The 69,425-nt window shown below is 45.7% G+C and overlaps 1 protein-coding gene and 1 long non-coding RNA gene across 4 annotated transcripts; both read left to right on the top strand.

The window, feature by feature from the left end:
- The first annotated feature begins 30,542 nt into the window (after positions 1-30,542).
- NR1D2 (nuclear receptor subfamily 1 group D member 2) lies at positions 30,543-59,014 on the top strand. Of its 2 annotated transcripts, none has more exons than XM_061404708.1 (8): positions 30,543-30,625; positions 39,160-39,426; positions 40,261-40,349; positions 42,123-42,267; positions 44,034-44,659; positions 46,562-46,747; positions 48,855-49,065; positions 55,646-59,014. In XM_061404708.1, the coding sequence occupies exons 1-8, from the start codon at positions 30,610-30,612 to the stop codon at positions 55,840-55,842; spliced, it is 1,737 nt and encodes a 578-aa protein (XP_061260692.1). In that variant the 5' UTR covers positions 30,543-30,609; the 3' UTR covers positions 55,843-59,014. The 2 variants fall into 2 exon arrangements, with proteins under 2 accessions (XP_061260692.1, XP_061260693.1); XM_061404709.1 differs by lacking the exon at positions 30,543-30,625 and adding an exon at positions 31,119-31,427.
- Positions 59,015-59,150: 136 nt separating this feature from the next.
- LOC133240093 (uncharacterized) lies at positions 59,151-67,562 on the top strand. Of its 2 annotated transcripts, XR_009734103.1 has the most exons (3): positions 59,151-60,481; positions 61,143-61,216; positions 63,208-67,562. It is a non-coding gene; the product is annotated as an uncharacterized LOC133240093 (long non-coding RNA). The 2 variants fall into 2 exon arrangements; XR_009734102.1 differs by having other exon boundaries at positions 61,143-67,562.
- The last annotated feature ends 1,863 nt before the right edge of the window (positions 67,563-69,425 follow it).

The raw sequence follows: 69,425 nt of genomic DNA, 5'->3' as shown, positions 1-69,425 counted from the left end.
TAAAGAAAGCATTGTCATGATCAACAAGTTCTTTGGCCAACATTTCAAGTATAATAAAATCAGCAAACAGTCCTGCATGAATTAACTAGCTTTGGGTGTTTTGAAGCTGTTTGTAAAAGTAACCAGTTTTAGGTAAATATTTGAATGCGGTGTTTCCACAAATATGTTTACATTCCTGCCTCCAGTGGGGGAGTAAAATTATTTAGGTACATGTAGTCTCTCCTACAGAGAAGGCAATGGCACCCCATTCCAGTACTCTTGACTGGAAAATCTCATGGACTGAGGAGCCTGGAAGGCTGCAGTCCATGGGGTTGCTGAGGGTCGGACACGACTGAGCGACTTCACTTTCACTTTTCACTTTCATGAATTGGAGAAGGCAATGGCAACCCACTCCAGTGTTTTTGCCTTGAGAATCCCAGGAATGGGGGAGCCTGGTGGGCTGCCGTCTATGGGGTCACACAGAGTGGGACACGACTGAAGCAACTTAGCAGCAGCAGCAGCAGCAGTCTCTCCTACATATGATGAATTTTTATTTTTTTTTAATGGAGTGCAGTTGATTTATAATGTGTTAGTTTCTGGTGTACAGCAAAGTGATTTAGTTATGCATGTATATGTATTCTTTTTTGTGTCATTTTCCATTATGGTTTATTATAGGATATTGAATATATACTTCTCTGTGCTATCCAGGAGGACCTTGTTATTTATCTATACAGTAAGTTTCTAGTCAACTAAATATTGTAATTTCTAAGCCAAGGATGTTCACGAAGCTCTCACATATCTCAAAATGAATGAAAGCATTCTTAACAAGCTTACCGTAAATCACTTTTAATTTTGAGTAAGTGGTAAACATATGTTTGACTTACTGGCCAATCAAGTGTGGAGAATATTCTAAGGAATAGTTCAGTTGCTTTAAATTTTTCACATGAATATTTAAGGGAATATTTAAAATGTAAATTAACTTCAAAAACCATGTTCTAGATGATCTATAAAATTATTTCTATTTTTAAATGCTTACAATGTGTGGGACTCTCAAACTTCTTAAATATAATGCTGAAACAAGCAAGTGTTTTTCTTAATTATAGAAAATATGCAAAGTATAGAAACTTAAAAATTTTGTGAATGCCATTCTTCAGAGAGAACCATGTTATTTTGGTTTCTTTTCTTCTAGTTTCTTTTTTGTAAATTAAAAAATAATTATAAAATTGCCGCCTGTCATGATGACAGTCAGTAATTGGTGGAATAGGTAATCTGGACAAGCTCTCTCTCTGAGGACAATTAAGAGAAGTAGAGTACATTTTACATGTATATAATATTCTCTCTCTATATATATCCATGTTCAGTAACTAAGTCATGTCTGACTCTGTGACACCATGGACTGTAACCCACCAGGCTCCTCTGTCCCTGGAACTCTAGGCAAGAATATTGGAGTGGGTTGCCACTTCCTTCTCCAGGATATATTTATGCGCACACACACACACACACACACACACACACACACAAGTACGTAAAATAAATATAAGCACATAGACAAAGTAAATATATGTGCATATATATGCTACACACAGACACATATATATGAGCTCAGAAGCAGTGGAGAATCACAGAGCCCGGACCCAGGACGACCGAGGGAGCTGAGAAAGTGGGAAGCACACAGAGCTGCTTCTGGAAGGGGCAGCTGAGGGGCAGAGAGGCTGAGCGGCGCTCTGACACGCTTGCTGGGCGACAGGGGAAAGGTGGAGAGCCCCAGGCCCAGGCATGACGGGAGCAGGAGGCCGACAGTCCGTCCACACTAGCTGCTGCTGCTGCTGCTGCTGCTGCTGCTGCTGCGTCGCTTCAGTCGTGTGCAACTCTATGCGCTGGGCGTCCCCCAGATCTGCTCTCCACAGAAGCAGCAAGAGTGGCCTTGCTGAAACTCACAGACTATGGCACTCTTGGGCTTGAAACTCACCAGTAACTTTAATTCTCAGAGGAAAATATAAGAAAAATTTTTAAAGGACAAAAGGACTACAGGACTCCTACACTAGCAGTTTTCAACCCTATTTTTGTGTCCAAAGGACTCAACACCCTCTTTTATAATAGGAATTTATAGTGCCTTCTTGACTATCATGAAATTTATGTATGACAACTAATCTACAAATATAATTTCAGAAAAATCAATGTAGTGCCCAAGCTGTAATATGAGTAAAAATAAAAGTATAATAAAACAATATGTATTGCAAAATATAGATTTCTGCATACAGCTCGATCGGAATGTACTATGAAACACTAAGAAGGTATGCATTCCTTTGTACAGAATTCCTGTGACTATAAGCCGATACAGGTATCTTAAGCTGCTTAGATACCATAGAAAAGTGTTGCCTCCGGTGCTCTGATTTTTGAATGGTTTCAAAATTCTTGGTAAGGACTTCCCTGGTAGCCCAGTGGTTAGGAATCCACCTGCCAATGCAAAGGACGTGGGTTTGATCCCTGGTCCAGGAAAATCCCACATGGCTAGGAGCAACTAAGCTCAAGCACCACAAGTACTGAGCCTGCACTCTAGAGCTCGTGCCCCACAACGAGAAGCCCCCGCAGTGAGACCCCCTGCACCGCAACCAGAGAGCCGCCCCCACTCACCCACCGGAGAGCAGACCCCGCTCCCTGCAACCAGAGAACGTCCGCACGCAGCAACGAAGAGCCCACGCGCTCAAAATGAAGACCCAGCACAGCCACAAACAAATAAATTAATTCATTAAAAAAACCTCTCGGTGAAGTTCCAAACAAAACCCACAGGGAGCTTCACTGGCTTCACAAGGCAGTCACACTCCTAGAAATCACAGTATACATTCAAACTGTGCAAAAAGCAGTTTGTGTTTATACGTGAAATGAAGTTAAGTCCCAGGCTCATATAATAAGACAGATTTTCCAACTTATCTACAAAACAGAAATAGAGTCACAGATGTAGAAACAATATAATGGTGACCGGGGAGAAAGGGGGGCGGGATAAACTGGGAGACTGGGATTGACATACACACATCGCTACATACACAATAGATAACCAATACGGACCTACTGTACGGCACCGGGAGGTCTACTCAATACTCCACAGTGACCTATGTGGGAAGAAAATCTAGAAACCAGGGGATATGTGTGTGCATAACTGAATCACTTTGCTGTACACATGAAATTAACACAACATTGTAAATCAACTGCACTCCAATAAAAACGTTTAAAATACAACAAAATTGATTTGTCTTTCCCCTTTAAAAATGTAGCAAGATATTTGAAAGTTGTTAAACACAAAACAGTTCCCCAAGGAGTGGGACTGTCCCACATATTGGCAGGGCTTCTGTCTTCCCTGGCCCCTCCGCATAAAATACCAGGAGCGTCTTTGTCATCATGGTGACAAAATGTTTTTGATAAAACACTCCCACCAATTTTCAAAGTGTCTTTGAGATGGGACGTCCCTGGAGGTCTGGTGGTTGAGACTCTGTGCTTCCACTGCAGGGGGCAAGGGCTGGATCCTGCTGGGATCCGTGGGGTTCCATGGGGACTGCATGCCTTGTGGTGTGGCCAGAAAAGTTTTTTTAATGAAAAGAAAACCCCTGAGATGGAGGGACAACTGTCTTTGAGAGCTGCTCGGAGAGTGACCCGGGGCACAGTTATCTCCCTGACCTAATTTCTCACTGCATTCTCCCTTGCTCCTGCCTCTGAGCCTGGCCTCCTCGTGTGTGTGTGTGTGTGTGTGTGTGTGTGTGTGTGTGTGTGTGTTTAGTCACTAAGTCGTGTCCAGCTCTTGTGACCCCATGGATGGTAGCCCACCAGGCTCCTCTGTCCATGGAAGTTCCCAGACAAGAATACTGGAGTGGGTTGCCATTTCCTTCTTCAGGGGATCATCCCAGCCCAGGGATTGAACCCGTGTCTCTTGTGTCTCCTGCATTGGCAGGCGGAAATTCTTTACCACTGTTCCACCTGGGCTCCTTGCTGTTCCTCACATCGATGACACACACTCCAGCTTCGGGTTTTTGCAGTGGTTGTGCAGTCTTCTCTTCACCCGGAAAACCCCTCCTGCAAATGCAGACATGACTCCCTCCCTCACCTTCAGGTCTTTGCTTAAACATCACCTTCTCAGCGAGGCCCTCCTGGACGCTTCATATAAAACCCCCTCACCCTGCACCTTGGCCTTCCCTCTCTTCCCCTCTCTTTTTCTCCCCTTCGGCATGCACGCCTGACATTCTCTTTGTTTTGCTTATTTATTGTCTATTTGGCCACCCTCCACCCCCAGAGGCTCTAGGCCTGGTGCAGCCTGGCGTCCTGTCTGTTTTGTCCACTGCGAAGCTCAGTGAGTGTTACAGAAGAGGGGCTGCGGAGTTTACGCATGTGCTGCTGCGGAGTTTACGCATATGCTCCTGCAGTCAACACACGGAGGCATGGACCCACGGGCCTCCCAGGTGTCTCAGGTAAAGAATCTGCCTGCCGGTTCAGGAGCTGCGGGTTCCATCCCTGGGTCAGGAAGATCCCCTGGAGGAAGAAACCACAACCCACTCCAGTATTCTTGCCTGGAAAACTCCATAGACAGGGCAGCCTGGCGGTCTATAGTTCCCGGGGTGACAAAGAGTCGGACACCACTGAGCACAGCACAAGCCAAATGGACCTACACCTAGAACTTGAAACACAGTAGGCAATCCACGTAACTACTTATAATAAAGAAAATTTCATTCTAAAAAGTCAGAGTTGTTCAGAAAAAAGATAGCACAGTTTTTGTCTCCTTCTTTATGAGGAAGCTGGGTGTCATGTTTGTGGAGGTGGTGATTGATTATGAAGTAAGACTGTAGACTTTACCCCCAACTAGACTGTGAACTTGGCAAGCACGGGGACACTGCCAGGTCTCAGCCATTCCCCGTCTCTTCCTTCCTAACGGAGCCCCAAACATGTTTCGATATCTGACTTTTTCCAACAGATCCCAAGGATGCTGTGACTCACCCCCAGCACCAGGAGAACATCCTGTTTCCATCCGTGTTTCCTTAATGCTACTGAGCATATATTAATGAGTCCATTTGGCATTCACGTGTCTTTGAATGCTCAAATCTTTTGCCTATTTTTTATGGAGTTGTTTGTCTTTTTATTGTTGAGTTGGAAGAGCTCTTTGTATATCCTCGATACAAGTCCTTCCCTAGATAATACGTATTATAAATATTTTCTCCTGGTCTGTGGCTTGCCTTTTTTTAAATATAGTGTCTTTCAAAGAGTTAAGAAAAGAGAGGGATGGCCAAGGAGAAGCAAGGAGAGGGACTCGGGGAACGGAAAGAAGGGTGGGCTTCAGGAAGCGACAGAGGGTCACCAGACTCAGATTCATCTTCTTGCCCTCAGCCAACCAGTGAGTTCAGAAACACTTGGGACAAATACCACAGAAATCTCTCATATGTGGGATCTAAAATACGATACAAGTGGTATTCTCTACAAAACAGAAACAGACTCACAGGCATAGAAAATAAATGTATGGTTACCGATGGGGAGAGGATGTAGAGGGTTAAACTAGGAACTTGGGATTAGCACATGCAAACTACTATACACAGAGCAAATAAAAAACAAAACCCTATTGTACAGCACAGGGAACTATATTCAATATCTTGTAATAAACCATAATAAAAAAGAATATGAAAAAGTATACATATGTAAATAGAGAGCCTTCCTGGTAGCTCAGCTGATAAAGAATCCTCCGGCAATGCAGGAGACCTGGGTTCGATCCCTGGGTCAGGAAGATCCCCTGGAGGAGGGTGTGACAACCCACTCCAGTATTCTTGCCTGGAGAATCCATGGACAGAGGAGCCTGGTGGGCTACAGTCCAGGGGGGTCACAGAGTCGGACACGACTGAGCGACTAACCACAGTGTTGTTTATTATTGGTCGGTGGGGCCTGCCGCTGGATTCTGTGATTCTTGTAAGTGGAGAGGTTAATTTTGAGGGGAGAGATAGGGAAGAACCTCTGTACGTTATATTACCCCATAGCCAATTGATGGCAGGTGCTTAGAAGTCAGAACGGCTTAAAGCCCTCGATTCTCTTTGCAATGTGAGGGGTTTATGGACCCCCGAACCCCACAGCTAAATACAAGTGTCAGAAGTCATCACACACCTGGCCCAGCTTTGAGGGGTGTTTTGAGTTGGTCACGGGAGGCAGCCTTCCAATAACAGCTATCGTGAGAATGCTTATTAAATTGGGCTTAATTAAGGGGTATTCAACAACTAAAGAAATTACACAGTGAAATCCCAGCCATTTCCATACTACACACTAAACGACGCCTGGAGGCCTCCGTCCTTTTTCTTTTAAATGGACTGTAGTTGACTTACTATGTTGTGTAGTTTTGGGTGCACAGCAAAGTGACTCAGTTATGCATATACATATATGCATATATATATATCCACTGGTTTTTTTTTAGATTCTTGTCCCATAGAGGTCATTACAGAGTAGTGGGTAGAGGTCCTTGTTGATTATGTATTTTATAGACAGTGTATATATGTTATATACTATAATACATACACACACCAGTGTATACATGTTAATCCCGACCTCCTAGTTTATCCCTCCCTCCCCTTCCTCTTTGGTAACCACAGATTTGTTTTCTACATCTGTGACTCTATTTTGTAAATAAGTTTGTTGGTATCCTTTTTTTTTGACTTCACATATAAGCGATATCATATGATACCTGTCTTTCTCTGTCTGACTTACTTCAATTATGATCATCTCTAGGTCCATCCATATTGCTGAAAATGGCGTTATTTTGTTCTTTGTTATGGCTGAGTAGTATTCCGTTGTACATACGTAACACATCTTCTTTATCCACCCCTCTGTCTGGTGGTCTTTGCCTTAACCTGAGACTTCCCAAGCTCAAGTGTACACCCTAGTGAAACAGTCCACACGATGCCCATATATTATCACCTGATGAAAAATGACTTCTGTTGTTTTATAAAGAAAGGGACAGAGAGTCTCTTACCATGAAGAGCAGGAATCAGTGTGTGTTTTACTCTCTTTCCTTCAAAACAGTGTGCATTTCTGGGCTGGGCGTCAGGAAGGTCACTGTTCGTGGGGACGTTGCAGACTTACTTGTGGTGGGCGGGCTCATGCCCTCTCCCAGCGATATCCCATCCTGGACATCCCTGGTAGTACAGTAGATGAGAATCTTGCTGCCAATGTGGGGGACATGGGTTCAATTCCTGCTCCAGGAAGGTCCCCACAGACCTAGGAGCAACTAAGCCTGTGCACCCCAATGACCGAGCCTGTGCTCTGCAACGAGAGAAACCACCACAGTGAGAACTTCATGCACCCCAACTAGAGAGAGGCCCCCACTTGCCACAACCAGAGAAAGCCTGCACGCAGCAACCGAGACCCAGCAAAGCCCCCGATACATAAGCAAACAACAGTAACAGAGGTTTCTCCTTCTAATGCCTGAAGCCCACGCGTACGTTAAGTCACAAAGCAAAGGGGGATTAAGGGTGCAGGTGGAATAAGTTTGCTGATCGGCTGACCTGGCGACGGGGTGATGACCCAGGTGGGCCCAGTGTGGTCACAAGAGTCTGTTTAATATGAGACGGAGGGCAACGAGCCTGAGAGGCAGAGAGATGGCAGATGAGACGGACTTGACCGGACATCGTTGGTTCTGAAGATGGACAGAGCATGAGCTAAGGCCCTGGGGCAGCCTCTGGAAGCTGGGGGAGGCCAGAAAACAGGTTCCCCCCTCAAGGCCCTGGAAAGGCCCGCAGCCCCATTGATGCCTTGATTTTAAATTTGGGGAAAGCCGTGCTAGACTTCTGACCTACAGAACTATAAGACAGCAAGTGTGCCTTTTGGTAAGCCACCAAGTCGCGGCCCCTGGTTCCAGTGGTGGTAGGCACTCCGCAGAGCGGTCCTGCCGTCTGCATATGTCCCTGGGTCTCTCTCCCACTCCAGACCCCATAGCTCCGCTTCTCCCCACTGTGGCCGCTTTGTGAGTCACTCTAGGCCAGTGTTTCTCAATGGGGGTCATTTTGCCCCCTACCCCCCTGCCAGGGGACATTTGGCAACAGCTAGTATGGATGTGAGAGTTGGACTGTGAAGAAGGCTTAGCGCCGAACAATTGATGCTTTTGAACTGTGGTGTTGGAGAAGACTCTTGAGAGTCCCTTGGACTGCAAGGAGATCCAACCAGTCCATTCTGAAGGAGATCAGCCCTGGGATTTCTTTGGAAGGAATGATGCTAAAGCGGAAGCTCCAGTACTTTGGCCACCTCATGTGAAGAGTTGACTCATTGGAAAAGACTCTGATGCTGGGAGGGACTGGGGGCAGGAGGAGAAGGGGACGCCAGAGGATGAGATGGCTGGATAGCATCACTGACTTGATGGATATGAGTCTGAGTGAACTCCGGGAGTTGGTGATGGACAGGGAGGCCTGGCGTGCTGGGTCGCAAAGAGTCGGACATGACTGAGCGACTGAACTGAACTGAGAGATATTTTGGATGCATGATTGAGTGAAATTTGCTCTGTTGTGTCCAATTCTTTGCAATCCCATGGACTATACAGTCCATGGAATTCTCTAGGCCAGAATACTGGAGTGGGTAGCCTTTCCCTTCTTCAGGGGATCTTCCCAACGCAGGGATCGAACCCCGGTCTCCTGCATTGCAGGCAGATTCTTTACCATCTGAACCACCAGAGATACTTTTGTCACACTTGGGAGTTGGGAGTTTGCTACTGGCATCTCTAGAGGGTAGAAGCCTGGGATGCTGCTAAACACCCTATAATGCACAGGACAGCTCTCCACCCCCCTCACCCCCACCCAAGAATTATCCAGCCCCAAATGTCAATAGTATGACTCCTGGAAAACCCAGCTCAACACACACATTAGCTTATACACAGAATAGATGGGGTTGGGGGAGAAGGGCCTACATTCAAATCCCTTCCTTCATTCTTCCCCCTGCCTTTTTTGAAGTGGGTGGGTAGGTGGAGCAAGAATGTTGTCTTGCTTTGATTACTCCACACATTCCCAAGTGGGGAAGGAAATAGTGCCTCCAAGGGGATGAAAATTGGTTTTGAGGGGCAAAAAAGACACAAATATTGCAATGGTTTGTGGCCCTCTGAAACTCAAGCCCAAGTGACAAAATCTTATTCCTTGGTATTTCATTGTTTCCATCACAGACAATTTAAATGATATTTAGTTTTTTCCCTGTAGGTGAATGACAATGAAAAAAAGTGTTGAGAAACACTGCCTTCCACTGAAAGTGTGCCATCAGTCTTCTCCAGTGAAGTTCTTTTCTTCTGATCTTTTGGGTTTTTTTGTTAGGTTCCAGGGAAATGTAGCCATAAGCTTTTAGAGTAGTTGCTGTATTGTGTAGCAAAGAACATGAATAAATGTTTTTGGAAGCTAGCAAATTGTTTAAAATGTGTATGCTTATGGATTTTTAAAAAATGGACATAAAGATATACAAACATGCCGTTCAAATTCTAACATCTAATTTAAGATGTTTTCTCCTGTTTTTTCACCTCTTCTTCTAGGACAGGTCATTAATTTGAAGAGGGAAAATCTAGTAGAATGTCACAGTAATGAATATAATCACAAATACTAGACATTCTAAAATAGAATATTTTCAGTTTCACACCACAATATACTCTTGTTTTCCGTTAAGAATACTTCAAAATTTACCTATTTATATAATATTTATTAACATGCTTAAGAAAGGTTTCCTTCTTTTTTTTTTTTCAGCGACATCAGTAGTTGAATGGATGGAGGTTAACAGAGGTTTCTAAAGTTAGCTCAAGATAAGGCAAAGTAATGACCAGAACTTTCTATTAGCCCAGAAGAAATGTGGAGGGTTTGTACTTGTGTGCAATAAGGAAGAACAAATCTGACTCCATATTGGATCCATTTCTTTTACTTTAGCCTTTCCATTGCTTTTGCTACAAAAGGGTTGTGCCTATAAACTTAAATTATACACAGAGGCCCGTCTCTGGGAATCCTGCCTCCCGGTCATGAGCATGAAACATCCTAACAGGGCGCGTCTGTGAATGACTGCAGGGCAGAAAAATTTACCACGTTTCCTGTAGAGGCTGATGAAACCAGGAAGTGTTTGACTTGACTCCCTTCCCTTTTGGTATAGAAGGACCCTGAATTCTAACTCAGGAAGGATGGGTCTTTGGGGGCATGAGAGTACCATCTTCTCTGTCAGCTGGCTTCCGGATAAAGTCACTATTCCTGGGCCACCTCCCTGGTGGTCCAGTGGCTAAGGCTCCAAGCTCCCGATGCAGGGGCCAGGGTTCGATCCCCGGTCAGGGAACTAGACCCCACATGCTGTAACTAACAGTTCGCATGCTGCAACCAAAGACCCTGAATGTTGCAATGACGATCAAGGATTCCAAGTGCCACAACTAAGACGGCACAGTCAAATAAACAATCAAAAATAAAGACGTATGTAAGTCGCTCTTTCCTGCCCCGATAATTTGTCTCTCGATTAGGCCTGTTGTGCAGTGAGCAGCGTATCATCTGGGCTTTCTTCCTGCCACATTCACCTGCAGAAACCTTTTTTCACGAAGAGAAATGAAACATCTTTGTACCTTTCCTCACCTCCAGACAAGCCATTCCAACAGACCAAAAGCAAACAGCAAGCGTGACTGCATCCTTAACGTTTTGTCCTGGGTCTTCAGTGAGAAGGAAGCCTGCCCCTTGGGCAGCTGTGGCCCGTGCTGTCATTCACAAGCGCGGAACGACACCTGTGATACTGGTTCTCTGAATGACTGAAGGATTATTCGAGTTGTTCGAATGACGTCATCCTGCTGCAGTTCCTCTGGCTATTTGGCTTTCATACTGCAAATGTGCTAACAATTTAGGTCCCAGCTTGAACTTTTATTTATGCTGAGGTCAGCCGTGTGGGTTGCCTCGTTATACAGAGCCTGCAGAGGCAACCCTTCTGGGCAGGCAGCCAGCACTCTCCGGTCGCAGGAACAATTTCGGCTCAATTTACAAAGCAAAAGAGAGGGATCCGGTGGATCTACAAGGACCAACTCTGCAAGAATTAGTGCAAAATGGTGATCAGTCCCAGTTTTCCCATCTTCCTGAGAGAATAAAACAGTCCTCAGAGATTGTATTCCTCTTCTTTCAATGAAAGCATCCACTCTTGTTCTCTTATTTTAAAAAAAAAAACAAAACAAACTCAGACTATCAGAAGACTTATTATCTAATGTTGATAGATGTGATAGATAAAAATTGATAAAAGATTGCTTAAGGGATGCATGTAATAAGTGATTTCTAAATCCTGGGGAAACTGTAAGGTTACACGGTGCTGACTGCCCCCAAGGACCCCATCCGGGCTCACTGGTTCACTTTTTCTCTTGACCCTTGCAAGGTGATCTGAGATTCCCAGGCCCTGTAGGTTGTTCTTGCAGCTTATGCAAGCACAGGTGAACGGGGTAAAGTCAGCATTCTAGTAGTGGGATTCTGCTTCTCTGCTGCTACTGAAGACTTTCCATCCCCCAGAATGTGGGCTCAAATGAGCCGTGAGCATTGCTTCTCCCTTCCTCATCTGGCTGCAGTGATGAAGCGTCTGTGTTTGGTGTCTGTATTTGTTCTCTGCTGCTTCTGTAACGAGGAACCACAACGCAGTGTCATAACACAACACAAATTTATGATCTTCCAGTTTCAGAGGTCAGAAGTCCAAAGAGGGTCTTGAGAGGTGAAAATCCAGGTATTGGCAAGGCTGTGTTTCTTTCCAGAGCATCTAGGGGAAGACTTTTTTTTGTCGTTTCCAGCTTCCAGAGATTGCCCCCATTCCTCATTGGTGGTTCGCTTCCATCTTCAAAGCCAGCAACGGCCAGCCAGGTCTTTCTCAGCCTGCCCCGTAATTCCTCATTTAAAGAACTCTGGTGATTACACTGACCCACTTGCATAACCCAGACTAACCTCTTAGGTTTAAGGTCAGCTGATGTGCAACTTGAATGCCACTGCAAGCTTAATCCCTGCTCTCGTGAGCTGTAAGATGCTCCGAGTTTCCGGGGAATTATGGCACAGTTGAGCATGCCTTTGGGTGTGTTGTTCTGCTTGCTGCCGTGACTGTCAGGCAGTAATGAAACCATTTAAGCTTCAACCATATTGCTGTCTCAGTGCTCAGTAAAGCTCTCCCTTCTTTCTCATTTAGACACATCTGCACAGACCTCACCTTCCCAGACCTCGTGTTCCTTTCTCTCATCTCTGTTCATGCACTAGCTCCCCTTCTGAACTGCCTGCCCCCACCACCTGAATTTCTCCTCATCCTTCAATCACAAGACACCTCTTTAGTGATGGCATTTCTGACTCTTCCATGACATTTGTTCCTTGTTCCATTGCTGGTCTTTCTATACATCATTCGTCTATTCCACAAGCATTTATTAATAACAATAACCCTGTGTACGAGACAGCAAAAGAGACACTGACGTATAGAACAGTCTTATGGACTCTGTGGGAGAGGGAGAGGGTGGGAAGATTTGGGAGAATGGCATTGAAACATGTAAAATATCATGTATGAAACAAGATGCCAGTCCAGGTTCGATGCACGATACTGGATGCTTGGGGCTAGTGCACTGGGATGACCCAGAGGGATGGTATGGGGAGGGAGGAGGGAGGAGGGTTCAGGATGGGGAACACATGTATACCTGTGGTGGATTCATTTTGATATTTGGCAAAACTAATACAATTATGTAAAGTTAAAAAAAAAAAGATGTATTGAGGAATACACATGTGTCAGAAGAATGAAATGTCCCTGCTCCCATGTATTCTGTATTTAGTAGTGGAGATAATACACAGGTAAATAAGAGAAACAGTTTCAGGCAGGGACAAGAATGGTGCAGCAAGGGTGGAATTAAACAGAAATCAGGCCTTTCTCCAGAAGGAGAGGACGTTGAGATGCCATGTGGAGGACAGGAGTCAGCTTATGATGATCTGAGGGAAAAATATTCCAGGCAGAAGGAACAGCAGATGCAAATGCCCTGAGCTGGGAATGAGCTTGGGAGGTTGGTGATGAGGAAAGGAAGCCAGGGAAACAGGAAGTCAGATAGAGCGGAAGGCGAGGTATTTTTTTAATTTTTATTTTTAACATTTTGGCCATGCTCCATGGCATATGGGATCTTAGTTTCCTGGCCAGGGATCAAACCCTTGTCTCCTGCAGTGGAAGCTAGGAGTCCTAACCACTGGACTGCCAGGGAATTCCCTAGAGTTTTTAAAAATAGATAACCAGTAGGCTACAAAAAAAAATTCATAATGACTTTAAAATAAAACTGACAATGGCTAAAACTAAACATGGTAGGATTTATTGTTGACTCAAAAATAACAGAATTAAATCTTGGCAAAAGGAAAATCTGCAAAACTTGATAAGGCAGACGGACAAAATAAGTCATTGACAGAAATCTTAATAGTTGAAACTCTGATTGGGAAAAAAATAATCAATGAATCAACTCTTTTAAGATTTTCAGGGAGAAATTTGATTTTTATGAAAATAGTTCCAGCAAACAAAGTGAAAATGGGAACTATTTGAAATAGTTCAACTTCACCATACACAAAACTGTCAATTATTGATTAGTTCAGCAATAAATTACTCAAATCAAGTTGACCTCATGGATTTGTCCAGTTAATACTTTCCTGCTGAAAATGTATCCATGTCAAGATAATTCTGACTAAAATGTATTCATAAGCTTGTCAGAGAATCAACTCTCTATGTGTTTGAAATGACTGCCATTAAAAACTCCTATGGAATCATGCTGGGTGAAGTGAGTCACACAGAGAAAAATGTCACTCCTATGTGGAATCTCAAATAAATGATATGGATGAACTTATTTAAAGAACAGGGACAGACTCACAGACATGAGGACAAACTTATGGTTCCCAAAGGAGAGGGGGCAAGGATGGAGGATGATTTGGGAGACTGGGATGGACATATACACACTGCTACATGTAGATGGCATGATCACTCACCCAGAGCCAGACATCCTGGAATGTGAAGTCAAGTGGGCCTTAGGCAGCATCGCTACCAACAGGGCTAGTGGAGGCGATGGAATTCCAGTTGAGCTATTTCAAGTCCTAAAAGATGATGCTGTGAAAGTGTTGCACTCAATATGCCAGCAAATTTGAAAAACTCAGCAGTGCCTACAGGACTGGAAAAGGTCAGTTTTCATTCCTATCTCAAAGAAAGGCAATGCCAAAGAATGCTCAAACTACTGTACAATTGCACTCATCTCACACGCTAGCAGGGTAATGCTCAAAAGTCTCCAAGCCAGGCTTCAGTAGTACATGAATTGTGAACTTCCAGATGTTCAAGCTGGTTTTAGAAAAGGCAGAGGAACCAGAGATCAAATTGCCAACATCCGTTGGATCATAGAAAAAGCAAAAGAGTTCCAGGAAAATATCTGCTTTATTGACTACACCAAAGCCTTTGATGAGGGCTTCCCTAGTGGCTCAGATGGTAAAGCGTCTGTCTGCAATGCAGGAGACCAGGGTTCAATCCCTGGGTTGGGAAGATCCCCTGGAGAAGGAAATGGCAGCCCACTCCAGTATTCTTGCCTGGAAAATCCCATGGACCTCGGAGCCTGGTAGGTTACCGTCCAAGGGGTCACAAAGTCCGACATGACTGAATGACTTCACTTTCACTTTCAAAGCCTTTGACTGTGTGGATCACAAGAAACTGTGGAAAATTCTTTAAGAGATGGGAATACCAGACCACCTGACCTGCCTCTTGAGAAATCTGTATGCAGGTCAAAAATCAACAGTTAGAACTGGACATGGAACAACAGACTGGTTCCAAATTGGGAAAGGAATACATCAAGGCTGCATAAGGTCACCCTGCTTATTTAACTTATATGCAGAGTACATCATGAGAAATGCTGGACTGGATGAAGCACAGGCTGGAATCAAGATTGCTGGGAGAAATATCAATAACCTCAGATATGCAGATGATATCACCCTTATGGCAGAAAGCAAAGAAGAACTAAAGAGCCTCTTGATGAGAGTGAAAAAGTTGGCTTAAAGCTCAACATTCAGAAAACTAAGATCATGGCATCTGGTCCCATCATTTCATGGCAAATAGATGGGGAAACAATGGAAACAGTGACAGACTTTATTTTTGAGGGCTCCAAAATCACTGCAAATGGTGATTGCAGCCATGAAATTAAAAGACGCTTGCTTCTTGGAAGAAAAGTTATGACTAACCTGGACAGAATATTAAAAACCAGAGACGTTACTTTGCCAACAAGGTCTGTCTAGTCAAAGCTATGGTTTTTCCAGTAGTCATGTATGAGTGTGAGAGTTAGACTATAAAGAAAGCTGAGCACTGAAGAATTGATGCTTTTGAACTATGGTGTTGGTGAAGGCTCTTGAGAGTCCCTTGGACTGCAAGGAGATCCAACCAGTCCATCCTAAAGAGAATCAGTCCTGAATATTCACTGGAAGGACTGATGCTGAAGCTGAAACTCCAATACTTTGGCCACTTGATGTGAAGAACTGATTCATTGGAAAAGACCCTGATGCTGGGAAAGACTGAAGGCAGGAGGAGAAGGGGATGACTGAGGATGAGATGGTTGGATGGCATCACCTACTCAATGGACATGGGTTTGAGTAAACTCCAGGAGTTGGGTGATGGACAGGGAGGCCTGGCGTGCTGCAGTCCATGAGTTCGCAAAGAGTCGGACACGACTGAGCGACTGAACTGAACTGAACTGATGTTGATGTATAAAATAGATAACGAACAGGCATCTGCTGTGTAGTACAGGGAATTCTACTCATTACTCCGTTATGGCCTATATGAGAAAAACTTTTTTAAAAAAGAGAGTGGATATATGTATATGTATAATGAATCATTTTCTCTACACCTGAAACTCATACAGCATTGTGAATTAACTATACTCCAATAAGACTTTTTAAAAAGTCCATAGGTTTTAGTACTATAAATAAAACATACAACTAAAAATGACTTACTGTATAGCACAGTGAACTCTACTCAATACTCTGTAATGACCTATATGGAAAAGAATCTTAAAAAGAGTGGATACGTGTATATGTATAACTGAAACACTTTGCCGTACACCTGAAGCTAACACAACATTGCAAATTAATTGTACTTCAATAAACTTTAACTGGCAAAATCAAAATGGTAAGCTCCAAAGTTTTAAAGATATAAAAATTGATTTTAATTCATATTTTCAAGTGTTTTTAATTCATATTTTTGTTATAGTAGTAGTAAAAATTCTGAAACATTTTTGAAAATATACAAAGTAAAAATAAAAAATTATCCATAATATCATTGAAACAAGACTATTGTAAATCTTTTGATATATTATCCCAATCTTTTTATGTACAGATATTTAAAAAAATAGTTGTAATACTATTTCATATGCAATTTTCACACTGATTTTGTCACTTAACAGTAAATTATCAATATTTTCATGTTATTACTTCACCTTCATAAACATTCTTTTTAAAGACTGAGGAGAATTCAAATTTTCTTATGTTTGGGCAGTTAAAGATTTGCCAGATTTACAGTAATATATTGTTGTCATTCAGTCGCTCAGTCGTGCCCGACTCTTTGCGACCCCATGGACTGCAGCACGCCAGGCTTCCCTGTCCATCACCAACTCCCAGAGTTCACTAATGAAAGTTCTTGTTTTTAAAGCAACTTTTATTTTCATCAAACTAATGAATTCACCTATTTTAAGAAATCACATGGCCCTACCTGGCTTATGATAAATAACAGAAATACCCTGCCCTATCCTCCCCATCCTTCCGTCCCCAGCTTTCAACCTCTCAGTATCTCCTTCAGTTCAGTCGCTAAGTCATGTCTGACTCTTTGTGACCCCATGAATCACAGCATGCCAGGCTTCCCTGTCCATCACCAACTCCCAGAGTTCACTCAAACTCATGTCCATCGAGTCGGTGATGCCATCCAGCCATCGCATCCTCTGTCGTCCCCTTCTCCTCCTGCCCTCAATCCCTCCCAGCATCAGGGTCTTTTCCAATGAGTCAACTCTTCGCATGAGGTGGCCAAAGTACTGGAGTTTCAGCTTTAGCATCAGTCCTTCCAATGAACACCCAGGACTGATCTCCTTTAGGATGGACTGGTTGGATCTCCTTGCAGTCCAAGGGACTCTCAGGAGTCTTCTCCAACATCACAGTTCAAAAGCATCAATTCTTCGGCGCTCAGCTTTCTTCACAGTCGAACTCTCACATCCATACATGACCACTGGAAAAACCATAGCCTTGACTAGACGGACCTTTATTGGCAAAGTAATGTCTCTGCTTTTCAATATGCTATCTAGATTGGTCATAACTTTCCTTCTAAGCAGTAAGCGTCTTTTAATTTCATGGCTGCAATCACCATTTGCAGTGATTTTGGAGCCCAAAAAAATAAAGTCTGACACTGTTTCCACTGTTTCCCCATCTATTTCCCATGAAGTGATGGGACCAGATGCCATGATCTTTGTTTTCTGAATGTTGAGCTTTAGGCCAACTTTTTCATTCTCCTCTTTCACTTTCATCGGCTTTTTAGTTCCTCTTTACTTTCTGCCATAAGGGTGGTGTCATCTGCATATCTGAGGTTATTGATATTTCTCCCTGCAATCTTGATTCCAGCTTGTGCTTCTTCCAGCCCAGCATTTCTCATGATGTACCCTGCATATAAGTTAAATAAGCAGGGTGACAATAATCTGGAATGGGTAAATTTAACTCAGATGACCATTATATCTACTACTGTGGGCAGGAATCCCTTAGAACAAATCGAGTAGCCATCATGGTCAACAAAAGAGTCCGAAATGCAGTACTTGGATGCAATCTCAAAAATGACAGAATGATCTCTGTTTGTTTCCAAGGCAAACCATTCAATATTATGGGAATCCAAGCCTATGCCCCAACCAGTAATGCGGAAGAAGCTGAAGTTGAATGATTCTACGAAGACTTACAAGACCTTTTAGAACTAACACCCAAAAAAGATGTCCTTTTCATTATAGGGGACTGGGATGCAAAAGTAGGAAGTCAAGAAACACCTGGAGTAACAGGCAAATTTGGCCTTGGAATACGGAATGAAGCAGGGCAAAAGGCTAATAGAGTTCTGCCAAGAGAATGCACTGGTCATAGCAAACACCCTCTTCCAACAACACAAGAGAAGACTCTACACATGGACATCACCAGATGGTCAACACCGAAATCAGATTGATTCTATTCTTTGCAGCCAAAGATGGAGAAGCTCTATACCATCAGCAAAAACAAGACCGGGAGCTGACTGTGGCTCAGACCATGAACTCCTTATTGCCAAATTCAGACTTAAATTGAAGAAAGTAGGGAAAACCACTAGACTGTTCAAGTATGACCTAAATAAAATCCCTTATGATTATACAGTGGACGTGAGAAATAGATTTCAGGGACTAGATCTGATAGACAGAGTGCCTGATGATCTATGGACGGAAGTTCGTGACATTGTACAGTATCTCCTTAGTATTTCTAAATGATTTCCTTATAATGCTATTGCTTTTACTCACAAGTTTCAGGCATTATCTATCGACTTTCTATTGAACTGGCCAAAAAGTTTGTACGGTTTTGTTTTGTTTTTTTTTTTCCGTAAAGATGAGAATGAAATAAATAACACTTCTCTATCACACACATTTCTTCCTCCTGTGCCTTGACATGTCTGGGTCTACTCCTCCCCCCGCAACACACACGTCATACACTCCTCTTCCCCCCATCCTTCTAATCTATGTTACATCACCTTAGTAACCTTCTGGAGAAGATGTCTAGAAAGGGAGTTTTTGGAAACTTTATCTGTCTTAAATTATCTTTATCCTACCCTTGCACGTGACTGATGGTTCAGTTGGGTTTTGTGGTGAAGTATTTTTATTTCAAAAATTGGAAGGCATTCCTCAGGCGTTCAGTGCCACTGTTAAAAAGTCTCATGATAGTCTGATTTCTGTGTGATCATATTGCATGTGATTTGATCTTTCTTTCTGGATGTTTTTTATTATTCTTTCTTTGACCCTGATGCTTTGAGATTTCACCATGATGTGCCTTGAAGTTAATTTTTTTTCATTACCTGTGCAGCATAATCTGAGAGTATTCTAATCTGGAAACTCTTTCATTTAATTCCAGGAAAATTCTCTGGAATTATTTCTTTGATCATTTTCTTTCCAGAACTCCTACGACATCTCCTGGATTAATCTTTTTTTTTTTTTTTAAGATTTTTTTTAAATTGAAGCATAATTCTTTTACAGTATTGTGTTGGTTTCTGCCAAACGATGTGGACTATTTTTAAAGTCTGTATTTAATTTATTACAATATTGCTCTGTTTCATGTTTTGGTTTTTTGGCTGCGAGGCATTTGGGATCTTGGATCCCCAACCAGGGACAAACTCTTGCACTGGAAAGTGAAGTCTGAACCTCTGGACAGCCAGAGAAGTCCCTCCTGGATTAATCTCTAAGTTTTTTTAAAAAAACTGCTTGTAATGTCCTTTTTTTTTTTTTTTTGTATTTCTGTTCTGTATAATTGTTTCTTTGCTTTCTAATTTTTCCAATAAAATTTCATATATTGTCTTTATTACTCAGTAATTCTTGCTTTTTCTGTTTCTTTTTTGTAGCATCCTAGTTCACGGGTGGTCTATCTTCTCTTCTCTCTCCTATAATAAAGTGCTTTTCTTGCTTCTTGTATTGTTCTTAGTTTCTGTTTCCTTTCCATATGGTAGCCTCTTCCCTCAAAAGTCTAGTGATCCACTGTTCTCTGTTTATATCTGAGTGAAGCATTAGAAAGCTGATTGGAGGGGTGTGTGTGTGTGTGTGTGTGTGTGTGTTGGGAAGCTCTAGGGAGTGGCACTGATTATTATAAAGCCTCGCTGGAGGGTGGGATCTGGGTGGGACCTACTGCTTCACTTATGCAAACGCTGAACCAATCCCATTGTTTTCAGTTTCATACTCACCGTGGACTCGAAGATTTCCTTTCGAAATTCCCAGCTGTCGGATCTACTGCTCAGTGTGTGCGCTCAGTCGTGTCTGACTCTGTGCGACCCCGTGGACTGTAGCCCTCCAGGCTCCTCTGTCCATGGGATTCTCCAGGCAAGAATACTGGAGTGGGTTGCCATTTCCTTCTCTGGGGGACCTTCTCCACCCAGGGACTGGACCACAGTCTCTTAGGTCTCCTGGACTGGCAGGCGGGTTCTTCCCCACTAGCACCACCTGGGAAGCCTGTTGGCTGTACTGGCTGGTGTTTATCTATCCACAGGTCTGTTAGGTCCCTGTGACGTTGGGGGGATTTGGACAGGTATGAATTTTCAGTGTCCTGATCTGCTGATTGTCCCCTTTATTAGTTGTCATCAACTGCTGAGTAGCCAATTACCCTAAAACTTACCAGCTTAAATGACGACATTTATTATCTCACATTGCTGCGGGTCAGACATCTGCATGCAGCTTAGGCGGGTTCTCTGCGTCAGGGTCTCCATGGGCTGCAGTCAAGGTGCCGGGTGTGGCTGAAGTCATCTCCAGGCACAGCTGGGGGAAAGATCCGCTCTGACCTCATGAACTGCTTGTTGGCAGGATCCAGTTCCTTGCTGGTTGTTGTTCGGACAGCAAGCTCTTGACCACAGGAGTCTCTCCACAGGGCAGCTCCTAACATAGCTAACCATTGATCAGGGTGAGCAGATAAGAAGAGCTGGAAAGAGAGAGTGTGAGGAAGATATGTTAGTCTTGCATGACAGAATCTCAGCAGCGGCATCCATCCTTTGTCATATTCTATTCTTACTTTTGTTTTTATTTTATAGTGAAGTACAGTTGATTTACAATGCTGTGTTAGTTTCAGGTGTACAATAAAGTGATTCAGTTACACATATACATGTGTCTACTCATTTTTTTCTTTTTAAGTTTCTTTTCCCATTTTGGTTATTACAGAATATTGAGCAGAGTTCCCTGTGCTATATATAGTAGGTTGGCTATCTACTTTTTATATAGTAGTGTTTGTATGCTAACCCCAAATTCCCAACTTATCCCTCCTCCGTATTCTATTTTAATTTTTTTAAAGATTTTTTTTATGTGGACCATTTTAAAAGGCCTTATTAAACTTGTTACAACATTGTTTCCCTGTCATGTTTCAGTTTTGGGGGGCTTGAGGCATGCAGGATCTTAGCTCCCCAACCAAGGATTAAACCCACACCCCCTGCATTGGAAGAAGTCTTAACCCACTGGACCTTCAGGGAATTCTCACCATATTCTATTTTTAGAAACAAGTCACTCCGTCCAGTTCACACTACTGGACGGGGAGGTTGGATTACACAAGGAGGTAAATACCAGGAGGCAGGGATCACTGGGGACTTAGAAGGCTGCCTACCCCGTCCCTACGGAGAGCGCTTCTGCTGCAAAGTCTCTGCTTCCTGTAGCAGAGGGCCGGGTTCCCCAACCTCACTGTGCCCGGGAGCCCTTGTTAGCATGTGGCCCGATCCAGTAACTGCAGAGGGGGTGAGGTGCTGCAGTTCTTCATGGCGGCCAGGCGGACTCTAGAGCGCAGGCTCAGTAGTTGAGGCGCATGGGTATAGTTGCTCTGCGACATGTGGGATCTTCCCAGATCAGGGATTAAACCTGCGTCTCCTGCATTAGCAGGTGGAATCTTCACCACTGAGCCACCAGGGAAGCCCTAGAGCTATATTTTGTACCTGATGGTTTTGCTTCCTTCACCCCCACCCCAGGAAAAATTATTGTAGGTATTTTTCTGTTATTTTTAAATTTATTTTTTACTGAAGTGTAGTTGATTTACAATGTTGTGCTCACGTCAGCTGTCTTGCAAAGTGACACAGTTTCATACATACATACATGCTTTATGCTCTGTTCCACTGTGATTCTCACAGGGCGTTGAATACAGTTCCCCGTGCTCTACAGAAGGACCTTGCTGTTTATCCATTCTGTATGTAATAGTTCATATCTACTAACCCCGAACTCCCAATCTATTTCTCCCCTGCTCCCTTACTGGAGGTTTTTTTCTTTTCAAACTATGATAGAGAGTATTGAAGATGATTGGGCATTTTTATTTATTGAACTGTCATGCAACATTTTCTTATTTTTTAAAGATCTGTTTAGTGTGTTATTAAATCAGTGGAGTACTTAACAAAATTCGATTCGGGTGTCCAGATGGCACTAGATAGTTTCCGACTGTACTCAGTGAGGCCCCTTGGCCGGATGACTTCTGTTGAGGGTGGTCTTGGGTTTTCTGTAGTGCTGCATAAATTACACCCGTTATGTGTGGATCGCACTCTTCCCACCAGAGTCTTCTCTGAGGGAGCTCTCCCATTCCAGTGCCATCAGACGGTATTTTGTTAAATATTTACTTATTTATTTGACTGTGTCGGGTCTCACTTGTGGCATATAGGGTCTTTGTTGTGTTATGAGGGATCTAACTTCAACAACTGAGCCATTATTTGGAGTGGGAGCCTTTCCAGGCCCACTTGTTACCCGACTCGTTCCTTTCTCTTTATTCTGAGCCGTAGAAAATGCTGCCAGGCGGAGGTTGTGGAAACGTTCACCTTGAGAAGTACAGTGTCTTACAGATGACACTTGGAACAAGGCCCTCGATCAGGGTGGACTGTGTGTGTCCCTGTTCCCTGTTTGAATAACGATGGCGGCACGACAGCCTCCATCTCACATGCGACTCACAACAGGACCTTGATGGTCCTCTTATGAAGAGGTGACCTGTGTGTGCTGGTCCTTCAAATCTGGGTGTGCTCCTGACTTCCTTTGTAACTAAAAATGCAGCAAAATTGGTGCTGCGTGACGTCTGAGGCTTGCACAGAACAGGTGATGCACCTTCTTCTGCTCTGTTCCCGGAAGAACTTGTGCTGGAGCCCTGAGTGGCCCGATGGACGGGGTGCCCAGTAACCCCGCTAGAGAGAGGCTGGGCTGGGCCTCAGGGGGCCGGTTCCTCAGGCCCTGCCCACTGTCTGATTGTCAGGAATACAGACCGAGCCGGAAATGCCCAGCCAGGAGGCCCTCCCTGCAAGTTCTGACCCACAGGAACCATCCAAGGTCATGAAGTGTTTGCTCTGTTTAAAACCACTAAGTTCTGAGGGGCTCTCTTGCACTGCGGTAGCAACCAGAATACTCCCTGGAGAAGGAAAGGATGAATTAAAGCATTATCAGTGAGAGGTTCCTTAGCCACTAACAGGAAAGACAGGCTCTGGCCAACCAAAGCAAACTTAACAAGATGCATGCCCTGCTCCAGGGGATCTTTCTGACCCAGGTATCAAACCGGTGTCTCCTGAATCTCCTGAATTGCGGGGGCATTCTTTACTCATAGAGCCATCTGGGAAGCCTCTAACAAGATACAAGTCCAAACTAAGAAGTTAGAAAAAGCAGATGAAAATAGAACAGAAGGAGGGTGACCAAAACAAAAAGCAGAAATCAGAGTAGAATGGAAGACAAATACTGTATAGTGAATCAATAAAGCCCCAAATTGGGCCTTTGAAAAAGCCAGTTAAGTAGACATGCTTCTAGTAGGACTAATTGGGGGACGGGGGTGCAAAAGCACAAATAAACAAAATTAAGAATGAGAAACCACAAAATTGATGGAGGTTTAAAAGATAATAAATAATTGCTGAAAACAAACATCACAGACGAATTCCTAGAATAATAATTCCTCACACTGACTCAGGAAGAATACGAAAGTCTCTAAAACTGTAATGACGGATATGGTTACCGTGAATTACGTGTGGCTTTTGACCCTTGAAACGTAACTAGTGACACTGACGGACTGAATTTTATATTTTATTTTAACTTAGATTTTAAAATTGGAATAGTGTTAAAGTGTTAAATAGTGTTAAATAATTAAACTTCACTGTTTTGGTGGACTGTATTTTGCTTTATTGCATCTCATAAGATATTGTTACTGCATTGGAGGGTGTTGGGTGTGCGCCTCATTTCTAGGATTGTGCATAAATACTTCACTCATCTTGGTGTCAATGGATTAATTCAGATTGAGTGATTTTTTTCTATGCACAGAGGTAATATTGTAATGTGTTTAACTGAATATTTTATGAAGAGATAAAATGAGAAGATATGATTTACATAGTGATGATATCTAGTAATGCTAAAAATTCTCCAAGCCAGGCTTCAACAATACTTGAACTGTGAACTTCCAGATGTTCAAGCTGGTTTTAGAAAAGGCAGAGGAACCAGAGATCAAATTGCCAACATTTGCTGGATCATAGAAAAAGCAAGAGAGTTCCAGAAAAACATCTACTATGCCAAAGCCTTTGACTGTGTGGAAAATTCTTCAGGAGATGGGAATACCAGACCACCTGACCTGTCTCTTGAGAAACCTGTATGCAGGTCAGGAAGCAACAGTTAGAACTGGACATGGAACAACAGACTGGTTCTAAATAGGAAAAGGAGTACATCAAGGCTGTCTATTGTCACCCTGCTTATTTAACTTATATGCAGAGTACATCATGAGAAACATTGGGCTGGGTGAAACACAAACTGGAAATCAAGATTGCTGGGAGAAATATCAACAACCTCAGATATGCAGATGACACCACCTTTATGGCAGAAAGTGAAGAGGAACTAAAAAACCTCTTGATGAAAGTGAAGGAGGAGGGTTAAAAAGTTGGCTTAAAGATCAACATTCAGAAAACTAAGATCATGGCATCCGGTCCCATCACTTCATGGCAAATAGATGGGAAAACAATGGAAACAATGGCTGACTTTATTTTTTGGGGGGCTCCAAAATCACTGCAGATGGTGACTGCAGCCATGAAATAAAAAGATGCTTACTCCTTGGAAGAAAAGTTATGACCAACCTAGACAGCATATTAAAAAGCAGAGACATTACTTTGCCAACAAAGGTCCATCTAGTCAGGCTATGGTTTTTCCTGTGGTCATGTATGGATGTGAGAGTTGGACTATAAAGAAAGCTGAGCGCCAAAGAATTGATGCTTTTGAACTGTAGTGTTGGAGAAGACTCTTGAGAGTCCCTTGGACTGCAAGGAGATCCAACCAGTCCATTCTAAAGGAGATCAGTCCTGAATGTTCATTGGAAGGACTGATGCTGAAGCTGAAACTCCAATACTTTGGCTACTTGATGTGAAGAGTTGACTCATTGGAAAAGACCCTGATGCTGGGAAACATTGAGGGCAGGAGGAGAAGGGGATGACTGAGGATGCGATGGTTGGATGGCATTACCTACTCAACGGACATGAGTTTGAGTAAACTCTGGGAGTTGGTGATGGACAGGGAAGTCTGATGTGCTGCAATCCATGGGGTCGCAAAGAGTCAGACATGACTGAGAGATTGAACTGAACTGATACCTATGTAAGTCATCATTGGTCATTATGTTGAAATGTTTATTATGTATGTATAACATAATGAAATTATGCTTCTAGTTAAAAAATAAGTATTCAAACGTTTTTGTTTACAATAGAGGCATGATGGGGCAATGACTCTAGGAGCTAGGGCTGTGACACTAGGAGCTAGTGCTGTGACCAGAGCAGTAAAGAAAAAAAAAAGCCTCAAGAAATTACATCACAGCTATCATGAGGTTGAATAGCAATTGCAATTTGCTGTGAGCAGAGGAAACCGCCAAAGCTGTCTGTTGACATCTGATGATGTCGCTGTTCTGTGACTTATGTGTTGTGTGTGCTTGGGTTTTAAACATTTCCCTGTTTTCATTTCTAATAGGTGGATAGGACAAATATAGTCCGTGAAAAAGTGCTCTGCTGTTTTCAATAATTTAAGAGTGTAGAGGAAATGGCAACCCACTCCAGTGTGCTTGCCTGGAGAACCCCATGGACAAGGATTCTGGTGGGCCACAGTCCATGGGTCATAAAGAGTCGGACACGACTAAGCGACTAACACACACTAAGGGGTTCCGAGATAAAATGTTCGGGAACTGCTGATCCAGGGCACAGAGGAGGCAAAGCTAAGGTGGAAAGGTACTGAGGTGCTGGGAACCAGCGGGCTTCATCAGAACAGCTGAAAATGAGGAAAAACAGTAGACATCTCCAGTTGGCCTTAACTATTAGGAAACCTCCTCTTGTTCCCTTTCCCCGTCTCCTCAGGTCTCTCCTGCGCCCAGCCCCTCGCAGGATGGGCCCTCCTTGGCCTGCTGCACTGAGTGTGCGGTCAGAGGACTAACGGTGGGCTTGTTGCTGCTGTTTGGTCACCAAGTCGAGACTGACTCTCTGTGACCCCTTGGACTGTACCCACCAGGCTCCTCTGTCCTTGTGATTCTCCAGGCAAGAATACTGGAGGGGGTTGTCATTTCCTCCTCCAGGGGGTCTTCCCAACTGAGGGATCGAACCTGCATCTTCAGCTTTGGCAGGTGGGTTCTTTACCACAGAGCCTCCAGGGAAGCCCGATTCAGGCTCTCCACTTCTTCATCTGCATCCAGACTGAATGGTTCTGTGTGCAGCTTCCCAGGCCCTCAGTGTCAGTGGAATATAAGGGTTGATAAGGTGGTTTTCCCAGGAAATCTGCCTCTTTTAACAGATGACATTTGAAGACACAGTCACTTCGTTCAAGAAAGTGATTATTTTCGTCAGAGGAAAGAGAAAGGAGGAGTAGGTAGAAACCCACTCTGAATAGTCTGGGAATTCCTGTGGACTTAGTCACAGGCTCCATAGGGTTAAAAACGGAGGCTCCTTAGAAGACAGCAGCAAAAGGTGGTCTCCGTGGCAGCTCTGGAACTCTGGGGACCGTCCCCCAGGGCACCGCTCCGCCCCTCCTCTGGCTCTGAGGAGCCCCACGCGACTCCAGGGGCCAGTGGTGTGGCCGTGACCGACCAGGGCCATCTATAGCTTCGCAGGCTCTGACAGTTAACCAGCAAGCCGCACAGGATGGAGGCGACCTTTTCGGGATGGGAGGCTTGAAGATAACAGATTTTATTTCATAGGCATTATCATGGAAGAGAGAGCCTTTTTCCATTCTTCTTTTCCAACTTAACTGGTAGCACCTTCTCTATTATTGTTTTGTTTTTAACTGGAGGACAATTGCTTTACAGTGTTATGTTGGTTTCTGCCTACAACCACCCCCATCAGCCATCCTCCCTGTTGAGCCTCCCTCCCCTCCTGCACCCCGCCCCTGCTCATCACAGAGCACCAGGCGGGGCTCCCTGTTGCACAGCAACTTCTCACCAGGTACCTGTTCGACACATGATAGTGTATGGAAGTCACCGCTGCTTTCTCCATTCATCCCTCTCTCTCTTTAAAATATACTCTACTTTTTAGAGCAGTTGCAGGTTCACAGCAACATTGAATGATGAGTACAGAGTTCCCATAAATGTTCTGTCCCCCGACACACACATCCTCCCCCACGATCAACATTCTACAGCACAGGGGTACATCTGTTACCACTCGGGAACCTATATCGACACATCCGAAGTCCACAGCTTATATTAGGGTTCCCACTAGAGGTGAAGAATCCATCTGCCAAAGCAAGAGATGTAAGAGATGCGGGTTCGATCCCTGGGTCAGGAAGATCCCCTGGAGGAGGGCATGACAACCCAATCCAGTGTTCTTGCCTGGAGAATCCCAGGGACAGAGGAGCCTGGTGGGCTACAGTCCATGAGGTCACAGAGAGTCAGACATGACTTAGGGAAACAAAAACAACAGAGGTCCTGGAACTGATGCCCTGAGGACACTGAGGGGACCGCTGTGATGTCCTCTTTGTGATTTCTGCCTTCTGCACTCTTTGGGTCAGCTTAATTTTACCTATGCAGAAGCAGATGGTGGTTGATACAGAAAATGAAAAAGCAAGCTACAAAGTGTAGCCTGAAGTCTTGCTCCAGCATCACAGAGGGTGATAAAGCCCTGAGGTAGGGAAGGAAAGAGGACCCCCTTGTGCAGAGTGCTGGGGACGGGGCTCAGAGTTTGTGTAGGGTTTTGCAGGGCAGCTTAAGGCACTGGATTAAAAAAAAAAAGCAATAGGAAGCTATTGAAGGGTTCTGAGCAGAGTACTTACATCTCACTTACATTAAAAAATAACACTCCAATTGTGGAGAAGTGGTTGTAGGTGGATACAGGAGTCGTTTCTCTGTTAGGGAACTATTACAGTAGCCCAGGCAAGAGATGCAGAGAAGACAATGGCACCCCAGTCATTACTCTTGCCTGGAAAATCCCATGGATGGAGGAGCCTGGCGGGCTGCAGTCCATGGGGTCGCTGAGGGATGGACACAACTGAGCGACTTCACTTTCACTTTTCACCTTCCTGCATTGGAGAAGGAAATGGCAACCCACTCCAGTGTTCTTGCCTGGAGAATCCCAGGGACGGGGAGCCTGGTGGGCTGCCGTCTATGGGGTTGCACAGAGTCAGAGACTGAAGCGACTTAGCAGCAGCAGCAGGCAAGAGATGACGGTGGTTTGATGCAGAGTAATATCCATGCTGATGGTGAGAAGTATTAGAACTGAAGTTAGAATACCGCAGAGGGCTTCCCAGGTGGTTCACTGGTAATGAATCCGCCTGCCAATGCAGGAAACAGGAGTTCGATCCCTGGGTAGGGAAGATCCCCTGGAGGAGGGAATGGCACCCCACTCTGGTATTCTGGCCTGGAGAATCCCCAAGGACAGAGGAGCCTGGTGGGCTACAGTCCATGGGGTTGCAAAGAGTCGGACATAACTTAGTGACATGATTTATCCACTAAACAGCAATGGACGACAGAATAGCTCAGATTTCTTAATGCATTGAATAGATGTATAAAAGGCAGTGAGAGAGACAGACAGAGGGACAAGGAGAGAAAAGAGAAACTTGACTTGTTGGCTTCAGGAACTGGCAAATTTACCAAAATGTGAAGATTAAGATGGGGTGGTGGAGGGAGAACATTACAGTTCCCTCAACACTGTACACTGAAAATTTTCAAAGAGCAACTGCTGCTGCTGCTAAGTCATGTCAGTCGTGTCCGACTCTGTGTGACCCCATAGACAGCAGCCCACCAGGCTCCCCCATCCCTGGGATTCTCTAGGCAAGAACACTGGAGTGGGTTGCCATTTCCTTCTCCAATGCATGAAAGTGAAAAGTGAAAGTGAAGCCGCTCAGTCGTGTCCAACCCTCATCGACACCATGGACTGCAGCCCGCCAGGCTCCTCCATCCATGGGATTTTCCAGGCAAGAGTACTGGAGTAGAGTGTCATTGCCTTCTCCAAGGAACAACTGGGGAAGACATTTACCAGTTGTGAATACCCACATATGACATCTACAAGGGCCATCTTACTATATTTCTATCCACGTTCTTCAGCCCATCTTACTTTAAACACATTTTCTTTTTTATTAAATATATTTATTTAGGCTGCCCTGGGTCTTAGTTGCAGCACATGTGATCTTTAGCTGTGCCATGCAGGATTTATTTCCCTGACCAGGGATCGAACCTGGGCTCCCTACATTCGGAGCCCAGCGTCTCAACCACTGGACCACCAGAGAGTTCCCTTACTTTCACAATTCATTTCAGTTGCAGGCAGCACCACACTTCCCTCCTCATACCTCAGCACACGGGTCATGTTTTTCCAGTTTCGTCCTTTTGAAGGGAAGAAAAAGTCACCTGTTTACACCTGAAACTTGAGCTGCCAAAGGACATCAAGGTGGCATAATCAAACGGGCTACTGGACGCAAGCGCCTGAAGCTCATTCAGAACACAGATGTCTGAGCTCTTGGACTGGATGAAGTCACCGAGCGGTGCAGAGGAAGAAGATTCCGGCAGAGCTGTCTGTGGGAGCGCCGACCCCCGGGGCGGTCAGCAGTCTGCCCAGCCTGGATCCTGAAAAGCGGGTCTGCTCCGCGCCACCCCGCGGTCCTAGGTGACCATCCGAGGTGACCCGCGGAGTCACCAGGTGCGGGGGGGAGGGGGTCTAGGTCATCATCGGGGGTGACCTCCGGAGTCACTAGGTGGGGGGGGGGGTCCTAGGTCCCCGTGGGAGGTGACCCGCGGAGTCACCGGGTGGCGGGGGAGGGTGTGCTAGGTAACCATCGGGGGTGACCCGTGGACTCACTAGGTGTGGGGGGAGTGCTAGGTCGCCATGGGAGGTGACCTGAGGTGTCACTAGGTGGGGGAAGGGTCCCAGGTCGCCATGGGAGGTGACCCAGGGAGTCACCCGGTGCGGGGGGGGGGGGAGGAGGGTCTAGGTCACCATCGGGGGTGACCCGCGGAGTCACCAGGTGAGGTGGAGGTTGCAAGGTAACCATCGGTGGTGACCTGCGGAGTCCTCGGGGGGCGGGGGGGGGGGTGCAGGGTTGGGCACCCCGGCCGGGCGGGAAACCCGGAGGCGCGGTGGCCGCGGGTGCTGGCGGCGGGCGGGGCGGGCGGGAGGGCGGAGTCGCCGCAGCGGCCGGCCGCGGGCGGGGGAGGGTGTGTGCGCGGGTCACATGGTCGCTGCTGCCCTCCCGTCAGCCGCCCTCGCCGCCGCGGTGCGCTGGCTGCAGGAAGCCGCCGCGCCGCCGCTTTGTTGTCGGGGCCCGCGAGGAGCGCCGCCCGCCGCCGCGCGCTCTCCCCGAGCTAGCTCTCCGGCCCCGGGGCCCGGCTGCGGGCCCCCGCGCGCCCCGCCCATGAGGGCGCCCCGCGACCACCGCCGGCGGCGGCCCGGGGCAGCGCGGCGCTGAGGCGGCGGCGGGGGCGCTGCCCGCTCTGCGGACGGGCGGCCTCGGGCCTCCCCGAGGGCACCATGGAGGTGAATGCGGGTAAGAGCCTACAGGGCGGGGGGCGCGGCGGCGGCGGGCGCGCGGGGCCGGCGGGCGGGCGGGCGAGCGGGGCGGCGGGGCCCCTCACGGGCGGCGGCGCGGGGGGCCCGCCCGGAGCCTGGCGCTCGGCACCCCCCGGGCCGCCCTCGCGGCCGCCCGCAGCGCCGCAGCGCGGCGGCCCGGCCCCCCCTCACATGGCCCGGCCGCGCGAGCCACGTGCGCGCTGTGTTTACGTTCGGCGGCGCGCGGCCGCCGGTTGGCTGGGCGGGCGCGTGACGCGGCATTACATAATGGGCGCCGGGGCGGCGGCGGCGGGCGGGGACACGTGAGGCCGCGCGGCTCCGTGACCCACATTCGCCGGCCGCGGGGGCCCCTGGGGGCGGGCGCGCGCCGGCGGGAGGCCCCGCCCCGCGGGAGGCCCCGCCCCCGCGCCCTCGGGCTCTGACGTGGCCGCCCCTCCCCCGCGGGGGTCGCTCCCTGAGGGGAGGCCGCGCGTGCGCGCGCCCCGGGGACCCGCGGCCCAGCGGCCGGGAGGGCGCGGACGCCGCAGTGTCCTCGGCCCGGGCGGAGCGGAGAAGGCGGGCGCCGAGGGGAACCCTCCGGGGTCGCCTGGGGACGGCTCGCCGAGGGTGGCGCTGCCTCGTCTCCACAACAAAGAAGAACCCTTAACCGTTTCAACGACCTCCTCTGGGACGCGGTCGACCTTGTGAAACACCTCCGGTGACGAACACGTCCGCGGCGCCTGCGGGCCGGGAGCCTCATCCTGGCCCGTCTCGCCCGGTGACCCCCCAGTGACCCCCAGGTTGCTGATCTTTCCTGAATCCGATAACAGATTCCCGACCCCCCCCCCCCCCCCCCGCCCCGCCATGAGGGCTGGGGATCTTAGTTTCTCAACCAGGGTTGGAACCCGGGCAGTGAGAGCCCTAACCGCTGGACAACCTGGGAATTCCCATGATAACAGATATGACCTTATTAATCCTTTTCTTGTCCCATTTCCTGTTGCTTCCCCACTAGGGAGCAGTGTTAGGGTCCCTTCTGCCCTTTTGTCTGTCCCCCGCCTGCCATGGAGAGCCCTTTGCTTGAATCCAGTGAGGCTGCAGCGGAAGCAGCCAGTGATTATGCTGGAAAAACCATGCTCCTGGTAACAAATTGTGAACCTTCCACCAACAGTAAATAATAAAGTCATTTTCTTGTCTTTTAATTACCTGTGGGCCTATATAGCCTTCAGGATAGTTTAAGAATTTGAGTAACTTTGTTATGGAATAAAACTTTTTACTTGCTAGGGATTTCAAGATTAAAAAATTCATCCTCGTCTACCTCGGTGTGAATGAATTCTTATAGTTTTGAGAGCGGATAAGGTTAGAAAGTTTTTCTCAGATTTGAACCTTCCTGGAACATTGTCACTGATCTTAATTTTGATTTTACGGTGTGATTACAAACTAACCTTTTCTTGGGATGACTGCTGACTCCCCCAACCCCCCTTCCATATCCAGTTCACATCCCTTGGTCCTTGCTCCCTGGTTTTTTTTTTTATCCACTGATCATCATCCTTATTGCCCTTTGGGATGTGGCATCCAAAGGTGGAAGTCGTAGAACGATTAATGACTGCTGTAAAGGAGCTGTCTGGCAGGTTGGGCTTTTGTGGCGGCATACTGCTTTGCTGACTCACAGTAACCTTGCCGTCAACTAGACCCTTTTCATGTGAACTGTTTTGCAGTTAAGTTTCATCCCTTGTGCAGATAATTGTTTGCCCTGAACTGTAGGAACTTGCAATTATCTTTCTTAAATTTTCTCTTTCTCCACTTGGCTCTAAGTTCAAGCTGTTATCCGGAATAGTGTTTCTGCCATCCCTCTGTCTGAGGGAACTTAAATAAGCATTCCCTTTCATTTCCTTAACATATAACTTTCCCAGGGTGGGGACAAATTCCGTTCTGGTGGCAGGCCTCTGGCCCCTCCCTTTAGGTTGATATCATTTTATTAGTCAACACATATTCACCCAGTGACCATTTGGTGTAACTGCCCTATATATCATGACTCATTGTGTGACCCTTTCTGTGACAAATACGGAGGAGAAATAGTGAAGCTGTGGAAATGGACTCGATACATTTTTGTCACAGATTTTGACTGAAGTTCTTTAAATACCATTCTGCTTGATGTTTTTACTGTAAAGGTAACTGCATACTACCATTCTGTTCTCACTTGGAGAGACAAACAGTAAGATAATGGGAAGAATTCTAAGTGAAGAAGGAAGTTGCCTGACTAGACAGTGGAGTTGAGGAATTCATAAGGTGGCCTGGAAATAAGAACCTGAAGAGAAATCTGGGTCCACATGACATTCAGAATTGAAGGACAAAGAATGGATAGGTTTAGATTTGTTTGAACTATTGGGATCCAACTCTCCCAGGATAATGATGGTGAAATAATGATCACCAGCATCTGTGGAGCATTTATGTGTTCTATATGGGCCCTGTACATGTGTTACTACTTTGAGCCTCCCCTTAATGCTGTCACTGTCGAAGGGGAGGGTCTAAGTTCCACGAAGTGAATAACTTACCCTTAGGGGCAGGTCTGTGAAGTCCCCTCGGAGCACAAACCAATGGCTGTGCTGTAGTCACAGTTGGGGTTGAAGCCCCGGCCCTCATAAAGGTGCGTGCGAGGCTTGGGGTCCTGCCTTTGGGGGTGAGGGGACACTGAGTAGATGCCCGCAGTTTGCATGGTACAAGGGTCAGCAGAGCCGCCCAGTTTCATCATTGCTCTTTAATCTTGTTGCTGGTCCACAGGGTTTTACTCCCAGGCTCTAGATTACTCTTGTCCCCTCCCCACCTTTCCAGCAATTTACTTGGAGACAAGAACTGTGTTTGTCAAAATAAGACCTATTTGTTTTTGTTTTCTTAAGCAGTCTCTTACGTGGAACATCATTTAATCGCTTTCATATTCTTTAAAACTCCGCGTATTATCTGTTCCCTTCGCTCTTGATCCTTGGCTTCTTCGGCACCCTTGTACTCTCAGTACCTTGTGTGAACTGTGGCTCACATTGTGTTGGAACGAAAGGTGGACAGGGTTGTCTCCCCAGGTCTGTGAAGTGCTCTAGGGAGGGCGCCATCTTGCTCTCCAGAGCCCTGACAGTGGGACCCAACCAGAAGTTTAGGGCTTCGTTAGGTCCACTGTGTCATACCGTGAGTAGAAGGTATTGAAAACCTGCTTTTAAAATGAGAAAACTCATAAAGCTTCTTGAGTAAACATGTTTTGTTCTAAGTCACAAGGCAAAAAAAAAGTCCAGTCATGACTTGATCTCAAGCGTGTATTTTCCAGGATGGTGGGCAGAGGGAGTTGGGTGGTGGTAATGTTGGGCCAGCCTGGAATCCGGGTGAGAAAAGCCCAGGCTGTGCGAGGACAGCAAGTGCCTCCCAGCGGTACAGAGTTGGATGTTGACTTCGGGATTGTCTGAAACTGACCACTAGGTAAGCCCTAGCCTGGGAACCTGGCCCAACTCCAGGATTCTTTTCAACTAAAAATAGAGACAACTCAGCCTCAGCTAATTTTAGCTTGAGGCATCTGAGAAGTATATGCTGCCTGTTTTTGGAGGTGTTAGGACTTGCTGGTTCAGGGATTTTACCTTTCTTGCATTTTCGTTAAAAACTCTCTGTAAAAAGGCACTTATTTTAATAGTTCCCTTTTATGAACATCATTTCATTTCAATCTTATACTAACTCTGGCAGATATTCCCATTTTATATTAATAGAAGATGACTCAGGTTTAGAGAGATTGAAAGTGACTTGTATGCTGAGGACTTCTCAGTAAGAGATAATAATCTGTGCTTTGGAATTGACGTTCAACCCTGGCCCTGCCACTTGGTAGCTGTATTAACCTCTCTGACCTCCTCTTCTGTAGAATGGAATAATGGAAGTTAATTTTATAGGGTTCTTATGAGGACTAAACGTGGTGTGAAATCGTGTCATTTTATTCTCGACATTTCACTTACTTTTGGCCAGGCTATGTTTTTCTTGCTTTTGCATGGACTTTCTCCAGTTGTGGCAAGTGGGAGTTACTGTTGGCTGCGGTGCTTGAACTTCTCATTGTGGTGGCTTCTCTTGCTGTGGTGCATGGGCTTAGTGGTTATGCACACGGGCTTCGTTACTCTGCGACAGGTGGATTCTCCCCAGACTGGGGATTGAACCAGTATCCCCTGAATTGGTGGATTCTTAACTACTGGACTTCCAGGGAACTCCTTATTTTCAGTATTCTTGCTAACTTGTAATCTTCACTTCCCTTCTTCATTGGATTGAGGAACTGCTAGATGTATGTCTTACCTTCTAAGAAATTAAATTTTAACCTTCTTGGGTTGCTAATCATCAGGTTGGTAGCATGATGTCTGGTTGATGCTAAGACAACTACGTCAGTGTTGAAGGTCTTGCTTAGAGAATGTACCTGCTCCTTGATGGGTCATCTTTGATTCCATGGTTCCTGGCACAATTGCTGGTTGTAAATTATTATTGATTCCCTAAAAGACAGGAGTTGGGTCTTAACTGAATTGATAATAGCGCAGTAATTTTTCTTGGGTTTGATTTTGGAACTTTTGCAAAGGAAGGTGTGTTTTGAGTAGTTAGTACCTTCCATTGCCCAGTCAGGTTTAAAACACTTCTCAAGCCATCAGAACAGCTCAGATCTCCACTCAGAAGAACTTGGGGATGTAAATGGCTGACTGAAATCCTGGCCCTGGAAAGGTCTAACTTCCTGACCTTTTATCCTCTTGAGACATTAGTGAATTTGCTACCTAAAGTAGTAGTGTAGTCTCTAAGTCATGTCTGACTCTTTTGCGACCCCAGGAACTATAACTCACCAGGTTCCCCTGTCCATGGGATTTCCCAGGCAAGAATACTGGAGTAGGTTGCCATTTCCTTCTCCAGGGGATCTTCCTGACCCAGGGATTGAACCCATGTCTCCGGCATTGGCAGGCGGATTCTTTACCCCTGAGCCACTAGGGAAGTCTCCCACTACCTAAAGTAGTCCTTTAGAAAAGATAAATAGCTGTGAGAGCTTCCTCTGGGGATTTGGTGAGGACTAAGGATAATCTTTTTCTTTGTATCCATTCTCAGTGGGGATAAAGATGAAAAAAATATCCGTTGCTACCACCTGGGGTTTCTCATGTGATCTTCAAATCTCTAAAATTTTATGAAAGCAGTGGTGATTTTACCTAGCAACATGACATTTGAGAGACTTCAAGGTTGAAATCATTTTTCTTTGGATTCACAGTATGTTAGGGATATTCAGGCAGTTAGTGAGAAGATCAGCCTTGAAAATTACGGGCCAATTTGTGCTTGAATTTACTAATTGTAACCATTCTTAAACTTCTGCCTGCAAAGACTTGCCTTGAGAGCTTGTTCAAAATGCTCCTTCCTGGACTTCTGGGTGGCCCAGTGGCTAAGAACTTGCCTTGGCAGGGAGCAACTGAGCCCATGAGCTACGACTGCTGAGCCTGTGTTCTGAGCCCAGGTGCCCCTGAGCCTGTGCAAGAAAAGCCACTGAAATGAGAAACCCACACACTGCAACCAAGAGTAGAGCCTGCTCGCCGCAACTAGAGAAAGCTCGAGTGCAGCACAGCCAAAAGAAAGTTCATTCCTGAGGGTGCCTTCTCCAGTCGGGCCAGGGTCTTGGAAATGTGTGTTTTGAGAAAAACACTAGGGGCGGTTCTGACGATGCGTATTTCGCATAATCTCTTTGGATAGTGAGAATAAACTCAAAGTTAGGACTCTTTCTTGTGTTTGGAGTATTGAAGAGTCTTCAGATTTTAAAATCAGTGGTTAGATAAAATTACTGTTACTAAGATTACCCTTGGTTGCTTTTTCTCCCATTGAGCACAGATGAAGTCATTGACTTGTGACAGTGACTCTCCGACTTCACTGTGCATCGGAAGAGTGAGGCCTGAGAACTTGCGTTTCTAGCCGAGTTCCAGGCGATGCTGAAGCCACTGGTGCAGGACCACGCTTTGAGAGTGACTGGTGTGTGTGGGTAGGGACCAGGTTGCAGGACAGGTATTAATCCTAAAGCCCGGGCTTCACTCTGGGCAGGTGGGAAGCACAGGTTAAGGGCATCTGGAAGTGGGTCAGACTTTAGGAAAAGCGGATTCACACCTCCAGCTTCAGTGCCGATGTCAGGCGTATGCTTCTGGAATGGAAAAGTGGATGGAACTATCCACGTTGTATTTTTGTCTTTTTAAGACTCAAGTGCAGATAAACAACAAGGTCCTCCTGTATAGCACACGGAACTATATTCAGTATCCTGGGGTAAACCATGATGGAAAAGAATTTGAAAAAGGATGTGTGTGTGTGTGTGTGTAACTGAGTCACTTTGCTGTATAGCAGAAATTTACACAACATTGTAAATCAACTATATTCGATAAAAAATAAATTTCAAAGAAGAACAAGCAAGACGATTAAAAAGACTCAAGTGCCTTTAGCTGCATTGTGCATTTTAAGTTTGTGTGTGATGAACACTGTTGTGTTTCTCATGGCACAGTTGGCACCTGTTCTTCTTTTCTGGGTTATAAACAGAGCACTGTGGTTGTGGCTCTACTTCTAGGGGCTTCCGAGTCTGGATTTGTGTAATTGGTACTTAAATACAAGTCTGGTTCCTAACGTCATCATGACAGACTAAAAGTGACTTATCCCTCTGCCTTTTTTTCCCTTCTCTGTAAGTGGAAATGACTTTCTGTTCTTTGGAATTGATTTGGCCTTAGCATTTTGCTCTGTGTGTGTGTGTGTGTGTGTGTGTGTGTGTGTGTGTGTGTATACACTTGAATGACCTATAAAGTCTGGCTGTTATTTAAAAAAAAGACTGGGGAGGCTTTTCCCTTTAGCAGACAAAGCGTTTATTTCAGAGTGAGTGCTTAAATTGCAGTTGTTACTTTGGGAACCTGTAAAATCCTCCAATTCAGAATAGTCATCTCAGGTTATTCTCAGAAATGTCTGTTTTACTTGTTACTGCCATGGGGTCTCAAAAGAATCAAATGCGACTTAGCAACTCAACAACAACAGCAACAGTGATACTTTATACTGTTTTGGATCTGTCCATGATATTAGATGTGGGCTTTACAAAGGCAGAAAAGTAGATATTAGAAATAATTTATGTCTTGGAACTTCCCTGGCGGTCCAGTGGTTAGGATTCCGTGCTTCCACTGCAGGGGGCACCAGTTTGATCCCTGGTCGGGGAACTAATATCCCACATGCCACATGGCACAGCCAGAAAAAGAAAGAAACAATTTATGTCAGACTTATATCCGTAAAGCATGTATAGAGACTTAAAGGACACTCTGCACCTGGGTGCTTGTAATCCTTCTTGTTGAGAAGTAGATGGAAACAGGTAAACAGTAGGTTTAAATAAGAGTTCAAGACAGTGATGGAAGAGAGATAATTAACGTTTGTATGTGATGCACATTGAAAAAAGCCAATAAATGTTGGCTGATGATGGAGGAGAGAAGAAAAGAAACCACAGGAGGCCTTGGCAGAGAAGATGAAAATTACTTGTTTGGCCTGGGATTTGGAAAAACAATACTTCTGGCCATGAGGCTACTCTTGCAGCATTTTATCACTTTCAGGGAAGAAGTTTGAAATTACACCCTGAGAGTCATTTTAAGTGCTGTTTCTTAAGCTGGAAGGTTCGCAGTCTGTTAAGAGGTCATGGCCAGTTTCAGGGGGAGTTGTGGGGTTTATCGTAATGAAGTGGTGAAGAGTGTTCTGAAGGTAGCTCTGTGAAGGGAGAGTTAGCTCAGAGCATGCCTTCCGCCTTTTAGCCTCTTTGACACTCACTGTAAACAGTGAGTCAGGAGAACAAGTGGTGCGTCTGGGTTTCTCAAGAGCTGCTTTGGAGAGGAGTGTGTCTGCAAGTCCGATGGCAGGAGTAGGGAGAAGGCAGGTGCGGAACTGGGGTTCAGTTTGTAGTCGTGGGGTCTTTGGGGAGCATCAGAACACAAAGACTGTGAGAGGAACAGCTGTGAAAGGCTTTGTGTTTCCGGATAGATTGCTTTATCCAGAGTTCCAAATGTTACATCTGTGCTTGACTGGCCTGTGTTTTAGCCAGATGCTGGGGAGTGGGGTGGGTGAGTGATGAGCCCATTGTTCTGGGACGGTGTCGTGTAAAGGGATAGAGAAGGAGGCAGAGAGGGACCAGAACCAGATTTCCTCACGGCCCAGGAGACGTGACGACTGGCTTTGTTGTCGCTCAGGAAGGTCTTCCATCCCCTTTTAGGGGTAGTTTGGAAAATGAAAGCTTTTAAGTTCAGATCAGTACATGCTGAGAATAACAGAGCCAGTGAGAGCCTGCCCACTTTGTAAACCAGTGGGAATTCTATAGCTTTGAACTTTGTGGAAGCAGGAATAGTAGGAAATAGGGAAGAAAATAAGCTACTTTTCCCTTTTGCGGTAATTTTGATCATTAATCTGTTTTCCAGAGTTAGTGACTTTACTGTTGAGATTTGCGAAAATAGAAAAGATGCGTTACCATGTGTCTAATTACCTGGTTTCCCCCCTCTGCTCCAGGAGGTGTGATTGCCTACATCAGCTCTTCCAGCTCGGCGTCCAGCCCTGCCTCTTGTCACAGTGAGGGCTCCGAGAATAGCTTCCAGTCCGCGTCCTCTTCTGTCCCGTCTTCTCCAAACAGCACTCATTCCGATAGCAATGGGAACCCCAAAAATGGCGATCTCTCCAGTATTGAAGGCATCCTGAAGAATGATCGAATAGATTGTTCTATGAAAACCAGCAAATCGAGCGCCCCTGGGGTGACAAAGAGTCACAGTGGAGTGACAAGTGAGTTGTCTAGTTCTTGACGGTTGGCGCCACTGATTGCGGGCAGGGCTTACTTATCACTTGTTCATTTGGTGGGGACCATTTTATTTCTGGGTATATTTTTCATCCCCTTCTGGGTAATTATAGTTCAGTAATTATTCAGAAATCAGTGATGACCACAGCCTAGGGCCTGTCTTAATCGGTTCTCTGTGGTGAGGTGGTGTATCTGCCCGTGTTTCCTCTCGGGCGCCCTCTTAACCTTCTGTGGTTGTCTTTCTTCTGCACTCCTCCTGCTGAGTCTGGTTTCTGGAGTGGAGCACTCACTCAGGGAAAGGAGTTTGCTTTCATGAAGCTGGCACTAGGAACGTTTGGAGGATTGGAATATCCCACAGAATAGTGGGAATGTGGATTCCTGAGTGAGTGCAGAGGTCATCGGCTGGCTCAGGACAGGGTCAGGAAGGGCTGGCACCTGGCTCTGCCCGAAGGTGGGTCGGACTGTTTGCACAGCGGCCTGTGGAGACCCCACTTCGCACCTTCTGTTGCTTGATGCCCCTGGCACTGATTTCTTTACTCTTACCCCACAGAATTGGTTTCTTAGTTCTGGTTGCATATCTGATATAGAATAATTCTAGATTTACAGAATTTCAGTGTCTGTCCCGGATCTTCAGTTTTGGCAGTGCCATAGGCATGATTTCTTTTGATTCGTCAATTTGGTGTAAAGATTTTTCTCTGACAGTACATATCTGTATGTTTTTTAAAGTATTTACAAGTTAAACAAAATACAGTACTCCATTGGAAAGAAACAGTTTTAGCTTTTCTTCCAGCTTTTCACTTTTGTGTCTATTTGTGCTTCAGAATTCAGTGGCATGGTTCTCCTGTGTAAAGTCTGTGGGGACGTGGCCTCGGGATTCCACTACGGCGTTCATGCTTGTGAAGGCTGTAAGGTAATGCATGCTTTCGTTTGTTTAAGCTGCCGATTCTGGGATTAAAGAAATTACATGGTTGATGATCCGGGAGGAAGAGAAGTCAGCTGCTCCTTAAAGTTTTAAGCATTTTATGTCGTGTACAAACATAACTCATTTTGAAAAGCATATTTTAAAACTACATTTTAAATATATGTAGTATTTCTTTTTCCTTTAAGATTTTGATCAAAATAAATGTGTTATCTCAAACTTGAGTCTGGTGTGAAGTGTTCACTCACCGACGTGTCAGGCAGTGTCCTGGGTGGCAGAGGAGGGCAGGGAGTGTGTGGGCGGGGCTGCTGCCTTCTGGAGACTGAGAGGAACCAGGCTTGGAGCAGATCTCATCAGGTCCTTTGACACTCTGACCTGTCAGGTGCTGGGAACGGGGAGCAGTTCCTAGACGCTTGTAAAAATGTGATACCTTCGGAAGCAATGCCAAGTAAGTGAAAGAGTCTCAAGTATAAATTGAGCCCTGGGTAAGCTCATTTGTAAGTTGCTTTGAGTATTCCTGAGTCAGGTAGTTCCAAGTGAGAAGTCTGTACTTCCTGCTCACATCTAGGGAGCCTCTCTTCTCATCTGGTCCTTCCTCCTGAGCGTCTAAAACTAATGTGGCCAAGACTTGTGCTCGCGCTCTTCTCTGACTGAGGGGCAGAAGCAGGGACCCGGTTTGGCGGGATGTGGTGGGTGAGCGAAACAACACCTGTACGTGAAGGGGAAGCACTTCCTAGGGCGGCTCCGAATGAGTTGTGCTCTTTATGGCTCCATCACTCCACAGGACTACTGTATTTTATTCAGAAATAGCACTTTTTCATTGTTTTAAAAATTCTATAAATAGTTTTTCTTTTTTTTTTCTTTTTACAAAAGATATAAAATAACTATGTTTATAGCTAGAGAAACCAAAGCACAAGCAAATGAACCTAAGTGCATATTCTTGATAAATGCCACACATAATTACTCTTAAAGATCTAGCTCACATATCATAGTGCCCAAGTATAGTATTACAGTAACAAAGTGTAAAAATGTTATATCCCACAATCACTAACACAGATTCATCTAATAATGTGGTTAGTTATGACAGTCAAGGAAACTGCAGTTTAAAATGATTTTGGTGATTTTGATTTTCCTGAAAAAGTCAAGTGGAGGTCTTTGCAGACCACTCACAGAGCATGAACTTGAATTGTTTGTGTAGTAAGTACGGGCAGCTGTGTGCGATCATCCAGCTGGGAGCTGTGGGTGTGTGTATGACACTTAACCTGTAGCTGATAAGTAACTGGGACATCTGGAATGTATAAGGAGGTGTCAGCAGAGGATAATCCAGGAAAGACCAAGTTCTCCTAACGTGATCCTTAGATCGAGCGAGGGAATTGCAGTATGGAACACCGTTCTCTGTCATCTTGTTGAGGATGTCCTTCATATTGCAAGAGTTTGGGAATTTGTAAGTGACTCCAGTATGAGCTGGAAAGCGTGGCTGCAGGCCCGGCTGGTAACAGGTGAACAGAGCGTAGGACACGGGGGCTTTGGCAGCACTGAGACTCTCAGAGGGAAGGGGGAAAGGGCTCTGCGTGGCCGGCAGGCGCTTTCGGGTACCAGAGAGCTCAGCGATGGTCTGAGTGCCAGTGTTATCTCTCCCCTGCTCTCAGCCAGATGACTTCTCGGGTCCCCGGTAGCGTACTGGCTAATTAGGTGTGGGGGACGCTTAGAAGGAGTTCCCCTGGATGTTTTTAATCGGATCCCTACATCTTCCTTTGTTCTTAGGGTTTTTTCCGGAGAAGCATTCAGCAAAACATTCAGTATAAGAAGTGCCTGAAGAATGAAAACTGCTCTATAATGAGAATGAATAGGAACAGATGCCAGCAGTGTCGCTTCAAAAAGTGTCTGTCTGTCGGAATGTCAAGAGATGGTATGTCCCCAATTTAAAGAGTGCTCTTCTTAAAGCCTATGGGGCTTGGCTTTATTCCTCAGCATGAGCCAGAGTGGGGAGTCAATTGCCAAAGGCCCCCTTGTGCTCAGGGTGAAATGGATTTTCAAAAACACATTTTGTTGTCTTACAGGATGCCAAATTGATTCAAGTCAAATTTTAGCATCATCATCTCAGAAACAGCTTTTGACTCACTTCTTTTTTTGTTTCTTCCTGTGAAAAGACCCACTTTTCCTCTGTGTGATTTGAATACTTTTTCAAAAAATAAAGGTGCAGTTTTTCTTGATATAGGAGTTCTTGGCTTTTCCCCGATTTCTTTCTTAGTCGTTCTGAGGAACCCATTTCTCCCACTGTGAACTAGCTCTGTGACTTCTCAGTCCTGAGATGACACCGTGCTTTTTGGCACCGATTGTACTTTCAAAGGTGATGCAGAATTGAAAGACACGTTGTGGCCTGGTGTGGAGGTGGTTGCTCGGTCCTGGCGTGCGCCAGGGAAGCAGAAGCCTGTGGGAAGCAGAAGTGGTGGTGACTGGCGGGACCTTAGTGTCGTGTGTGGACGGCCTCACTGGGACCTGACTCTTCTGTAGTGCTTGGGGAGTCTCATTCTTTTCCAAGTAACCTAACCGAGGACTGTGAGGCTTTCAGAGGGGTCAGGGTAGGAGTTCATTGAGAACTGCTAAGAATGAGCCTTGTATTTATCTAGGAAAGGGTGATTTAAGCAGTCCCTTAGGTTACTCTAGCTAGTATCTACTGACACAGAAATAGTGTTGTAATAAGTAGGTTCTTGAATGACAGGTTTCAACAATTGATGTTCTATGTTTTCAGTTTCTTAAAAAAAAATTTTTTTTTTATGGCTCTAGAAATACTAATCCAAACTTGATGGATATTGTGATTTCCACAAGAGTAAAAATGGCCATCAGTCGTGCAGAGGGGAGCGAAGGTAGAGTGTGCAAAAGGATAAAGTTATGTCTGTGGTTGCGACAGGGTAAGAGGCTGCAGTTGGAGCAGTGAGACTCCCTTGCTGGGTGGATGTATTGAATTTTTATTATCTGTGTATAAATACTAGAATAGAAAGAAGCTTTTCTTTCCCTCAGGGATAGGAATGTTGGAGACAGGACTCATTCTGAGACTAAAGCTTTTATTTTTGTTTCATTGATTTTAATTAAAATCCAGCCAGTTTATTTTCCAATAACTACGTTTCTATCGACTGTGATTTTTTTCTTCCTTTTAAGATTTTCTCTTAAGTTGGAAAAGGTGATCACTTAATAGTTGGGTCGGTGATCACTTAATAGCTGGGTCTTGAGGATAAGGTTACAGAAGTGAACGGACAGAGGTCAGGAATTGTACCTATCCATCCAGCGTTGATGGATGTGGGTAGCCGAATGCCTCCCTGAGGACACAGCCTTCAGCCTTATTAGTAAGGTGCTGTGTAGTAGTGCTGGTTTGTTTCAAACTGATTTTCATTAGTTAATTTCAGATTTCTTTCTTAGACTTTGCTTATAAAATACCCAAGAAGTCTTCTCTTTAGCTTTATTTTGAGAGAAAAGTGAAAAATTTCTCTCCCCACTCCTGCTTCCTGTAGTACCTCAAAAACGTAACCGGCAAGTTTAGAGTGATTTTTGGCCAGACTCAAGTGGGCATTCTTGTGTGATCAGAAGCTGTAGCTGTCAGAGCCAATTCTGTGTTACTCTTTGGAATAAACGGGTCTTCTTTAACATGTAGATGTTGAATATCTTTTTCTGCAATAGCTGTTCGGTTTGGGCGTATTCCTAAGCGTGAGAAACAGCGGATGCTGATCGAGATGCAGAGTGCGATGAGGACCATGATGGACAGCCAGCTCAGTGGTCGTCTGCACAGTGACCCTTTAGCAGACCACCACGAGCAGATCGCCTTGCCAGCCCAGGAACAACCGCGACCCAAACCCCAGCTGGAGTCAGACAGCAGCAAAAGCTCTTCTCCCTCCTCCTCCGATTTTGCGAAGGAGGAAGTGATCGGCATGGTAACCAGAGCGCACAAGGACACCTTCATGTATAATCAGGAGCCGCGCGAAAGCTCAGCGGAGACCGCGGCGCTGCCGCGAGAGCGGCTCCCTAAGAGCCTGGAGCAGTACAGCGTGAACCACGAGCACTGTGTGGGCGGCCCGCACGGCCGCTTCCCCTGTGCGGACAGCGCGCAGCACCTCGGCGGACACTACAAGGGCCGGAGCGGCGTGCACTACCCCGGCGGGCACGCCGTCTGTGTCGCGGGCGGACACTGCGTGAGCTTCTCCGGCGCTTATACTCAACGAGTGTGCGATAGAGTTTCCATAGATGGCTTTTCTCAGAACGAGAACAAGAACGGTTTCCTGTGCAACACTGGAGCGAGGATGCACTTGGTATAGTGAAATCATGTTTTTTGCTCACTTTGTGTCCAGGAAAACTGAAGGCTTGCTTTTTATTTGGAGGCCATTCCAACTTCAGAGGCAGGGGGTGAGGGTCAGGAGGGCTAGGAGATTTATTAGAAGCCCTTTTGCGTGGTATTTTAGATCAAATATTTTGAATAAACAGCATTTGTGGAATGACCTGATTGCACACAGAGCTAGGTACACACGCATGTTATTTGATTGATACTATGATCAGAATTAGAATTTTATGTAAAATATGGGTTTGAAGAATTGATCCTTTAATTCTTAGAAAACCCTTTCAAAATGTAGGCATTCAAGTTAGTTTTGGCCTTACTAGCGTTGGGATTTCCTCAAGGGACTGATCCTTTAGCTTGCCACAGTCAGTAATTCCTTGATTGGGATGGAAAGTGTCTTCTTCAACCATCATGATATAAAAAGGTCTTTGGATATAGAGCATGGATGTTTCATGGTTTGAAGACTTGGGAATAGTTTAAGATAATCCGCTGGTTTCTAAGAATTTTCTTAGACTTCATCCTGTGGGATGAGTCAGTGTTAACGTCATTTAAGTGTCTCATCAAATCCAGCAGTCTGTGTGAAAGCACGCTGTTTATGCTCAGCCAGACTTTCATCCAGAGCAGCGGTCCCAGGCTCTGTTTACACCATCAGGTCCTTTGACAGTGCTTGGTGTTTTCTACAGCTGGGTAATTCAGATCTTCTTTTTTCATTTTCAAAATAGTTGACTCAGTTACCCCAATCCTAACGTTAAATGTCTGTTTGTTTTGGTCCCTTGAAGTTTTTGAGTCCATGGATCTGGAAGGTAACCTTATTTTCCTTAGGCTTAGTGACTGCCGTAAGGAGGGGAAAATATGTAAAGGTTTAGGTTCTCATTTGTGATGTTCTCCGTGGTTATGGAGCCGTCCCATCTCTGGATCTCCTGGGTTTAGTTGACACGTGAAGGCTGATTTTGTTAGCGTGTCTGCCTGTCGTGTCTGCATGGTGTGCCGGTCCCTCCTCTGGCCTCCTCCTCTTGCCTCCCCATCCTCATTTAGAAGGTGCACCTGTGTGTCCAGCCGTTGGGTCCTCACTGAACAAGTGGAGGCCAGTGGTCACACCATTATATATGAAATAAGTGGTCAGTGACCTCTTTTTTAAAAATGAAGCATCTCAGATCTTTTCTGAAATTACAGCAATGTAATTTTGCCTATTTAGGAAACAGTGAGTTTTGAAATACTAAGTGTGGGGTTGGGCTCTAGGCCTTGACTTCTAGCTGTATTTGGATGGATCACTAACCCTCTTAAAGTCCCATTTCCTTATCTAAGAGATGGTAATTATATGTCTGCCATAACTAAGTAACAGGCCTGAGAGTCAAGTGCATATGTGTGACTTTGCTTGGCAATCGTAAAACCAGTGTAAGACGATAGTAGTGTTACAAAGTACACTCTCAAACCTGTGCAACAGGCAAGTGTCCAGTCTCAGTACTTTTTAGTAATTTTAGTTACGCACCATTGCCATAATCCAGTGTTAAAACGTCCCCATCACCCCCAAAACCATCCCTTGTGCCTGTTGGCAAACAGCCCCTGCCCCAGCCCCAGCCGCTCAGCTACTTTATGTTTCTATAGATTGTGCACCAGGGTTTTAAACCAGCTTGTAACAGATGAACTTTTTGCTTAGTCTACTTCTTTTACGATAAGTTGACTGCTGTTTAAATTAGGCTGCTCTGAGCCTTTGTGTCACAAGGGGAGCAGCCAGTAGAGAAAGTGCTAGCTAATATCAGTAGATTCTATGTGTCGGAGAGTATTTTCCTGTTGGGGTTTCCACTGACTGATACGCTACCTTTGAAGTTCCTTTCCCACCTCTCATAATCGAAGATTTCTTCTGTTTTGTGCATATTAGGTTTGTCCGATGAGTAAGTCTCCATACGTAGATCCTCATAAATCGGGGCATGAAATCTGGGAAGAATTTTCCATGAGCTTCACCCCAGCAGTGAAGGAAGTGGTGGAGTTTGCAAAGCGCATTCCTGGGTTCAGAGATCTCTCGCAGCATGACCAGGTCAACCTTTTAAAGGCTGGGACTTTTGAGGTAGGTTTTTATTTATCTTGAATGTTGTTGATACAGGGCAGGGTAGTATTTTATTTTCATTCTTTTCTCAACAAGTGTTTGTAGTCCAGAGGCTGAAACTACCAACAAAAGCATGACCATCCCAGGATCTTGGGGAGAGACGAGGTAAACCCTGCGTGACTCAAGGCTTGAAATGCAAACGTGCTGGCTTCACAGCACAGAAACTCCAAGTCCTGGAACCGCCTCTACATGTAAACCTGGCAGGTTCTTCGGAGTTAGACTCCTACCAAAAGCCCAGCCCAGCATTTCCTGGGTTCAGTACCAGACCAAAGGGCAAACAGATCGTGGTTTTGTCTCTTAAGAGATGGTGAAATATTTGGTCCATGTAGCAGATGTTTCATATGTACTACCACAATCCTTTTGGCCTCGTCAGAATCCTTGGCTGCTCTTTTGACTCCAGCTTCTCTTTCTGGGATGCTGTCTCCTGGGCCTGGGGCAGCTCTTATTGCCAACTTGAATAGGACCCAGACAGAGCCTCTCCCTGTTTTTGGCTAGGTGCCTCTCATCTGTTGGCCCAGGGCTTCCCTGCCGCAGCTGAGGTGGGCGAGGGCGCAGAACTGGCCTGGAGCTCAGGTGGGCCTTGTCCTGAAGTGCACGGGAGGGTGGGAGCTGATGTTGGGCGGCCCCAGCCTTTGATCAGCAGAAGAAGTGGGGGGAGCTTCATGTCCCTGGATGGCCCCACATGGCCCAGATCTCGGTTGTGCTTGATGTCAGGTGGTGTCCAGCTTGGTGACACGTCCTCTGCTACTGACTTTCCTTTCATCGCATTTCCTTCTTCCTCACGCCCGTTTTCACACATGCACCCCCCACAAAACCCCTTGCCTTTGGCTCTGTTCTCTGGGCCATTTGGACTAGAATAGAGAAGAAGATGTTTTCACAAATAAAATAGCTGTGATATAATTCCAAGGAAACACCTATAGGTTAGAATTTTCAGTTTAAAGGAAAACATTGGACGTAAGGGTCTTTGGCTGCGTTGGGCCTTTGTCGCAGCTCATGGGTTCCTCTAGTCGGGACATGTCGGATCGTAGTTCCCTGACCAGGCATCAAACCCATGTCCCCTGCATTGGAAGACAGACTGTTGATCAGTGGACCTCCAGATTTAAAGTCAGAAGGGGATGTCAGAGATCAAGTTCAGTTCACCCAGTTATGAGGTTATATAACTATAGCCCAGAGAGGTGAAGAGACTTCTTTCCTGGGTTACCAGTATATTCATGACAGTCAGGACTAGAACACAGATCTCATAGTCCAGGATGTGTGTTCTGTTCCCCTTGTGATCTGTCTGGAGACAGCTGGCTGCAGAGCTAGCACTGTCTTCTTAGAAGGCTCCCTCTTTCTCGGGCTGCCTTGGATGAAGCAAGTCTTTGCTTGGGAGCTCTGCAAAGGGCGGGTGTTAGTTCAGCGTTCCTCTGGTTATGTGAGAAATAAGGGACATAGTCGTTAGCATTGACTAGGGTGGAGCGAGTCTGCAGTGACTCTTGGTTTGGATTTCCATCATAACTTGATATCTACAACACCTGCTGTAACAGTTTGTGTCTCTCTGTGTTACCGTTTCTTGAAATAGACTAGAGGTCATCTTTGCTTGTCTGCATTTGGTGTTTGGATGTTTCCAGGTGTTGTTGCATTGAAATACTGCTCTTTTTACTTCAGGCTTAGAGACCGTGTGATGTACGTGATAGCTTAATAGACTTTCTTTAATACCCTTGCCCAAGGCCCAGTTTCAGACTTCTTAGCATTATTGCCTGCTTTAATTTGGGGTTTTCTGGCCTGCTTTAATTTTGAATCTGCATTTCAGAATCTTTGTTAATAGTGTCAGAGCACCATAGGCATTGACTATTTTGCTATATTGACTATATTGACTATAATTTTCTTTTTTTATGCTCTTCCTAGAGTATTGCTTTGATGGAGAATTTTCCTTAAGCAAATGGTTCTGGGTAAAAATAAACTCAGGTTTTCGTCTACAGCTTTTTAAAATACGTAGGTTATCCCTTAACTGACTTGAATACTGAATTATTTTCTCATATTACGATTGAACTTCCCCATATACATTTAAGTCTTTTTCTTTTTCCAGGTTTTAATGGTACGGTTTGCATCATTGTTTGATGCAAAGGAACGTACTGTCACCTTTTTAAGTGGAAAGAAGTATAGTGTGGATGATTTACACTCAATGGGAGCCGGGGATCTGCTAAACTCTATGTTTGAATTCAGTGAGAAGCTAAATGCCCTCCAACTCAGTGATGAAGAGATGAGTCTGTTCACAGCAGTTGTCCTGGTCTCTGCAGGTAAGGAAGCCGGTTCCCAGTCGTGCCACTTGGAATGCAGTGAGCAGCCTGGGGACAAGGCTGCAGTTGCCTAGGTTTTGGCCGGTCGTGTAGAGGGACGAAGGCCTTAGGGAAGATGCTGAACTAGGGGTCTGTTATGTTTGCATGATGAATTTTTTTTTGCCATGACAGTAAAAGTCAAAAGTGCTGTATAGTGATAAACGGATGTTGAGATCTGGGCCTCATGTCTACCTCTCTTAATCTTTAGCTTTTGTTGATATTTTTTTTTACAAGTCTTAATATCTCATGGATTTATTTTTTGCAAGATTGTATATCACCAGGTAGGTGGTGGTAATCCAAATCTAAGTTTTAATTAAAAATACCATGTGGGTTACTTGAAAGTGTTGTAAGTATCAAGATGTATGATATTACTGTCTTTTGTTACAAAAATCAGAATTATGAGTTGTAGGCTCTCACTCAGCTTTGCTCCTGAGTTCCCTGTGTGGCTCGGTAAGTACCTGTCTCTCTGGGTCTCGGTTTCCTCTTCCTGGGAAGGGAAGCGATTGTGTGTGGGAGCCTCACATGCCCTCGGCACAGGGCAGACGCGAGCCTCTGCCTGAGCGAGTGCTGCGGCTGCTGTGTCCCAGCGTTTCCTGATGTTCGTGAGGCACCGGCGGGGTTTCCCAGTTTCTCTGCCACCTGGTGTTACATTGCGGTTGTTTCTGACCCACGTATCTCAGCTCGGACAGTAAGAGAGGGATTACCCCCAGTAAGAATTCGGGACTGAGACAGTCACTTCCTGGGAATGTGTGGAAAAGTGCCAGCCATTTTTAGGTATCCCTGACTTTATTTTAAATCATTCGTGGAGAATTAGACAGTATTTTGACGTGACTGACTTTAAGTTTCCCATTGACTTGTGCTGTGTAAAAGCCCTTGTGCTGAACACAGGGAGGGCTGTGAAATGTGAGTATGGCCCCTGGTTACTGGCTGAGCTGTCAATCAGTGACTCTTCACACCAGTGATCCCTGGAGAGGGTAAGTTCTTTGTGTATCTTGAAGGGCCTGTTGGACGTCGGTGGTTAGGCCATTTACGAGCATTGTTTGGCCACCTTTTCTGACCTGCTCTACCTGCAGTTACGGGATAATATGATGGACCCTGTCAGGGAGGGAGGCCTGGTTTCTCAGTAGCTTTTCAATGCCTCTGGCTCATGTGTGTGTTCAATCGCTCGTCGTGTTGGACTCTTTTGCGACCCCATGGACTCCTGTGCCCATGGGATTCTCCAGGCAGGAATACCGGAGTGGGTTGCCATTTCCTCTTCCAGGGGATCTTCCTGACCCGGGGATCAAACCTTTGTCTCTTGCATCTCCTGCATTGGCAGGTGGGTTCTTTACCATTAGCGCTACCTGGGAAGCCTCTTGCACATAAGCCACTGTTTTGCAGAGTCTCTTGATAAGTAATTAGTAATAGTTTGAGTTGGCATCAGGTCAGTAAATCTATAATCGTGAAACTGCAGGTGCTCCATACTCGTTAACTTCTTTATCTAGTGAATGGGCCTGGAGTGCGAGGCCCTCAGGGTGACAGACGAGGTTGAAGACACAGGCTGTAGGTTCCATTTGGAGAGACAGAACCAACGCAGAAAGCTTTATGTTCTAACCGGTGAGGCTCTGCCTGCGGTAGATGGGCGTCTTGGGAAGGAAGAAGGCTTTGTGGGCAGGATGGTGGTGGAGCGGGACCGTGCGGGTGGAGTGTTAGGTCTCCCCAGCGGAAGGTGAGGACGGCCCGAGGGGCGGGAGGCGGGAGACGGGGAGCCCCGGGCTGAGTGACGTTGTGAGCCCCAACAGAGCGGCTGTGTGACTCCACGGTGGGGGGCCCCCGGGCGTGAGCGCTGAGCCACTGTGACGTGGGTCCTGTGTTTACCCTGGGGCGCCGGAACGGCTGGAGGGTCGGCTTCACAGGCTGTGCGGGTGACTTGAGGGGTGAGGAGGTGGCCGTGGCGGAGGAGGCGGGGAGGAGGGGCTGCGCTCCCGGGGCAGGTCAGGGGTAGACGGTGGCCCCCCGGCTCCCGGGGCAGGTCGGGGGGACGCGGCTGGTGGGGGGCGCTCCCGGGGCAATTCAGGGGGAGACGGTGGCTCCCCCGCTCCCGGGGCAGGTCAGGGGGGACGCGGCTGGGCGCGGGGGGTGCTCCCGGGGCAGTTCAGGGGGAGACGGTGGCCCCCCGCTCCTGGGGCAGGTGAGGGGGGACGCGGTTGGGCACGGGGGCCGCTCCTGGGGCAGGTCGGGGGAGACGGTGGCCCCCCGCTCCCAGGGCAGGTCAGGGGGAACGCGGCCGGTGGGGGGCGCTCCCGAGGCAGGTCAGGGGGGAGACGGTCTGCTCGCCAGGCACCCTGCTCCTTTGTAGTTTTCACCAGGAATGTGATTTCTCTGTTGTTTCAGATTTTAACTTGGAGAAAGCCTTGTTTTGTCTTCTGATTATAAGAATAATACAGGTTCTTTGAGAAATTATACAGTGTCAATACTAAGATGAAAATAAGGGGTGATAATATCACCACCAAAAAAGAGCACCATTAACATTAGGGATCTCTCTCGCCATTTACCCGCCAATCCATTTGTCCCTTTGCCTGCCTGTGGGTATATAGTACTGAAGGAAGGGGAAGGGCAGATTGTGAAAGAAGATGGGCCTTCTTATTTATGTTTATACATGAGGATATGCAAGCAACACAGAAATACCTGCATCTTAAAATGATATTGTTCTACTTGATGATAATGTTCATATCAAATTTAAATCTTTGTCACTTAGAAAACGACTATTGTTATTTTTAAAGCAGGAAAATAAAATCCAGTAATGGTGGGAGGGTATAAAATGGAAAGTCTCTTTATTCTCTTGCTAGCCTATTCTTCAGGCTTATTCTGATGATTGCTGATCCAACTCGAAATATTATCCTTATGCCTTTTTATCTAGTAGATGTAACGGATCAATGATAGCTCCAGCTGGTAAAGAATCCGCCTGCAATGCAGGAGACCCTGGTTTGATTCCTGGGTTGGGAAGATCCCCTGGAGAAGGGAAAGACAACCCACTCCAATATTCTGTATAGTCCATTGGGTTGCAAAGAGTCAGACACGACTGAGCGTCTTTGACTTTTCAGCTGATAAATGAAAGCACCCTCTCATTTTTCCCTCTCAGTTTTTATGTTTGTTTTCTCCCCCCGGTTACTTTAGTTATTTAATGACTGTGATGTGCCCCCCACTCTGCTCCTTCGCTTGTCTGTGACCCTCAGGAGTTCGGCTCGTGCATCCCCACGTCCAGGGAGGCGCATCCCACTTTTTCTGCAGCCTGACTTCTTTGGTCCTAGCGTTTCTTATGTGTTGTCAAGAATGAAAACGTTTACATCCTGTTCTAGAGATGTGACTGTCTTCCGTGCTTTATCAATTGATTCTAAAAACTGAACAGGAAAGCATCCGTATTTAAGTGTTATGATTATGGGGATAGTGCTCACAGTGTTCCCTCAGTGGGGCTGCAAGGGTAACAAGGCAGCTTAGACTCACTCTCCCCCAAACCTGTGCTTCCTGACGGGACGTTCAGGTGTCAGGTAACAGATGGATTGTCTTTCCGTATCTTCTGCTAACCGCTTAGAAGTAGCAACATTACGGTTTGCTTTATATTCAAAATAGCTTTTGTTTTTCTTGGAATCTACCCTTGCCTTCTGGTTTTTGCTTTGTTTTGGTTGTTGTCAGATGACGTGCTGGTTAACGGTCTCGTTTTGTAATTTTGTCTTCACAACAGACCCTGCCTGTGAGCTAGGACGTGCTGTCTTCAGTTACACAGGCGAGGAGGTTGAGGAACGGCAGGGGTGGGGGCTTAAATAATTTGTCTGAGGTCACATTTTAATAATCAGCTGATCAGGCGTTTGCACCCCTACCAGTCTGGCTTCAGAAGCCTTCCCCCTGTACTGCTTGTTAACAGAACAGCTCTAGCTGTTCAGAGAGAAGTCTCAAACTTACTTGCCTGAGTGATGGGGAGGATCTTGATACGGTGAGGAGAAGAGCAGTTGCACCCGGAAGGCTAGTTCTTTTTCAGGCTGTGTGGAAGGGCAGAATCCCTCCCAGGTGGAGGTCAGACTGGCCTGCGGGTGTCAGGCTGGGCTCGTCGGGGTGCGGTGTCAGTTGTCCCCACGTGGGGCTGGTGGAGGGGATTTCACGTCCGTCTATAGGTGGACAGTCAAGGAGTTCTCGAGAAATGGTGAAGGACGCGGAAAGCTGTGTCCCAACCAGCAGTACAGCTCGTGGTGCACCGTCTGGAAGATGAGTTTCCGTTTCAGTCTGTGCCTCTAGTGTCTCGGTTGCTAGGGGATTGTTTATGATCAGCTGGGTTTGTAGTTAGGTCCTCTGGCCTCGAAATCATGAAACTGTGGTTTTTTATGATTAACATTCTTAGGTACAGTGGAGGGAGTTGAATAGAGAGGCATGGGCCACTGAAAGTCAGGATAATCACTGGGGATCAACCCCATATAAAACTCACTCAAATGTCCTTTTCCACGCAGTGTTTGGTACTGGTACTATTGCCATGTAGATGTTTTGTTTGGGGATCGTTCTCATTTTTTCCCAGTTGTTGTTGTAAATTACAGATGATGTAGTGTAAACCAGCTCCTTTCTTCTGTCAGAACGCCAGCTCTCTAAATATGAGGACTTGCAGTGTGTCACGGTCACTGCGTATTCCCCAGCACCATACAGGTAACCTGGAGAAGGCAGTTGCAGCCACTCCAGTATTCTTGCCTGGAAAATCCCCATGGACAGAGGAGCCTGGCGGGCTCCGGTCTGTGGGTCGCAAGAGTTGGACACGGCTGAGCAACTAGGCACACATATACCGGTAACCACACTCATTCAAGTGTTTGGTGAATGAATTAATGAATTGCAAGACCGTTAAAGAAAACAATTGCTTGACCATTAAAGGCAAGGGAGGGTCTTGGAAGCATTATTACAAAGCTTTAAGTAGTTTTCCAGAGATGATCCTGTGATTGTATGGCCAAAGTCTGGTGTCGAGAGGAGATCTTTTGTCCATCTTACAGTTTTGTGTGAAAAGTTGATTTCCCTCCCTGCCACCCCCAAGCAGTAGTCAGCATTCAGTTTGTTTCTGTTTCTTTAATAATTAGCACAGTTGTAGCAATAATCCAAATTTTATTAAATGTAATATGAAACTGTTTTCATCATTTTTTTCCTGCATCGAGTTAATCAGCCTCCCATCCTTTACTATTAAATTTTAGTCCTTGTTTTGAGTGTTCCCATTCCAAGTAGCCTTTTTCAGCTACCAGTCACAATGGAAGACCTCCCTGATTTCCTTGTTAAAAAAATGAAACAAGGGTGTAAATGGCCAGAGAATTTTGTTTCCTTGAAGAAGTTTTTTTCTTGCTAATTACAACCCCGTTTTCTTGGAGCCATTGAATATTTCTTGTGTACGACTGTCTCCTGTTGTAAAGGGAAGAAATAGCCCTTGCTGATGAAAAAAGCCCATGGTTTGGTTCTTTTAAAGGTAGTTTCCTTTATTGCTGATTTATATTAAATCACTAACTTATTAACATTTTTGTATGATGAATTTAATAAACACAGTATGCTAAATGAAAGTAAATACAACTATTAATAGGGAGTTGGTGATGGACGGGGAGGCCTGGCGTGCTGCAGTCCATGGGGTCGCAAAGAGTCAGACACGACTGAGCAACTGAACTGAGCTGAACAGATAATAAAGTTGTGTGCTATGTTAGATAACTACTACTGCATAACAAGTTACCCAGAGATTCCGGGGCTTAAAAACACGTCCATTTATTCTCTCTCAGTTTCTGAGGGTTGGGCTATGGGTGCGCTCAGCTCAGGGTTTCTGAGGAGGTAGTGTTCAAGCTGTCGGCTGTCCATATGAAGGCTTCGCTCGGGCAAGATTGCCCTCCAGGCTTATTCACGTGGTGGTTGGCAGGACTTGGTGCTTTGTGAGTTGTCCCACTGGGTGTCTTGGTTGCTGTCTGCTGGAGACAGCCCTCAGTTCCTGAGCACTTGGGCCACATCTTGGGGCACCTCACATGGCATCTGGCTTTCCTCAGAGCGAGCAGTGGGACTGTCTGAGGTGGAAGCAATGGTTTTTCCTGTGATACTGCATTCAGTCGTGAGTCTGGCCCATTCACGGGGAGAGGGGTCCACGCGTGGGTCCCGGGTGCCTGCCGCCCGTGGTAACAGGCACATGTGGAGTGTTCCGTATGGGGTGAAAATACACTTCCAAACCACACGACTCCTCTCGTTTTGCTCATTAGAAGCAGTTGAAATTAGGTGGTATCGTATTTAAAAAATCAGAACCTCTAGATTTTTGTGAGCAAAGATACCTAAGCGGTACAAAGAATTTTAATTTCTCAGGTGTACTATGTGGTACGTATTTTATAATATGATTAATAGCTACAAACATTTGCCATTGGGCTTTAAAAAACCCTGTCAGGTATCTTTTGCCTTTGTTCCCATGTGTAAAACTTTGGTTTGAGCTCATTAATGAGACTGACAAGTACGAGTTATGACTGTTATGGTTAGTAACACTGTCGTCTCCTCTCCCTCTGCTCCTGGCTCTCCGCAGATCGATCGGGGATAGAAAACGTCAACTCCGTGGAGGCTTTGCAGGAAACGCTCATCCGCGCGCTCAGGACCTTAATAATGAAAAACCACCCAAACGAGGCCTCTATTTTTACAAAACTTCTCCTAAAGTTGCCAGATCTTCGCTCTTTAAACAACATGCACTCTGAGGAGCTCCTGGCCTTTAAAGTTCACCCCTAAGGCCTTCGCTGACTTAGACACGAATCGACCCAGGCTAACTGGACATGTGCTGAAACGCTCATTTCTCTGTGCGCGCCGTCCACGGACGTGGAGGAGACCTCGCGGCCGACGAGCCGCAGGCCGTTCTGCCGCCGCCGCCGGGTTTCCTCAGCCCTGGCTGGAGGCCGCGCGCCGTCCCGAGACCCGCCGGCTGTGCAGCACTTAACTGGAGAGGCTACACTGAATTACACTCACACTGAATGTTAGACTTGCTCATCTGCCAAAACCAAAAACCATTTTGATCTCCCTGTGACATAAACGTAATGCGTAACCACAAGGATCTGAGGGCCTGAAGGTACCCTCTGCGGTGGAAGTTCTGTCAGACGGAAGCTTGACTTCACCACGGGACTCGGCTCTGCCGGTTGAGGCCCCGCGAGTTAGGAGACCTCGGTGTGGGGGCCCCGCCGTCGTGAGCGTGCGCGGGCCTGGGAGGCTCCCTGCTTGTGGAAATGAGAGCCGATCCTTCCCCAGGCCCGCCCCACACGGCCTAACCACCGTCTGTAAAGCATCTTTACCTCTTGGGAGATAGGCACTATGTAAATACGGTAAAATTTTTGTTATAATTATTCATAATAATTATCTTTTTTTTTTTTTAACTTCTACTCTTTTCTGAGAAATCATTTCAGTCCACACCAATCTGCTATTCAGGGTTCCTGCGTAGGTGTGGGGTATCCTCTGGCACACACATGTTCAAAGATTATGGGTACATTAAGTACATAGCAGTGTACATAATATCCATGTGAATATAGTTATACATAAATATATCTCTTCACAATATTTTAAACTGTGAAGAACTTTATCATACAATAAACTTAAAACAAGAGGTGTCAAAAGACCCAGATTAGGTGCATTTTACCTGTTGATAACATAACCATTGCTTTAAATGTTTAGAGAGTAGAGGCTGAATTTATGCTCTATTTTTGTTTATTTAAGCAACACTTAAGTGCAACAGGCAGTTGAGTCCAGATTTTCAAAAAATAAGTATTTTAGAGTTCATCTCTAGTAAAATTTTTGGTTCAGGTACTGGTCATTTAAAAGTTCATTCAGATTCTTACCTTGTGCTAAAAAGATTTCATTGCTGCCACTTAATACACATGCTGCAGCTTGATGATAAACATTTTGATTCTTTCTGGAGAACCAACGTTTAAGAAGACCGTTTCACATGTCGATGTGTGCCTGTGTGTGTGAATGCAGGTGTGCAAGTGTGTTCTGAAGCCACTTGTTTTGTTTTTTTTTTCCCCTAAATAACACTACAGGGATTTTGTCAAATTAGATTTCACCTATAATTTGAAAAATCATTTAGTGTGTGACCTGTAGGCTTAGGAACAGTCAGACATTTCATCCTTATTTCTGTTCTTGGGCTTTATTACATCTTACAGTTACAATCTTAGAAGGTAAGATTGGCCTTTTTATGGCAGTTGGAGAAAATCACCAGAAAGTTGAGGATCTTATGTATGTTTTTCTGTTGCCCTGGAAGATAGCAGCTAATTGGATTTTTTGGGTGAAGATTGCCTTCTGTATAATTTTTAGATTATATAAAATTACAAAAATGAAAAGGTCCCCTTTACTATCTCAGCCTGTTACTTTAATGACATGTGAGCAGAATGCCTTATTTTGTAACCTTGTTTAACTTGTTGCTACTAGGACTTGAATTTCTGTGGCACTAGTTAAGGAAGTTAAGAAAGAATTAAACCCTCTCTTTATTAAAGAGGAAAGGTGATGGTGATGTCTGTAGTACAATGTAAACCATAATTGTGATTTACCTTAAATAGGTATGACTTTTATGGGATATACAGTATAGTTTTTGTGAATTCTTCACATGATAGCATTATCTTTTTATAATTTTTTTCCGAAGATAAGTGCATAGTTTTCTTCTATGGGAAATAGAAACAGCTTTTTGACGTAATACTGAGAACCTCAAAGATCATGTTGTTTCTTAATTTTTGCCTTTTGCATAAGCCTCTTTATAACATATATCTTTAAAGCAGTTACTAAGTCTTTAGGAATGTGTAACCAGAACTATGTTAGTATTGCTTATAAAACTTTAGTTAGGTTCAATATATACATGTATACATCTATATATAGGTATAGAGATTTGCATTTTGTCTTGTAAAATTTTATTTGAACAAATTCTTCCTGTAGGTAATGGGAAACAAATTTAATAGTTCATATGCCACTCTTAGCGTTTCTATATCTGAAAATAGCCCACGATTGAAACTTGTAATTCTAAAGTTAAACCAGCAGCCTACTACAAGCACATTCTTTGATTGAGTCATTGGTTATAAACTTACTGTTGATAAAAGCGGAGAAGACAGCCAGTTTGGGGATCTTCTAAGTTGGTGGGATACTGTCGATTAACAATGTACTGTATGAATTAAGTGATGCTTTAACTCTGATTTTACATTTTAAAGTTAAGACATGGGCATTATGTCAGCAAACTTAAGGGCATTATGTCAGCAAGCTAAAACATTTTTTTCTTGTGCTTTTAACGTATCTCTTTACATGATCTGAGAGACGATTCAAGCCTTTAGAGAGAAATAGCTGAGGAAAAGGGGAAACATCTTCTTGGGATGAAGCTTTTCCTTATGGCGATGGTTTAATTGCAGATTCAAAAATCAGAAGGAAATTTCAGTGGATTAAGTGTATAGCTTCCATAAACACATTTCAAGAAATTACCATTGTAACTTGATAAGATACGATTTATTTTATGTAAACATCATTGCAAAGCAAGGAGTAGAAGCTCAGCTAGATTTATTACTGTGCACGAGAGTAAGTACCTATCTCAATTATTCTTTTTCTTTTCCAATATAAAGTTTGCTGAATGTACAAGAAGAGTTTATCACTTAGGGTATAGAATTTTTTAGGGGGTGGGGGGGGGCTCTGTCAGGCAATTACCTAGAAACAAAGATTGTCTTGGTTTGATCTGAAATGTAAAACTTGAAGCTATTCTTGAACTAACATGGAAAAATAAAATGGCTATTGTTTCAAAAAAATGATAGAACTATATTGTTGACAAGATATGAATTAAGTTTATTTTCTACAAACTGTTATTGATGAAGACATGGATAATACGTTCATGTTTCTGAAAAGTAATCTGTACATGGCGGGAGGGAATAATAAATATTATTTCTAACCAGGTGTGATATTTGGTATTTTCCTATCTCGAGTTTTTTGTAAGACCATCTATAATTACCTTACTGCGTTCCCTTGAGCAGAGCAGGGTCTCTTTTATGTAGATCTCTGATTCAGCATGGGGTGGGTTGGGGGGGTATAAATATGTAGGACTTTTTAAAAAAGGAGACTTCAGAGTTTGTTTAGAGATTCCAGAAAAGACTGTTAGTTTTCTATGATGCCAGCTGAATGGAGGTTTGCTGTGTGAGATGAGGTGGTCTTCCTGGTTAGGGAATGTGGAGAGGCGGGTAGGGGACCTGGTGTAGACAGGGCTCGGCGGTGACCATGAACCGTGTCGGGAGCCTCTGCACGACCACCGCCTCCTCTCACCTTACAGGGTATGCAGCCGTGTGGGCCACTTAAACCAGCGTTTCCCGCAGTTGTTTCCAAGACCGGTGATATCCCCTACTTTGCTGTGAATGTTAGTTGATGTCAGGTGGGAGACATGGGCTCCTTGATGAAATGAATGTGGAAACACTGGGTTAACCAAGGTGACCGAGAGGCCTTCACGGCATTCGTGTTCTCTGATGAGCAGATGTGCGTGTGTCCTTTAAGGAAGGGTTTAGGAGGATGCAGCTTTTTTCCCAAAGGTTCTCCACCAGATAAACACCACCCTCTCCACCCTGTTTTTTTCTGTGCTGAGCTCTTCTAAGGCTCTTTGGAAAGTATGCTTTCAGGAGAAAGTCCCTGGTAACCCACTTCAAGTTTTGATCAGGATGTTGATCATATTCTATTGAGTATTGTACAAACTTATATCGGGTTTTGCCCCTTTTTTGCACAGGGTGAGAAACAATGAACTTGAAATAAATGTGTGGTTGATGGAAAGCAAAACAGATGGAAATCCTTGCAAGTTTTGGAAATACTGCTGCTGAGTAACTGAGTAAAAACAGCCAGTTCATGGATCTGGTGTTAGTTTTAACACTCACTCATGCATTGGAGAAGGAAATGGCAACCCACTCCAGTGTTCTTGCCTGGAGAATCTCAGGGATGGGGGAGCCTGGTGGGCTGCCATCTGTGGGGTCGCACAGAGTCGGACATGACTGAAGCGACATAGCAGCAGCAGGCCTATTAAAACTTCTTACATTTGCTTTTCTTAATTCTTAGTCTGGGGGCTTCCCTGGTGGCTCAGACAGTAAAGAGTCTGCCTGCAATGCAGGAGACCCGGGTTCAATCCCTGAGTCAGGAAGATCCCTGGAGAAGGAAATGGCAACCCACTCCAGTATTCTTGCCTAGAGAATCCCATGGACAGAGGAGCCTGGCAGGATACAGTCCATGGGGTCGCAAAGAGTCAGACATGACTGAGTGACTTCACTTTCTTTCTTTCTAGAGTTGAGGAACAACTATGGCCTGTGTTCTAGGAGCCTTGTCAGAGTTGCCCTTCACAGTGTGAAAGTTGCTGGCCTCGGGGTGATTTTTAGACACCAGAGTAGTAGGCTCATTTAAAACAACACTTTGAATTGAGCGTGTGTAGGAGCCAATGGCACCCCACTCTAGTACTCTTGCCTGGAAAATCCCATGGACGGAGGAGCCTGGTGGGCTGCAATCCATGGGGTCGCTAAGAGTCAGGCACGACTGAGCGACTTCACTTTCACTTTTCCCTTTCATGCATTGGAGAAGGAAATGGCAATCCACTCCAGTGTCCTTGCCTGGAGAATCCCAGGGACGGGGGAGCCTGGTGGGCTGCTGTCTCTGGGGTCGCACAGAGTTGGACACGACTGAAGCGACTCAGCAGCAGCAGCAGCAGCAGCAGGAACCATGAGTGCAGGCTTGGAGGAAGCTCAGAGCCTCTCTAGAGCCCTTTATGTGGGGCACATTCCCCAGAAGGTGATCGTGCTCTCAGGATGAGCATTGCCCCTGCATTTTAACACAGATAACCAAAGAGAGTGAGCCCAATGTTAAAGACTCCGGCACAAACCCAGGATAATTGTGTTCTAAGTCGCTTGTCCTGACTCTGTGACCCCATGGACTATAGCCCGCCAGGCTCCACTGTCCATGGGGTTCTCCAGGCAGGAATACTAGAGTGGGTTGCTTGCCCTCCTCCAGGGGATCTTCTTGACCCAGGGATTGAACCTGGGTTTCCTACGTTGCAGGCAAATTCTTCACTGCCTGAACCACCAGCGAAGCTGGCACACGGAACTGAATATGACCTTCTAAGGTGTCTGAGGTAAGCTGTTTTCTCATCTGCTGCTTCATTTTTCTCTGAACTCTTCTTATCCTTAACCTCAGCGGTTCCCCCCGCCCCATTACTTTGTTGCTTTGCTTGTACATTTTCATCTGTTTTTGCCTCCTACAAAAGATATTTCATTTCCTGTGCAGATTCTACAGTTAAACACAAGTAGGGTAGTTTCCAATCTGGAAAGCACCCGCACTTGCGTTCTGTCTTGATCATTTTTCTGTGTCCCCCCCCGGCCCCCCGCCCCCCACCATCGAAGTGGCTGCTCTTTTTCAAAGCTATTTTGTCGGACAGGATTTTTGAGGAATAAACTGATGGTTTACTTCCTCATTACTTACATTTACTGAACATCTGTGTCTCAGGATTTTTTATTTTTTAATGCAAAGTGAGGTTCCATGAAAATCCAGGGCACCAATCCAGACAGTGTTGTAAAGGCGTATGCCTGTGGAGCAGGTGGTCCCCAGTCACAGCAGCCAAGTCCTGCAGGGGCTGCTCTTGCCATGCTGTGCGGGGCCCAGCTCGGGGGCTCCTGAGGTCTGGTGTGACCTGGTCAGGGATTTAGCCACCTGGTTGGTAGAAACAACCATTATTAAAAATTAAGTTAGGTAAGTTTACAATTGAGTTATATTTGAAGGGGTAATACTTAAAGCTCATCTCTCCCTAATTATTTTAAACGTATTATTAATGCTTTATGTGTGTGTAAGTGCATGGTGGGAATCCTTTATGTCAGCGTGTTTCTGCACACCTTCCCATCTCCCTGCCAAGGGATTATCTATACCATGAAAATCTGCACATGCTCTGAATCAGGGCTTGATTTATTGTTTTGTTGATTTTATAGGCTTGAGAAAGTGATGGAGAAAATGTTAAGGATACAGATTAAACTTATAAGTGTCTCACGTCTGTTGCTGTTAACCATTGCAAATAGCATAGAAAAATGAAGAAATAGTCCAGTAGTTGAAAAGTATTACCTGGTTCAGCAAAGAAATTTCTCACATCATTGATAAACAAGACAAGTTCTGATGTCGTTTTTATTGTTTGTTTTATTGTATTGGAGGAGAGCATGGCAACCCACTCCACTATTCTTGCCTGGAGAATCCCATGTACAGTCCATGGGGTCGCAAAGAGTCGGACCTGACAGAAGTGATGGAGCATGGACACATTTATTGTATTAATATATTTAAAATGTCAGTCAGCATGCCAGAACTACATTTGTCAGTTGCAACTTTGGCAAAAATAAAGGCATGCATTCTGTGAGAACTGTATATATGGAGTTAACAGTAAAGAGGATCGTACACTTTGTATACTGTGCACTATATAGCCTTTCAGTAAGAACAGTAGATGCACACTCATATGTATGATACTCCTCCTCAGGGAGCCAGCTGTTAAACACTCCCAGCACACCACTATTACTTAACCCCAAGAGGTAATTCTGTTTTTCTAGATGAAGAAACCTAGGCTCAGAGTTTAAGTAACTTATTCACGTTTGCACAGCTACTGAGTGGAGAGTCGGATTGCAAAACCCAGATGTCTGGGCCTTGGAGTCTGCTCTCAGGTGTTCTGTGGGAGAGAGAGGCCGGGGCTGGGGTCCCCTCCTTGCAGAGTGGTTTTTAGTAAGTCTGCTTGGCTCTGTGCAGATGTGGGCTGTTGAGAGGAGCTAAAGGGGAAGCTCTTAGGCAAGGAGTGAAAACCTAATAGTCTAATGTCATCCCCTCAACCCTTCAGTAAAACGTTCTCTCTTCTGTAAAAGGACAGAGTGGTTGTGAGACTAAATGAAAGGTAGTAAAATCTTGCTGCCAACAGTGAAACCTATTCAGACATGAGGTCACTGCCCGTGAGCAGAAGGAGGAGAGAGGGGTTGATCCCAGGGGAGGAGGCCTGGGGGGCTCTCTGGGGCTCAGCCCGGGGGCGGGTCTCTCAGAAGCCCTCGGGCTGGAGTGAGGAGAAGGGCACTGAGCGGTAGCTCCTGATTTACGCCTCCTCAGCTGGAAACTGCGCTGTCAGGAAGGACTGACCCGGCGGGGACCTCCGCCTTCGCACACGGCCGATTCCTGTAACTTCCCCAGGAGCATCTGAAGCAAGGGCCAGAGGATGACCAGGTCTGTGTCCTGTCACCTGCCCCTCAGGGAGGGGCCTCAGGCTTCCGGTCGGTGCTGGCCTTGCCCAGGGTGGACTTCGACCTCAGAGGCTGCGGTCGTCGGCTTCTTGACGGTACAGGCAACTTCCATGTCCTGAAAGGGAAGCATTCCGTGTCTTAGTTTCGAATGTTCTCAGCGTTTACTGAGGTTGGAGGTTGGAGGACACCTTTCTCCTCACAGTTCGGCTCTTGGAGGAGTCGAGGCCGTCGACCCCTGTGCCCTCCAGCGTCGCCTCCAGGGCTGACCTTTGTGATGGTCTGCAAACAACACAGAAGAGCCGCCCGAGTGGCGACTGCTGGGGCGGCTGGGCAGAGGCCGCCGCCGCAGGGGCCGCCCGGCTGACTGCGCCCTGCCGGCCGGCCTGCCGCTGCCTTTCGCTCCAAGTCACCTCTCGGGGCTTGGGGACAGAAGTGTGCAGGGCCTGGGGTTGTGTCAAGGAGCTTCATTCCCCCGAGGTTCCAGTGAAGCCGGAGGAGGGCCCAGGGTGGGAGAGACGTCAGGAGCACCCGGTGAAGGGCGCCCGGCTCACCTGTCGGCTCAGGGGCTCCTCGAGTTCTCGGTGAACCCCGGGCGCTCCGTCTCAGACTTTCCTGCACAGCAAGCAGCGCTTGCGTCTTCGATCCTAACCAAAGAGTAAGTATTTGTAGTAGAAGTGTAAAAGAGTGTAAAATGTTTGCTGTTGATTCTCTCATCGCCTCACCTACATCTTTTTTTTAATTTTATTTTATTTTTTAACTTTACAATATTGTATTGGTTTTGCCATATATCAAAATGAATCCGCCACAGGTACACATATGTTCCCCATCTTGAAACCTCCTCCCTCCTCCCTCCCCATACCATCCCTCTGGATCGTCCCAGTGCACCAGCCCCAAGCATCCAGTATCGTGCATCGAACCTGGACTGGCGACTCGTTTCATATATGATATTATACATGTTTCAATGCCATTCTCCCAAATCATCCCACCCTCTCCCTCTCCCACAGAGTCTAATAGACTGTTCTATACATCAGTGTCTCTTTTGCTGTCTCGTGTACAGGGTTATTGTTACCATCTTTCTAAATTCCATATATATGCTTTAGTATACTGTATTGGTGTTTTTCTTTCTGGCTTACTTCACTCTGTATAATAGGCTCCAGTTTCATCCACCTCATTAGAACTGATTCAAATGTATTCTTCATCCTTTTAATTTTATCCAGCCCTCATGGAATTCAGAGAAACTTTTTACCGTGTGAAACCAAAACTTCAGCTACTGTCATTTTCCAACGCTCTTAGCTGGTGATGTCAGAAGAATCTTACAGGGAACACGCAGATGCCTGAAACCCGTATCTTACCATCGTCATTCGGTACTTCTTACACATCTGTCCACCCTTCCATTCACCCACCGATCTTGATTTTTTAAAGATCATTTTATTTATTTTTGGCAGTGCTGGCTCTTGGTTGCAGAGGGCGGGGCTCCTCTCCAATTGCGGTGCGTGGGCTTCTTGGTGCCGCGGCCCGCCTCACTGAGGAGCACATGCTCTGGGGCTCGGGGGCTTCAGCAGTTGCGGCCCCCAGGCTCTAGAGCACTGGCTCGGTGGTTAGGACTCCAGGCTTAGCTGCTCCACGGGCATGTGGGATCTTCCTGGATCAGGATTGTGACCCCGTGTCTCCTGCATTGGCACGTGGATTCTTTACCCACTAAGTCACCAGGGAAGCCTCATCTATTACAAAAATACTTTAATAAAGTAAACTGCAGTCACCAGGAAACTGCCCCCTAAGATTTTCAGCTTGCATACATTTTGCTAGAGGTGAATATTAATTCAGTTTGTTCCTTTGATGTAAAATTTACAAGGAAATGCACACATCTTTGGGTACAGTCTCCACTCTGCGTGACAGGCATTCTGCCCCTGCAACCCCAAACCCAGCCGAGACAGAACGTTACCATCACCCCCAAAGTCTCCTTGTACCCCTTTCCAGACAATCCCCGCTGCTAAGGAGACAGTAACTATTGCTCTGATCTGTATGTTGCTGCATAGTATCCCTTTGTAGGGGTGTACCGGTTTATTTTTCCTGTTGATGAATATCTGGGCTGTTTCCAGTTTGGGGTTATTATGGATAAAGCTGGTTATGAGCACTCCTTTGTATTTGCATAGCTCTACAGAGTGACTTGATCCTGGGCTAGAATTCGAGTTAGGTTCCAAGAGTGCAGGAAGCAGCACATAGTGGAAAGTACAGTAAGCCTCCTACGTGCAAACGAGCTCCATTCTGAGAGCACATCCATAAGTCCAACTTGTTCCTAAGGCCAACAGAGTTAGCCTAGGTACCAGCTACCACAGTCAGCTATATACTGCTGCTTTTACATCTGCTTCTGGACACCCTGGGCTTGAAATGAAGATACTGTGCTGCTTTACTTTGGACAACACTGTACAGCAAGTACACAGCACAGCCACTTGCAGCGGACGCACGCGGGTGACGGCGTACACCAGACACGAGAGCGCAGCGGACGCACGCGGGTGGCGGCGCACACCAGACACGAGAGCTGACAGGCGACTGGACGTGAGAGTGCAACTTCACATCTGTGAAAATTCAAAACTTGAAGGTTCGTATCTAAAGCACTTCCTGTATGAGAAACAGATTAAAATCCTGAATTAGTCCTTTCTGTTTGGGGTCTCATGGAAAGAGCAGTGCATCAACTAGAAGATACTTAAGACTTACCTAAACGGGATGAAAGCAATAAGGATATTTGTTACTTATTTCCTGCATAAGACCTCTGAGGGCAGGGTAGTTCCAGGCTGGTTCCGTGGCTCCAAGTGCCATCAAGAACTCGAGAGCACCCCTCACTCCCCGTAGATAGTGGTGGTTGTTCATCAAACAAACAGAAAAACAGAAAAAGAAAATAGTGTTGTTAAAGACGTGATGCTTCGGAACCACTGTGCGCTGTGGGTGTTAGGTGGTGCAGCTGCTGTGGAAATGGTATGGCAGCCCTTCACACTTTTAAAATAGGGTTACCGTATGATCCAGCAGTGCCAGTTCTGGGACTGTACCCCCGAAGAATTGAAGGCAGCATCTTGAAAAAGGATTTGTACATCCAGATTATAGCAGCCTTATTCATGGTGGCCAAAGGGTGGAGGCAGCCTGAGTGTTCACTGGCGTCTGAAGGATGCACAGCTCATGTTTATGTGTACGTGATGGGAATACGAGACAATTATACTTCTATATACTTTTATTATAATAATTATACTTTTATATAATTTTACATTCTAAAATACATTATATGTATGTGATGGGAATACTATTCAGTCATAAAAAAGAAAAATTCTGGCACGTCCGACAACTAGGATGAACCTTATGCCAAGTGAAATAAGCCAGTTATAAAAGGACAAATACTAAATAATTCCACTTATATACTTGGAGTGGTCACATTCACAGAGACAGAAAGTAGGAAGTAGAATGGTGTTTGGGGATGAAGGGTCGGGGTAGGGCAGGATGGTGAGGTATTTCAGAGCTTCAGTTTTGCAAGATGAAAAACGTTCTGGAGACAAAATCATAATTGAGAAAGATACATGCACCCCTTCGTTCATAGCAGCACTCTTCACAGTACACACAGAAATCACCTGGATGCCCACTGGCAGACGAGTGGATAAAGGACATGTGCGCATCTGTGCAATGGAATATTACTCATCCAGAAAAAAGAACGAAACGATGCCAAGTGCAGCACCACGGATGGACCTCGGGATTATTGTGCTAAGTGAAGTCAGAGAAAGACAAACACCCATATCACACGTGGATTCTAAACTACGACACAAACGAAGCTACCTATGACACGGAAATAGACTCACAGACACAGAGAACAGACAGCTGTTGCCAAAGAGGGGCAGCGGAGGGATGGAGTGGGAGGCTGGGTCAGCAGATGTGACCTACTTATACGGGAGGGACAAAGTCCTACTGCAGAGCACAGGGCACTATATTCAGTAACCCGTGGTAAACCACAGTGGAAAAGAATATGAAGAAGAATGTCTGTATTTTTATAACTGAGTCACTGCTGTACAGCAGAAATTAACATTGTGAAGCAAGTACGCTTCAAAAAATGGATAAGAAAACAATTCTGGAGACTGGTTGCACAATGATGTGATTGTACTTAACACTACTGAACTATATGCTTGAAAGTGGTTAATTTTATGATATGCATATTTTATCACAATTAATAAAAACAAAACAACAAAAGTTTCTTTGTCATCTTGTGCATGTTCGTAACATTGCAAGTGGGCACCTTGTCAGGCATCACAGCAGAATTACTATGTCCAGAGGAGAAGAGGAGAAACCTTCCTCTTGTGTATGAGGGGAAATTTCTTTCAGGAGGAGGTCCCCGCAGACTATGCATCTCAGCTGCCACTGGCCAGTTGGGTCTCATTTGGCAAGTGAATCTGGAAAACAAACATATATACAGGGTCTTTGACTCTCTGTGGAGAGCAGCAGGCTCTCCTGGAAAGAACAAGGGGCTGGGGGTGGCTGTGAGGTACTGGCTTCTGCACGGAGGCCTATTAGGGAGGAAGGCCCTCCTTTGTGAGCGCATTGACGACGGCCACGGTCGGGGGTGACCGGCCCAGCCTCCCTGTGGATGCAGGAGTGATGCTCTTTTGTTGCCGTTGTTCAGTTGCTAAGTCGTGTCCGACTCTTTATGACTTCATGGATTGCAGCATGCCAGGCTCTCCTGTCCTTCACTCTCTCCTGGACCTTGCTCAGATTCATGTCCATCGAGTCGATGATGCTATTTAACCATCTCATCCTCTGTTGCGCTTCGCATCAGGTGGCCAAAGTACTGGAGTTTCAGCTTCAGCATCAGTCCTTCCAGTGAATATTCAGGGTTGATTTCCTTTAGAATTGACTGGTTTGATCTCCTCGCAGTCCAAGGGACTCTCAAGAGTCCTCAACACCACAGTTCAAAAGTATCAGTTTTTCAGTGCTCAGTCTTCTTTGTGGCCCAAGTCTCATCTCCGTACTTGATACTGGAAAAACCATAGCTGTGACTGTACAGACCTTTGTCAGCAAAGTGATGTCTCTGCTTTTTCAGTACTCTGTCTGGGATGGTGCTCTTGGCTTGCTGCTAATAAACACAGGACTGAGGCAAAAGTACAAATGAAGGCCGCTAGCCTGTTCCCTGTTTTCTGCACTCCAGCTTTTATTCCATAGCAAGAGAAGCTATTTTTTTTTTAAAGGAATTTTGTGACCCTGCTGACTTCACACTGGTGTCTTGAAATTGGCCCCAGTAGGAATGTTGATACTGTGGAAATCAGTAATACTACAGATTAGGGCTCCTTCCATTCCAGATAGCAACGCACTGCTCAGAGCTTTGGATACTGGCCGTGTGGTTCGACAACTACAGCCAAGGAGAGGCTTGTGCAGGCCCTGGAAGCAGTCCAGGCCACTCGGGCAGGGGGCTCAGATCTGGAGATGATCTAGAAGTGGGCGCCCTTGGCGGGGGAGGGGCCAGAGGAGGGACTGGCTTGGGCCTTCTGAAGTGTGACTTGGGGTCAGGGCCCAGAGTCACCTGGGCTGTAGGGAGGTCAAGAGAGGGCGATCCTTCTGTCCCCTCCCTCCAGTCCACTGTCTCTGGCTGAACAGGGCAACACCTCCTGATGGCCTTCTCAAGCTGGTGTAATGATAGGGAGGAACAACTCTGAGTCCACATGAGCTTTGCTTCTCTCTTTTATTGGAGTATAATTGCTTTACGATGTTGTGTTAGTTTCTGCTGTGCAATGAAGTGAATCAGCTATATGTACACGTAAATCCTCTCCCTCTTGAGCCTCCCCCCGCCCCCTCCCCACCCCTCCAGGTCATTGCAGAGCACTAAGCTGGGCTTGCTCTGCTTTACAGCAGGTTCCCACTAGCCGTTTTACATACAGCTGTATACACGTCACTTCCAGTCTCCCAATTCCTCCGTCCCTCCCTGTGTCCACACATCCATTCTCTACATCCACATCTATTCCTGACCTGAAAATAGGTTCATCTGTACCATTTTTCTAGATTCCACATACATGTGTTAATCTACAGTATTTGTTTTTCTCTTTCTGACTTACTTCACTCTGT

Source organism: Bos javanicus, chromosome 27, assembly GCF_032452875.1.
Source record: "Bos javanicus breed banteng chromosome 27, ARS-OSU_banteng_1.0, whole genome shotgun sequence".
NCBI classification, from domain to species: Eukaryota; Metazoa; Chordata; class Mammalia; order Artiodactyla; family Bovidae; genus Bos; species Bos javanicus.
This window is presented reverse-complemented; position numbering and strand designations above follow the sequence as displayed.

Coding starts and splice junctions, on each gene's coding strand:
- NR1D2 (XM_061404708.1), top strand. Junction 39,427..40,260: donor GAGTCACAGTGGAGTGACAA/GTGAGTTGTCTA, acceptor TTTGTGCTTCAG/AATTCAGTGGCATGGTTCTC. Junction 42,268..44,033: donor TGTCGGAATGTCAAGAGATG/GTATGTCCCCAA, acceptor TTTCTGCAATAG/CTGTTCGGTTTGGGCGTATT.